This window comes from Solanum tuberosum, unplaced genomic scaffold, assembly GCF_000226075.1.
Source record: "Solanum tuberosum cultivar DM 1-3 516 R44 unplaced genomic scaffold, SolTub_3.0 scf00733, whole genome shotgun sequence".
NCBI classification, from domain to species: Eukaryota; Viridiplantae; Streptophyta; class Magnoliopsida; order Solanales; family Solanaceae; genus Solanum; species Solanum tuberosum.
The window spans coordinates 1-57,737 of record NW_006239664.1 but is presented as its reverse complement, the minus strand read 5'-3'; the positions used below and the strand labels follow the sequence as shown (position 1 = coordinate 57,737).

Genomic DNA, 57,737 nt, shown 5'->3' with positions numbered 1-57,737 from the left:
GTTTAAGAATGGGTTCGTTTGGAGTAGTAATTATTGAGTTCGGAAATTTCACCTCGGGGTTGATAGCGTCGAGTATTTTTGTTTTCTTCTACTTTATGTTCGAGGACGAACATGATTTTTAGTAGTGAATAATGTAATGATCCTAAAAGTCATTTTTGGAAATTTTCATAAAATGACCGTTTTACCCCTCCCGATAGTTGCCCCGAGTCCTAATTGTTGTATTTTCGAAGTTGGTTTGAAGGAAAATTGATGAAAAGTTGAGTTTTTGGAAAGTTGAGTTTTTAAGAGTTAAAGTTTGGTTAAAAGTGCTATTTCGAGTCATTTGGAGTTTCGAGACTCGAATCGGATTTCTGTCGATTCCAGCAGTTTTAGAATGTCGAAACGGGTCTATGAGAATTTACGGAGTCGAATTTGGAGTTAAAACGAAGATTTGAGGTCCTAAGTTGCAAAAATTGTGAAATTTTGATCAAGAGTTGACTTTGGTCAACAAACGAGGTTCCGGTGCTCGAAATGGAATTCCGAGGGCACCGTTGGATTCAGGGGGTGATTCTAAGTCTAGAATGAGTCTTGGTTGAATTTTTAGAGGCCCCGAGTGCGTTTCGAGTTTTTGAGCCCAAAGTTAGTTTCTTGACGCCCTATCGGATACTGGGTCAAGGAGACCTCGCATTCAAATTCCGACGATTTCATTGAGTCCGAAATGTCTTTTTCAAGCTAGTAGCATATTTGGTTTGTGTTCGGGAAGTGCCAAATGAGTTTTGGGTGAGCTTTTAAGCTTCTTGGATGCTTTGACACTATTTCAGCAAATTGTGGCAACTAAAGGGTTCATTATTAGTTTTAAAGGTCGAAATTTTTTCCGAAGGTTCTGAAATTTTGAGCATGAATTATAGGACTTATCTGCAAATTTTGGTGCATTTTCGCTAACCCGAGATTGGACTTTTATCGCAAATAGAAATAATTGTTTACCGAGTAGAAATGATATTTGACTGGGCAAACGAGCATGAAATTGAGCTCCGATTGAACGAGCAGGTCCGTATCATTATTTAAGACATTTACAAGAAAGAATCGGGTCATTTCACTACCATATGAGGAAATTACGGCCTTTTTAGTGAAATATTAACTGCTGTTTTTCTGGTGCATAACAACCATGTACTGTTATAAAAATCTCAGACTGTGTTCATTTGGTATTTTGAGCATATCGGGAGTTCTAGAAATCGGAATGGAGTGATTCTTACGGGTTTCTTCTTGAATTATTATTATTATTATTATTGAATTTATAATACACAATAAATCATGATCATATAACCAATACGGATGCATAAATAATACAAGAACATAAACGCCAAGAAGAAAGTAGAGTTATCAACATAAAAAAAAAAAATTAAAAAAATTCTTTTATCTAAATTAACATGTCGAAATTTTCATTTGTCTTCTTCTTTTTTATATTTGTCTAACAATACTTGATAATTCATTTGAATTTATTGAATCTTGTTAAAATAATGAATGACATGATTTTGCTTTTAGTCCCACCGATATAGGACTATATGTGTACTAAACCAAACTCTTCCATCACCTAACCATCCCAATTATTTTTTCTTCCATACTTCTTTTGCTATCACATTGTTACTTGTTACTGTTAATAGATGTAAGAAAAAATAATTTTTCAACATTAGAACTCATCAATGTATCAAGGAGCTCCTTGTCACTTATGTAATTTTTAAAAAATAATAGAACCTATCAAAATCAATTATCGTTTAAGACGTAATGGAGATGAAGCACTGAGAATGTCACTACCCTTACGCACAAAAACTACTTCTTTGGGACTTAATTTGCTAGACATGAGGAGATGTAACATGTTCATTTGTTTCTATCGTGCATGTCATCTAGATGTGATTAGTTAGGTTGAATTTGATGAGTCAATTTTATTGGACTGAAATTAATTGGATTGATTTAAGCTAAAAATACGACTCAAAACTCAATTTATCTAACTTGTGAAGTTTGGTTATAAATCTAAGTTATAAGTATATCCAAACAAACTGATCTTACCTTATTTGTTTTTTCTTTTCTTTATAATTTGATGTGTTTACATTTTCAAAAATAATTATTACTAATATAAATGAGAAAATAATTTATTTTATTTTAAAAATAATAAATTAATTTATAAAATTATGATAAATAATTTGAGATAAAATAAGTAAAGAACCTATAAAAGAAGAATTTCGTAGACAACGCATGTGATGATAAGGTACAAACTAGAAAATGACAAAAACAACGAAAGTCCTCGTAGGGCTCACATATTGAAAATGATTATATAGGATATGAGCGGAATAAAGCAAAAATTGAAGGGTTGTTTTGTCCAAAAACACGAAGTACAAACACTACACCGTCAAGTGCAATTACCATAAAGCACAAAGTCTATGAACTATCAAAATCACGATGTAAGCAGGCATGACAACGAAGAGGTGTTTTGTTACTTATGTTATAGACTAGTGGAATATTATTTGTGTTACGCACGGGCCCAACATCTTAGTCAATATGATATATTATGTTAAGGAGTTCATGTTTGTTACAGTACTATGATGGATTTTCTATTATTTTGTTCGCTCAATTATCAAGAAATGATAAGTGCTTTTATGAAAAATTATCATACAATTTTTTCTTAATTGGAACAGTTATTTTCAATTGTCAATTATAAAAAAAAATAATGGAGGCATCTGCATCACTAAAGGCATATGTATGTAAGTTGAAGTTGGTTTTAATTCAATACTAAGAATGACAATATTAATGTTAAATATTTATTTTATAGGAGTATTTAGGGGTGTGCATTATTTGGATTAAATCGAATAACCAAACCAAATCAAACCGGATTTTTATTTGGATTGGTTTTTTGGTTTTTCGAATTGATTTTGAATTAATAAATTACTTTGTTTGGTTTTTTGGGTTTGGTTTTGGATTTAAAAAAATAAAAACCGAAAAAATTGATATATATAATGTTTAAGTTTAAAATTAAGTTGGAGTTAACCACTTTTGTCCCTTTTTGGTTATTGCCTTTCATGATGATTACGTTTATATTTTATGTTTGAACATCTATAATAGGTATACTTATAAGTATTGTGTTTTAAGTTTTACTTATGATTTATATTAGAAAGTATATTTAAGAGATTCAATACTATTACTTTGGTTATGTTATTAATTATTGACATAACCGAATAATCAAACCAAAAAAAGCCGAACCGAATAGAGAAAAATCAAACCAAACCAAATTTAATTTGGATCGAATTGGGTTACACTTTTACAAAACCAAAAAACCGAAAAATCCAAATCGAATAGTGCAAAACCAAACTGAATAACCGAATGCACACCCTAGGTATTAGTTTAGATATTTAAAATATATAATTTAATTTTTTCTTAATATTTAATCATGTAATTACTGCTTATTAGATTTTATTTTAGCATGATTTAGTACTTTTAAATTATGATCATTTTCATTATATATGACTTATTAATTTGTAATATTTATTTTATACGAAGTCATTATTATTTTTTGTTGAATTTTTTAGTGTCATCACTCATCTCATATTTTGTGTTATTTTTTCTTAAGAAACACCTTAGATAGTTGTATTTTGGTTGGACTAAAGAAATATTCGGAGCACAAGTTAATTATATGTTCGTATGAATACTTTACCGGAAATTTATTAGTTTATTTTGATTTATAAATTTATAAATTCGATACAAATGATTTGGTTTGATATTTGAAAAACACGAACCGACGCGAGGTTAAAAAACTCAAAAATACTTGAGTTTTATTAGTTTAATTTGATTTATAAATTAAAAAATTTGGCACAAATAATTTGATTTGATATTTAAAAAATTTGAACTAATCCGGTCAAGTACACCCCTATATATATATATTAACTTCTTTTGAAAGTGTATATTTTTCCAAAGTTAACAAATACACTGACAATTCAAATATACTAATGTGAATCCGCTTCTATTTATAGTTATCTACACAAATTATTTTTGAATACTTTATTAAGTTGGACGATTATTTGAATTTTCTATCAAGCATTGCTACTATATATAGACTATATTATTAATGTGACATATAAAAATGGAGCTATACATGCCACATCATCTAGATAAGTTTTGCCACCCTCAATTTTTGTTCCTCACTTCTTGTAAATTGTATCAATAAAATAACTATGAAAAGAGTGAAATGGGAGAGGCAATTTTGAAACTTTAGCAATTGTCTAAGGAGAAATTATTAGAAATTAAAGGATATAATATATTTATATCTTATTAAGAAGTACGTATTAAACTAATTTAACAACCTTATAAGTTTAATCAAACACCCCACGAACTACATAAACAATTGTATCGTACAAACTTCCAATAAAATCAAATCGAAACAAAGAAAATCGACTATGTTATTATTCATATCCATTTTTCTCTTTTGCTCAGGTGATAAATATAAAATAAGTTTTCACATATTTTTGTAACTTATAATTATAATGGTTTAATTTAACTATCATGAGGCAACTAATTGGAATTTTAAATTGTGTAAAGATAAGGTTTTTTATACTTTCGGAAGATTACCGTGAATTTGTATCTTGAACCCTTTATAGCAGTGTATAATGGCAATAAGGCAAAAAAATATGGGAAATTACATGGTTATGCAAACATATATTGGTTAATTAGTCATCATAATTATAGTTTTAGTTAATTACCAATCACGATCAACATTCAGTGATAATTACGTGGGCTGGAGTTTCGAGTTTGTATAATTTGCACATTTGTATAATATAATTTGTATAACTTTTGTATAATGTAATTTTGTATAATATAATTTGTGTAACTGTTTAAAGTTCAGATGTTTGTGTTTGTATAAATTCGTTATTTCGAGTTTATACAAAAATAGCTCAATTATACATACGTACTCGCAAATTATACAAACTCACCTGCGAATTATACAAATGAGACAACTTAAACTGTAGCTACAACCAGTAAATATTTAAACTATAGCTATGAAGCATACTTAAGCTTATTATAGTGGCTATTTGCGAAAATATGCAAATAGAAAATTCCAAAATATATTGTACGTCTTAATGGGATGTTTGACCAATCTTGGGCTGGGCTGGGAAAGAGGAAGTTATGTTATTGGTTTATTTTGTCTTGGGCTGGGTTAACCAACTTTTGGTCTACAGAGATGTTATTGGGCTCAATTGTTGTAGGGCCCAATTTCTGTTGAGGCCCAGCCTCTGAAGGTGGACAGATGGATATGGGCCTTTTTTCTGGCCCAAAAAAATACTGCCGAGTCTGCGCCGTTGAAGGCCCAGATTTCTGTTTCAATTCAATGCTTTGAGCTTCATCTTGAGGTTGGACCACTATTTCCTCCCTACTAAAATGTAGAGTATAAAATATTTATATTTTTAAAAAAATAAAATACGTTACAGACACTATAAATTTGCATGAAAGTTGCTCGAATGATAAACATTCATATTAAGGTTGCGAGTTCAAGTTATCAAGAAGCAAAAAGGATGAAAGCTCTTATATGGAACGGTGAAGAAAAAAGGAAACAATCACAGCCAAAACACATTCGACATAAAGGTATATTATATTATATATTTAAATTTTTTTTTTTTTTATTTGTATATATAGTAGATGTTGAATTTTTTTTCTCACCCTTTGATATCTACCATTAATAGTGAATAATACTTCCTCCATTTACATTTACTTGTCACCTTTAAAATATAAAAATATTTTTTCTTTATTTTATTCTTAATATTAATTACTTAATTTGTAAATTATATTTTCAAATATAATATTAAACAGCAACTAATATAGATATTATAATAAAATAATCATATCAATCATTATTTTTATCGAGAGTATAAAGTTCAAAATAAATAAAGTAAAAAAAAGTAATATAACTATCAGAAATCAGAATGTAAAGATTCTGAAATGACTTGATATTCACTGTGTTAATCGTTCAAATAATAAGACTAAGGGACGGAGTTACAAGCTTGTTTACGTGTTCAACATAATTTAATTATCTTGACTTATATTAGTATAAAGTTTATATTCTCATTTAAAATTTATTTATTTAATATCTATAAAAAAATTTATTTAAAATCTGGTAAGTTTTTTTTAATTTTTTTTTTCTTTTTAAAACTCAAAATCTTAACTTCATCTCTACACTCTCTATATTCGTTTTTACTTGTTTAATTTGAACTTTGCATACTCTTTAGAAAATAATTGACAATAGTATTTTATTACAATGCTTATATTAAATATATATTAAAACCTTAGTTCTTGAAAATAATTTGAGGACTAAGTAATTAATGTATTCTTTATGAAAAAAATAATAGTATGTTTTTTCTATTTATATGTTAAAAGTGAACGGAAGGTGTACTTCCTCTTTACTATACGAAAAATAATTGTTCATTTTTACTTGTCAAACTTATAAAGAATCTAGAGATAATTTATCATTTAATTTCCTATTTACCTTTGTTATTAACTATGAAAATTTTCAACATATTTTTCAAAACATTAAGGAATACTTCAGGTCAATATGAGATAAGTAAAAATAGACGAAAATATTCATTGGAGGGAAAAAGTTTGAAGAATTTTACTGGCTCTTGGAGTATCTTGATTTCCAATATTTTTCAATCTCATCAGCATTTCTTCCTGGGATTCTTCCAGCAATTAATGACCACCTAATTAAAATTACACCATGACAATTTTATATTAACCTCAAATTAATGCATAAAATTCAAGATTTTTTTTAAAAAATTTAACGTACCTCTCTCTAACCAAGCTGAACATTTTTGCAATGAGCATTTCTTCATCTTCTGAAAATTCAAGTTTAGAGGTTTCTTCGTTGGTGGTCTCTAATGCAACCACTCGGGTCGAATCTACAGTGAATTCACGTGAACTCAATAGCTTTTATTTAGACATTATAAATATATTAAGAAAATCATTAAAAGAAATTGAATATTTGATTGTGAACTTAGTAGTGTAATATATTAACTTGATGTATAGGAACACATAAATTTTAATTCTGAATTCTCCACCGACTATCATATTATGAAAAAAAAAATGATTTCATAAAAAACATGTATTTTGGAAGTAGCCAAAAGGAAAAATATTTGTTTACTTGTGGCATTATTAGAGTATATGGTTTTAGATGCAGAGAATCATATCATAATGTTCTCCAAATTCCTCAAAGGAATATATTTACAAGCACATAGAAAATACTCCTCCTCCTGATCCATTTATTTTTACTTGTTACTTTTTAACATATAAAAAAAAGACAAATATTTTGTTCCATGTTTACCTTTAGCGCATTAGTTATTTATTTCTCAAATCTTCTTTCAAGACATAATATCAAACATCAGTTAATATATATGTACCGTAGGACCCTCATATCAAATATTTTTTTGGTAAAGAGCGTGCTATGTCCAAAATAAACTAGTAAAAGTGAACAAAAGAAATAATTAAAAGCTCTTGTTATAAAAATAAAATGAATAGTTAATTACCAGGTGAGACCACTGAGGCATTATCTGATGTGCTTGATCTATCCCAATCTGCCATCAAGATTGATATAACTTTAATTAAATGAATTGGAGGACTAATTAAGGAAGAGAATATATGGAGAACAAAGATTGAATGTGTGTGTATATATATATATAAATTGAAAATTTTATTATTACTATATGATAAAAAAGTATCTAAAAAGAAGGGGTGGCTCTGATTTGAGTGAATAAATAAAAAAAAAGACAAACATAAGAAGAATAGTAGATGACAGTGAAGTGTGTGGTGGTACAACAAATCGAGGTAGGTGGATACTCAAATATCGACTGGTTAGTTGGAAATTATTTGCCAACATTTTCACCAAACAACGAAGGGTTACTACTCCTCAATGTTAGAATTATTTTTATTTTAATCATGAATTGCGCTATACAAATACTTTTTTCATCTCAAATTAATATGTCATGTTTTATTTTTCGAGAGTGAAACTATGAAATTTTGATCAATATAATTTTAAAGTAGTTTTTCATCTCAGTTTCAAGTATCTTGGATTTATAATTGAGGAAAATGGAGATATTGGCGATGATATTACACATCGTATTGATGCATGTGAATAAAGTAGAAGGTTGCATCCGGAGTCTTGTGTGATAAAAATGTACCATTGAAATTTAGAGGTAAGTTTCTATAGGGTGGTAGATAGACAAATTTTGTTGTAAGAGGCGGAGTGTTGGCTAGCCATGTTCAGAAGATGCATGTCGAGTTAATGAGAATGTTGAGGTGATGAGAATATTCGGAATAAGATGGGAGTGATTCCGTGGTGGACAAGATGATAGAAACGAGATTAAAATGATTTGGACATGTGAAGAGGAGATGCGCAGACGCCTCAGTGAGGAGGTGCAAGAAGTTAGTTATGGTATGTACGAGGAGAGGTAGAAGTAGGACAAAGAAGTAGTGGGTGAGGTGATTAATTCGACAAGACATTGCATACTTCAGGTTACCGAGGACATGACCTTAGATAGGAGGGTGTAGAGGACGGCTATTAGGGTAGAAAGTTAGTAAACAGTGAAGTATTGTCTTACTTTCCGAGGGTGTAGGCTTATTGGTGTTTGTCATTGCAATGCTCTTGCTTTTGATCATATCTATTATCTTCAGTTGTTTATTATGTTTCAATTATCTCACTATTTTTGATGTTCTTGTTCCTTTCTTGTAGGATTTGCACTGCTTTCCTTGTTAGTTGCTATGTTTTCGTATTCTTTGTACTATGATTTGCTATACTTTAGCGGAGGATCTTTCGGAAACAACTTCTCTATCTCCACGAGTAGTGGATAAGGATTGTGTACACTATATCCTCTCTATATCCCAGTTATAAGATTTTACTGAATATATTGTTGTCTTTGTTGAGATGAGAAAAATTATACTATAATACTTTATATATATTTAAATTCTAAACTACAAAATTGATTCAATCTAATTTAAATTTAAAAATTAGTCAAATTATTTTTTGAAAAGTGAATATGACAACTGATATGAAACGGAGGGGTGGAATACTAGTTAATGGACGTACATATGCCCTTTGTTTAAGGGAATTCATCTTGGCTTTATTAGTGTTAAATCTCGTTTGTGAACCTTTAAAAATTTGTACTAGAGAAGCTCATTATTCTTGATTTGTTTTCCTCATTAAAATTGTCCATACACTTCAACATAATTGGACAGGATGGATTTTACAAAGGTATACATTTCGTCATGTTTTTTTACGATAAAAAAAGATAGATTGGTGTACTAAGTTTTTATTATATGTGATATTTAGGAAAAAGTCGTACACAGGAGATTATTGTAGATAATCTTACACTATATATATTTTTACGAGTTGTTATTTACAGTCAAATCTATAACCACCTAGTATTGATTTATGGTTGGTATTAAACTATTAATACGATCCTTGTGTGAACTATAGATATATTTATTTCACCGTGTAGACATTGAAATTTTGCGGATTGTACAAGACGTGTTCAATTCGAAATAGGACTTCCAGAAGGTGTGTTCAATTTCAATTAGAATTTTAGAGGCTACTCAACCCTAAATCCTAGTTTATGCCTATATAAAGGATACTTATAAATTCCCTTAAAAGACATCTCAAAATATCCCATAAACTCTTGGGTAATTTTAAAGATCAAGATCTCGAATATTCCGCAAATTGATGGAGTATTCATATAGAGGTCAAATCTAAATCATCCTAGTTCGAGAAATACACCACTAATGGCCCTCGAATCATGGATAAATCTTAGGAGAGTAGAATCAAGGGAGGAACAGAATTGTACCCGCATATTTATCAATAAAGTTATGTTTCTTCATATTTTATTTGTGTGGTTTATTATTTTCCATATGTTTAAAATTTGTTGCAAACAAATTATCACGCCTAGTGGGACCAAATCTGCCCTTCATCTCTTCTCTCTTAAATAAAAAATCTGAAAATCTGAAGCTGCAAAGGTGGGAGAATGAGTACTTCAAGCTCCGACAAGCCTTGAAGCAAGGGCATTTGTAGACATTGAAATTTTGCGGACTGTACAAGACGTGTTCAATTCGAATTGGGACTCTGGAAAGTGTGTTCAGTTTCAATTAGTATTCTTGGAGGCTACTCAACCCTAAACCCTAGTTTATGCCTATATAAAGGGTACTTATAATTTCCCTTAAAAGGCATCTCAAAATATCCCATAAACTCTTGGGTAATTTTAAAGATCAAGATCTCGAATATTCCACAAATTGATGGAGTATTCATATAAAGGTCAAATCTAAATCATCCTAGTTCGAGAAATACGCCACTAACGGCCCTCGAATCATGGATAAATCTTAGGAGAGTAGAATCAAGGGAGGAACAGAATTATACCCGCATATTTATCAATAAAGTTATGTTTCTTCAGATTTTATTTGTGTGGTTTATTTATTTTCCATATGTCTAAAATTTGTTGCAAACACACCGAAAGAAGATAAAAACAAAAATTCTTAACCTATGTAAAATTGAACTAAAATACACAAAATCAATAATTTGGTCCAAAAATATCTCTACAGCTAATAATTTGGTTCAAAACTACCTCTATGCTACTTAATACATCAAAATAACTTTCCTAATAAATATATTAGTATTTTTTTTTTCTTTTAAACCATATTCGATTCTTAATGATCAACATTAAAAAGATTGTACACGTCCTTAATTAATTAAACTGTGGCAACTTTCTGATCTTAAACGAACATATCAAAGAAAATATTATTGACTAATAAAGAAAACACCACTCTTAGAGATCTCTTGTAGCTATTGTGTATTACTATATACTAATTTATATTTATTTCTAGTTCGAGAGGTAACAGATTTCTTGAGAAACTAATTTTCTTCTATAATTTTTTCTTTAGTTTGTAATTAAAAAAATAAAAGTTTGTATTATAAAGCTACTTACACGAAGATCGTTCATCACTTTAGTAACCAAAAGAAGAAAACAAAAATAAAAAGGTAGAATAGATCAGGACCCCTCTAAATTTGTCGAGTTTTATTTGGTGCACATATAAACTTCACGATGGCCTAATAACCCCCCCCCCCCCACACACACACACCCAATTTGGTAATTTGACCACCACAACTTCTTGTAAGTTTAAAAGATGGTGGAAGGTTATTAGTTGTGTTCGGTCTAGTAATAGTAGTTTCTTTCTATTAAAGATGTAAACTTCTCTTAGGTAATAAAATGCTTACTTGGTGGAATAACGAACATACTAAATTTGAATGAAATTTCAACATCTTTAACAACTCCATAGCTAATTTACTACCATCTCGTTCAACCGCCGTGATTATTGTCCTAACAAAATCATCCCACTATGAGAAGAAACATTGTTAATGTTTAACGTTACAAGTTACAACTACGACAATCTAAAAACTCCTCAAGACCTTTCTTAGATTTGTTATCAACAATTATGTTAGTTAATAATAAAAAGCAAATCCTAAACCTAGTGAAATTAGTAAATTGAATTTGATAGGGAAATTAAAGGGTATCACGTTAAAAAAAAACGAAAAACGAAAGAGAGAGAAATAAAAAAAAAAATAGAGAGGATAAATTGGATTCCTTTTCCCATTGGGAGATGGCTTATCACTATTTGGATTAAAATTTGAGTTTAGTTTTTGTGCGGTGAAAATACATAATAAATTTATATACTATTAGGTTATGTTACACGTGTTAAAATAAATAAAAATTGGTAACTTGAAAAATATAGTAAATTTATTATAATTAGGACATATACTATTTTCCCAATTTAACCTTAAATATTTTAAGTTTCTTAAAACAGAATACCAAGTGACAAATCAACTAGGACTAGGAGTAGGCTACTAAACCAACTTGAAATAGACTTTAATTAGATTAAAACATTTAAATCCTTCTTAAACTAGGTTTAGGATCGGAATATCTATAAATTATCTCGATCCACCATTAAGTCTTTCATTCTTTTGTAAGATTAAATTTAATTGAGGTATTAGCACTATGGAGATTTTCGATTACAAAGAGTCAAAATTGCATTACTCCTTTGCGTATCCCAAAAGAAAATTTAGAATTTTCAATCGTCCTTCTACGTTTGAATTAGTCGAAATTCAATTAATTTGCAAAACCACACATCTTTGGCATGATGCTTCTGGTAAACAAATCAAACGTGAACGTCCACAAATCTCAACATGTTTCACTATGAAATTTGAAGATTTCAAGAATCCAGAAAAGACTCGTCAAGCCTTACACGATCAACTAAGAACTTGCAAATTTCCATCCTTCGAATGCAAAATGATCGTTGATGAGTTAATCGAACTGGCACATAAATATCGTAATCGTTCCGTGGTCGTTGGCGATCGTCGCGTGTTGGAAGTTGGTGTTAGGTTTGATATGTCTCATATTTACAAACAAATATATGAGAAATATGATAGTAATATCATGGCAAGAACTCTTTCAAGTATAAATTGTGAAATATGTGAAGAAGGTGTATATGGAGGATCAGCAATTATAAAGATGTGCAAACATATATTTCACTTCAACTGCATGAAAAGTTGGTTTGATAGGAATATTGGTTGCCCTACATGTAGTCATGAAACCCCATCCTATCTAGATTTAATTAGTTTCTAAGTTTTTTTCTGATGGTGTGTGTGAATATTTTTTATATTTATAGCAGCTTAGGTAGATTAATGTCATATTAATAATATTTTTCAAATTTTATTTTACTTTTTTGAAGTTACAACATGTGTTTAATTGGTTGTTTTCTATATCTCTCTCTCTTAATAATATGAGGAAAGTGTTTTCTACATTTAAATACTTGACTCCCCCCCCCCCCCTCCCCTTCCTCCACCGCTATTATTCTTAAGGCTCGAATTTAAAATTGTTGATTAACTGATACAAATTTAAATACTTGAAATCAATAAAATAGATTAAGGCAAAATGGTCTGATGGACCCTACTACTTATATGAGCTTGTATTCTGGACCCTTCTACTTTACTCATTGTCAACTGAACCCTTAAACTCAATGAAACTCTATGTTTTCAGCCCTTCTGGCCATTGACCAAGCTTATGTGACAACCTCATTGTTGAGTTGACACAAATACATAATGTCACGCGTAGAAAGAGCGTGAACATTAAAATTTAGACTAAAAATAATTATTTTAAAAAAAAAAAGAATAAAATGATCAAAAATAAGAAAATTATTTTTTTCACTTCTTTCTTCTTTTCCCACCCCACCCTTCCCCATTTCTTTTTTTTCTTTCTACTCAAACCTCCATTTCTCTTCTTTCTTCCCGTCCCAGCCCTCTCCAATTTCTTGTTTCTCTTTCTTTTTTCTTTCTCCCGGGATTAGAAACGAAATTGTATTGTTATTGTAGATCTGTAATTTCCTTTTATTTTTGGGGGTAATTTACAACCCATAAAGTGATAAAGATTCAATAGTCTTGAACGATGAAAAGTGATTGTTGAATGTCTTTGTGAATTTAGGTGAAATGTGTTATGTAAAATTGTGTACAAATATTAGAGTATATTGATGTATTTTAATGGCTATTCGTTAGCATCAATAGGGAATAGAGATTTTATGTTGGTTCAAGTGGTAGATGTAAATGTTGGTATAAAAAATACGATTGAAAGTTGTGAATAAAAGAAATTTTGAGAAAAAATCGAATGATGATTGTTAGTTATTTAGGAAAGTGATGACACTAGTGAGAATGGATGGTTGTCGTAGTATCTCTAATGTAAAAAAAATATGGAGAGAGGTGAAGGGATGAAGTGAAAAAGAAAGAAAAAAATATACTATATATTTTTTAAGATAATAATAATAATAATAAGTGATGTGTCATTTAAAATGTGATGTGGATGATGATATGTCATTTTTGTCAAGCGTTTGAAATTCACACACAACCAATGGGGTTTAAAATGCTTAGTTTCACTGAGTTTAAGGACTAAATTAACAAAGGATCAAGTAGAATGGTCCAGAATACAAACTAGCTCATACAAATACAAGCGTCCATCATGCTATTTCGCCATATATTAATAATAAAATGTAGAATAGATAGAGTAATATATAATAACATATAAAATTAGAGTAATTAATCTTAAGAGGGGAGAGATTAAACTCACACATGGGTTAATTAAAGAGATAAAATAAAAGGGATCTCTTCAAAGTATCATATTCACAAGTAAACCCTCAATAGTATCGTATCATATTTAAACCTTTTTGGATAGTTCAAAAGTAGTTTTGGCCCTTTTCCATTATTAGATTTGTTATCTAACAATTATGTTAGTTAAAAAGCAAATCCTAAACCTAGTGAAATTAGTAAATTAAATTTGATAGTTAAAAAAAAAAGTGAAAAAAAATAAAAAAATAGAGAGGATAAATTGAATTCCTTTTCCCATTGGGAAATGGCTTATCACTATTTGAATTAAAATTTGAGTTTAGTTTTTGTGCAGTGAAAATTAGAGCTGTCAATATGGGTTAGCCCACCCCATCCGGGCTAACCCATACAAGCTTTGTCATTTTACGGGCCAGGTCAGGCTATCCCATTTTTGGTGTGGGCCAGAAAACGGTCGGCCCAAACAACAAGTACGTGGGCTACAGGCTTGCCGGGTCAGCCCACTTTTGTAAAAGTTATATATTTTTTTATAATTATTAAATTAAATTATAAAGGGAAAAAGGTCAAATATACCCCGAACTATCATAAATGGTATGTAAATACCCTTCGTTATACTTTTGGGATGTTGATGCCCTTACCGTCCAATTTTTGGGGCGTATATACCCTTTCTACTAACGGCGGGACACGTGTCACAATCTAAAATATTTACCTAATTTTTATTAAACTTTTACCCATAATCAAAAGATCCACCCATATTAATTTAAAACCCACCCAAATAACATAATACCCATCCCAAATATAACCCAAAACCCTCAAATTCTTGTGTATCCTCGTTGTTAGTCTTGTCTCTTTAGATGCATCTCCTTGAGCTTTGACAGACCCATCTGCTGAATTTCCTTTAGGTAGATACCCTGTTGATTTGGCATCTGCCAATGGACACAAGGAAATATCTGGATTTCTTGCTGAATCTTCTTTGACTACTCACCTTTCTAATCTTACTGTGACTGATGCAAAGGAAGAACTTGCTTCAGAAGTTTGTGAAGCAAAAGTTGGAGAAACAGTTACAGAGCGTGTAAATTCCATGATAGGTCTAGTGATTTCGATCGAGTAGAAAGGGTAGTAGTTATTTGATTAGTGATTGTAAGAAGTACTATCATAAAATTCGTAAGCACAGCCTCTGAACAACTGTATTAGTGGTCGTCTTCATGGGGGAAACTAACTTTAGCTTTCTTTCTCCTGATTTTATATGAGCTTCCATGTCATAGAATCTCACATGTTCTTCAATAGTGTTGGAAGTACCTAATCAAATCCTAATTCCTTTTCTCAGATCACAAATTTTCGCTGCCCATTTACTCCATGGCCGGTGTCGAATTTCCCTAAAAGATTCTTCCTTTGCCTCTTCTTCGTCTTGTGGATCTGCTCACTACCTGTTTGTAGAAAAGCCTAGCTTAAAAGTAGCTCAAAGGAAATGCATCAGTGCAAATCTAATTAATTTATTACAACGTGGAGGGTTGAGCTCGTTTGGGATTTGGAGAAATATTTTCCGTGAACAACGGCTTGAAAAACGAAAAACTTGGCCAAAATTCGGAGGATGAGAAACAGAGAAGATGGAGAAGTGTTTTGAGGGTTTCGGGTTATATTTGGGATGGATATTATGTTATTTGGGTGGGTTTTAAATTAATATGGGTGGATCTTTTGATTATGGGTAAAAAAAATTTAAAAAATTGGGTAAATATTTTAGATTGTGACACGTGTCCCGCCGTTAGTAGAAAGGGTATATACGCCCCAAAATTTGGACGGTAAGGGCATCAACATCCTAAAAGTATAACGAAGGGCATTTATATACCATTTACGATAGTTCGGGGGTTTATTTGTCCTTTTTCCCAATTATAAATTATAATTTAAAAATATTATCATAAATATCGAACAAAACAATATTACATGGTGTTAATGTTACTACTTGTTAATCAAATCCACAATAAAATTATCTTTATAATATTTATTAAGTTTTTTTCAAGTAAAAAGTATAAAATATCTAAAATAGAAAATATTAACCTAAACTGTTTTGCAATGATCACAATAAAACACAAAAATATGACAATATTCCAACCATAAAAATGTAAAAAATAAACTCCTCAAAAAATCATGAGCCTTATGGCGTATCTAACACTTCATGAAACCTATGACGTATCTAACAACTTCATGATCATCTTCATCAAAAATATCTGAATCAACTTGTGGGAAGGTTGTCTTAACATCTTCATTTTCATATGCAATTTATATGCGGTTTCAATTAGTTAAATATTAAAAAATAACTAAATTGAGAATTATAATATTTAAATGTACACAAATATATATATTACCAGTTTGAGAAAAACCATGTAACCAGTTTCGAGTAGCAACAAGTGTTTGGACATTTTCATGGTGGATGCAACTTCTATACTTAGTGATTTCCTAAAAAACTTTTAAATAGATTTTTGAGTTTGGATCTCTTTAATTTTAAATTTTTAATATTATATTTATATTTTTTAATTAATTTGTATTAGCCCACGGGCCGGCCCTACCTATATTTCTCAAGCCCCATAAATCAGCAGGCTTATTCAGGCCGGGCTAAAAAACCCTTTTTTTAAATGGGGCTCCAAAAAATTTTAGCCCAGCCCTATTAAATCCCGGGTTAGGTCAGGCCGGCCCAACAGGCCTAGCCCATATTGACGACTCTAGTGAAAATACATAATATATACGTTTATAATATTAGGTTAAGTTACTCGTGTTATAATAAATAGAATTTGGTAACTTAAAAAATAAAGTAAATTTATTATAATTAGTATATATACTATATATGTACGTGGCTTAATTTTTTCTCCCAATTTAACCTTAAATATTTTAAGTTTCTTAAAATAGAATACCAAGTGACAAATCAACTAGGACTAGGAGTAGGATAAACCAACTTGAAATAGACTTTAATTAGATTAAAACATTTAAATCCTTCTTAAACTAGGTTTAAGATCGGAATATCTATAAATTATCTCGATCCACCATTAAGTCTTTCATTCTTTTGTAAGATTAAATTAAATTGAGCTATTAGCACTATGGAGATTTTCGATTACAAAGAGTCAAAATTGCATTACTCCTTTGCGTATCCCAAAAGAAAATTAAGAATTTTCAATCGTCCTTCTACGTTTGAATTAGTCGAAATTCAATTAATTTGTAAAACCGAACATCTTTGGCATGATGTTTCCGGCAAACAAATCAAACGTGAACGTCCACAAATCTCAACATGTTTCACTATGAAATTTGAAGATTTCAAGAATCCAGAAAAGACTCGTCAAGCCTTACACAACCAACTAAGAACTTGCAAATTTCCATCCTTCGAATGCAAAATGATCGTTGATGAGTTGATTGAATTGGCACATAAATATCGTAATCGTTCTGTGCTAGTTGGCGATCGTCGCGTGTTGGAAGTTGGTGTTAGGTTTGATATGTCTCATATGTACAAGCAAAGATATGAGAAATATGATAGTAATATCATGGCAAGAACTCTTTCAAGTATAAATTGTGAAATATGTGAAGAAGGTGTATATGGAGGATCAGCAATTATAAAGATGTGCAAACATATATTTCACTTCAACTGCATGAAAAGTTGGTTAGATAGGAATATTGGTTGCCCTACATGTAGTCATGAAACCCCATCCTATCTAGATTTTATTAGTTTCTAAGTTTTTTTTTTCCTGATGGTTTGTGTGAATATTTTTTATATTTATAGCAGCTTAGGTAGATTAATGTCATATTAATAATATTTTTCAAATTTTATTTTACTTTTTTGAAGTTACAACATGTGTTTAATTGGTTGTTTTCTATATCGATTTAATTTTTAATTCGATATATTAGCTTCTTTTTTTTTAGAGAGAAGTATTGAAAACACTAGTAAAGTTGGCGTCAATTATTAGTTTCATTCCCGAATTATTGACAATCTTAAAAACACCCCCGTTACCTGAGTAACTGAACTTAAATACACTCCCGATCTTGCAAAATGAGTGAAATACACCTAAATTCTTGCCAAGTTTAGGGTGTTTTCAACGCTTCTCTCACTTTTATATTAAGAGAATCATGTCCCTACAAGAGTTTGAGACCACTAGTTATGTCATGTGGCATATCATGGATGTATCTAAGTTTTGTTAGTCAAATAGAGGGTTGTTTTTAAGGTTGTCAATAGTTCGAAGACTAAACTAATAATTTGTGCCAAATATTTTAGTGGTGTTTTCAATATTTCTCTCTCTTAATAATATGAGGAAAGTGTTTTCTACATTTAAATACTTGAAATCAATAAAATAGATTAAGGCAAAATGGTTTGATAGACCCTACTACTTATATGAGCTTGTATTCTGGACCCTTCTACTTCACTCATTGTCAACTGAGCCCTTAAACTCAATGAAATTCTATGTTTTCAACCCTTTTGGCCATTGACCAAGCTTATGTGACAACCTCATTGTTGAGTTGACAAAAATACATGATGTCACGCATAGAAAGAGCGTGAACATTTAAAAGTAATTTTTTTTTTTAAAATAGAATAAAATGATCAAAAATAAGAAAATTATTTTTTTCACTTCTTTCTTCTTTTCCCACCCCACCCTTCCCCATTTCTTTTTGTTTTCTTTCTACTCAAACCCCCATTTCTCTTCTTTCTCCCCGTCCCAACCCTCTCCAGTTTCTTGTTTCTCTTTCTTTTTTCTTTCTCCCAGGATTAGAAACTAAATTGTATTGTTATTGTAGATCTGTAATTTCCTTTTATTTTTGGGGGTAATTTACAACCCATAAAGTGATAAAGATTCAATAGTCTTGAACGATGAAAAGTGATTGTTGAATGTCTTTGTGAAATTAGGTGAAATGTGTTATGTAAAATTGTGTACAAATATTAGAGTATATTGATGTATTTTAATGGCTATTCGTTAGCTTCAATGGGGAATAGAGAGTTTATGTTGGTTCAAGTGGTAGATGTAAATGTTGGTAAAAAAATACGATTGAAAGTTGTGAATAAAAGAAATTTTGAGAAAAAATCGAATGATTGTTAGTTATTTAGGAAAGTGATGACACTAGTGAGAATGGATGGTTGTGGTGGTATCTTTAATGTAAAAAAAATATGGAGAGAGGTGAAGGGATGAAGTGAAAAAGAAAGAAAAAATATACTATATAGTTTTTAAAATAATAATAATAATAAGTGATGTGTCATTTAAAATGTGATGTGGATGATGATATGTCATTTTTGTCAAGCGTTTGAAATTCACACACAACCAATGGAGTTTAAAATGCTTAGTTTCATTGAGTTTAAGGACTAAATTAACAAAGGATCAAGTAGAATTTGTCCAGAATACAAACTAACTCATACAAATACAGGCGTCTATCAAGCTATTTCGCCATAGATTAATAATAAAATGCAGAATAGCTAGAGTAACGTATAATAACATATAAAATTAAAGTAATTAATCTTAATAGGGGAGAGATTAAACTCACACATGGGTTAATTAAAGAGATAAAATAAAAGGGATCTCTTCAATTAAGTATCATATTCACAAGTAAACCCTCAATAGTATCGTATCATATTTAAATCTTTTTGGATAGTCCAAGAGTATTTTTGGCCCTTTTTTATTGTTAGATTTGTTATCTAACAATTAGGTTAGTTAAAAAGCAAATCCTAAACCTAGTGAAATTAGTAAATTAAATTTGATAGTTAAAAAAAAATATAAAAAAAAATAAATAAATAGAGAGGATAAATTGAATTTCTTTTCCCATTGGGAAATGGCTTATCACTATTTGAATTAAAATTTGAGTTTAGTTTTTGTGCGGTGAAAATACATAATAAGTTTATAAGATTAGGTTAAGTTACTCGTGTTATAATAAAGAAAATTAGGTAACTTAAAAAATAAAGTAAATTTATTATAATTAGTACATATACTATATCTGTACGTGGCTTAATTTTTTCTCCCAATTTAACCTTAAATATTTTAAGTTTCTTAAAATAGAATACCAAGTGACAAATCAACTAGGACTAGGAGTAGAATACTAAACCAACTTGAAATAGGCTTTAATTAGATTAAAACATTTAAATCCTTCTTAAGTTAGGTTTAGGATCTGAATATCTATAAATTATATCTTGATCCACCATTAAGTGTTTCATTCTTTTGTAAGATTAAATTTAATTGAGCTATTAGCACTATGGAGATTTTCGATTACAAAGAGTCAAAATTGCATTACTCCTTTGCGTATCCCAAAAGAAAATTTAGAATTTTCAATCGTCCTTCTACGTTTGAATTAGTCGAAATTCAATTAATTTGCAAAACCGAACATCTTTGGCATGATGTTTCCAGTAAGCAAATCAAACGTGAACGTCCACAAATCTCAACATATTTCACTATGAAATTTGAAGATTTCAAGAATCCAGAAAAGACTCGTCAAGCCTTACACAACCAACTAAGAACTTGCAAATTTCCATCCTTCGAATGCAAAATGATCGTTGATGAGTTGATTGAATTGGCACATAAATATCGTAATCGTTCTGTCCTCGTTGGCGATCGTCGCGTGTTGGAAGTTGGTGTTAGGTTTGATATGTCTCATATGTACAAGCAAATATTTGAGAAATGTGATAGTAATATCATGGCAAGAACTCTTTCAAGTATAAATTGTGAAATATGTGAAGAAGGTATATATGGAGGATCAGCAATTATAAAGATGTGCAAACATATATTTCACTTCAACTGCATGAAAAGTTGGTTAGACAGGAATATTGGTTGCCCTACATGTAGTCATAATAGGACGGAGTATCTAGATTTTATTAGTTTCTAAGTCTTTTTTTTTTTTTTTGTCTGAATTTTTTGATATTTATAGCAGCTTAGGTAGATTAATTTCATATTAATATTTTTCAATTTTTATTATATCTTTTTGAAGTTTCAATGTGTTTTTTGAAGTTTCAATATGTGTTTAATTGATTGTCTTCCGAGTGTTTTCTACGAAGATCCCTCCACTTTTATTCTTAAGGCTCGAACTCAAGACTGTTGATTAAGTGATAGTAATTCAAATACGTGATATCAATAAATTAGACCGATAATGAAGTGTAGAAGAGATAACGTAACGTACAATAACATATGAAATTGGAATAAGTAATCTAAGGGAGAAGAGATTGAACAAAGAGAGAAAATAAAAGGGATCTCACCAAAGAAGTATCATATTAATTTTAAAAAATAATCTAGGCTTCTTCAAGTAAACCCTCCATTTAGCTATTCATAGTATATAAGTGGACTGATGACAAATAGCAAATGATAGCACTTCAAGGCCTTGATATATAAGTATATTGATAGCATAATGGACCTTAATTGCAAATTGTAGCATTCAAGGCTTTTATATTTTCTTGGGTGGGTTCTATATATGTTGTAAGAGTTTGGCCGAATATCATTAAAGAGGAATAGTCGATCCTATTTATTCCATCACAATCTATGTAATGATTCCAATTTCATATTACTATCAATCATGCTATAGTTTGTTTAATTGATTTCAATTTCATATTGCATCACATAAACTAAATAGTTGCAACAACTAATATATGCTATGATACACTATTCCAAGAACAAAGCTTCTTATGGAGTATATGATTGCCAAAGGAAGAATTTAATTTTATTAGGAATCGATAGTTTCCGATATTTCTAGTTGAAATTTTAACGCAAGATTATTGTCATATAAATTGAAATAACAGGAGTATGTAACAACTCACAAATTAAATTACATATGAACGATATAAGATCATACTATAGAAGATAACATAATATAAGTTGTTGTGTCAATGTCCTTCCCTACTAACAGACCCTTTAAAAACATAAACAAAATCCCCATTTTCAACACCATGCCAACGAAGACTACAATTATCCCTCATAATCCTTTGTTTGTGAATAAAAATATATTCATCCATAGGAAGAATTTTTCGATCTAATAATAGTTGTCTCAAATTATTTACCGTGCCCAAATCACTCATTTCAATTGGAATTTTTGCTGAATTAAGCAAACTAGATGATGTTTGCACCACTAGACTAATTCCTCTCGAAGGTGTCTCAGTAACCATACGTGACATAGTCTTTAAAAACACAATAATTTCTGAAAATTCTTCAACCCCATATTCGATTAAACTTCGATATTCATCGTTTAATTCGTTGCCAGAAAAGAAAAGAGACATTCTTCTTATTGGGGTCCCATCGATTATGTGTATTTTTTCTTTTAGGCTTTGGACAGTTTCGGTACTGTCAATATCTATGTTTAGTTTTCTTGATGACATTTTGACTATAATTTGGAATTTTGAAGAAACAATAATATTATTTTGCTGTAAGGATGTTTCTCCAATAATATTTTCGATGATTAATTGGATTTTTGTACCTTGTGTTATTACTGGATAATCTTGAATGTTGAATCCATCCAATAATTCAAAACCCAAAAATGAAAGAGTTTGTGAAGCCATTGGTACTCCTAAGAAGTTTTGTATTTTTTGTTTTGTTTGGAGAATTGGTTCTTGAGGGTTTATTTCCATGGAAAATTCATAACCATCCATAACAATGGTGATATTCATATGATATGTTAAATGTGAAATGATATTGGGCAACAAAGAGATAAGTTAAGAAAATAGAGAAGGCAAACTATGAAATAATTGAAGAAATTGGATGGAATATAAAACAAAAGATCACATGGAAAGAACGATATTTCCTCCGTCTCAATTTATGTGATGTAATTTAACTTACAAAGTTTTAAAAATATGAAAAGACTGCAAGGTTCCAAAATTATTTAAATTAAATGAATTTTTAAATAGAATAGTACACATTTTGTGGACTTTTTGCCGAACAAGTGATACCCAAGGGTAAAATGTTGATATCGTTATTAAATATTTGTCAAATAAGAAAATGTATTATTCCTTTTAGGACTGACTAAAAACGAAAATATGCCATATAGATTGAGACGGAGGGAATACTAATCATCTTTTTGCAATTTGACATGCAAAATTTACCAAGACGGTAGGTGAGTGCATGTCCCATTAACATGAATGTTCCACAAACATTTCCTGACTTGTCAAACTGCAAGAAGTAATCATGTTATTAGAACGTGGTTTTGACCACTATTTAGACAAATTTTCAAAGGTAATTTAGATGAGACATCACCATATGTTGAGAGTAAATATGGAAGGAAATTTAGAAAGCTATATATGTCACAACCCCAGAAATTTTAACTAGTTATTTTTTTTCTTGAATATTTGTTTAGCAAATGAATCTTTTCTTATTTAATTTCTCTTACAATTTATCATCATTTCAGATCGGGCCCTAAATTGTGAGTTATTATCAATGTTATACCATAGTATAAATATTTTTGAAAAAATTGTATAAAATAGCAAACTATTAATTCATATTAAATGTTATAACCACAATTTCATTTAATTCTAATCCGTAGCAAACACTTGCAATTCACCTCTCTCCCAGAAATCTCGCTCGCCACTCTCTCTCACCTCTCTCACTTTATACAAACACAAATGTATAAATTGTGTTTGTGTTTGTATAAAGCGAGAGAAAACTATATATACAAATACAAATACATATATTTTCGTCCTAATACACTTATAATTATACAAATACAGATCTTTCTCTACTAGTTCTCTTTTGCCTTTCTCTCTTTCTCACTTTATACAACACAAATTATACAAATGTTTTATTTCAAATTATGTATAATTTGTGTTAGCGAGAGAAAGAGAGATTTGATATACAAATGTTTTATTTCGATTCATTTGTATACAAATTCAAATTTTATGCAGATATACAAACATAAAGAACATATACATATACAAACACAATTTTCATAGACACAGACGCCTGATTTATACAAATTGATGCGATTTATACAAATCAGATGCCTGCGATTTTATACAAATCAAAGTTGCCTGTGATTTTTATACATATCTGATGCTCTATAGCAAACATAAAATTTGATATGGAGCTCAACTATGCAAACTATAGCTATATCATACAAATATGATTTTTATGTTTGCTAAACCTTAAATTTACTCAATATTTTATCAGTAGAGTTGAGAAATATATGAACAAACGTTATAATCTAAAATATAAAAAGAGAAATTATCTAATTACACAAATATTCCTACCACATTTACTAAGTTTTCCTATAGTTTGAAATAATTACATTTTATATCATTAATTAATAATTTCATATCAGAAACACTTAGATACATGTTTGATGATGCCAGATACACTGAAATAAGAAGAGAGGCAAGTGAGAATAGGAGAGAGGTGAGCGAGATTTGTTTATGTATCTTAGATAAATGTGAATCACATCAGATACATACATATACATGTGTCCAGTGTGTATCTAGTGTGACTCACATGTAGTTGGAATATCAGATACATAGGAGAATGGCAAGCGAAATGGGAGGGAGGGGAGTGAGATATATCTATATATCTCAAGATACATGTGAATCCACTTGGATACAATGCATCTAGAATAAATTACACCTAATTTGATCTCATGCATCCCAAGATATATGTATCTTGACCTATCTTACCGCACCAAAATCTTATAAAATTCGTAATATTGCAAACTAACGTGTATCTAAGTAATTAAATGAAATCTTCAAAAGAGGGCATTTGTGTAAACGAGTCATCCATTTGTCGTCCAACTTGGGAGCAGGGCGGCTAGTAAGGGTTAGAAAAAAGTCATTGGCCTTAGGCCCCCAATTTTAGGGGGCCCTGTTGTGCCATAATTTTCTTATCTTTAGAAAAATCACTTTTTTGAAATGTTCTAAGTATAAAACAATTTGAGAAAAAATATTTAGAAAAGAGTCGCCACTTAATTTTTTAAAGAAATTAAGAAAAACTTAATTTAAAAAGGCTTTCACAGATAAACCTTTAAAAATTTAGATAAAATGGGTAAGAAGTTCTTATTTCTACTCTAAGAAGGTATTAGCACTTAAAGTAGCCGCTAACATGCGGCTATCCTATGACTTGACTAAAATAATTTTTTGACTAATTCTTTGGGAAAATGATTTAACATAAAAATAATAATTTATAATATTTGATTAACTTTAAGAAAATAATTAAATAAATGACACATTTTATATTATTTTATTTTATTTAGAGAAAGGGATCCAAAATGGAATATTTGACTCGAAATACAAGTGATTAGAATTTTAATAAAACTAGATTAATTAGAATTTATTTGACTTATTTTATTTATTTATTTTTATAATAATTTAAACCAAATTGGTTTGAACATTGAAACCATTTAAAATTAATTGAAGAATAAAAGTTTCGACTAACCTTTTTGAGAAAATGCCAAAGTATGTATTTTTTTTAAAAACAAAAATTGATTGAAAAAGTTGACTAACATTTTCCAAGTTTATTTGAGAAAAAAACACTTAAACATAAAAACATTTTTAAATGAGTAAAAACGTGATTTGAGTGAAAAGCATTAAATAACAAATCTTTTTAAGAACAACGATTCAACTTAATTAAAGATATAAAATTTGATCGATATTTGATTAATAAAATAAATGACCACAACACAAAAATAATATATAAAGCAAACCAATACTAAGAAAATAACTCATCTTTTGGGGAATCTAATTAAGTTAAAACCAAAACAAATAAAGCCAGAGTTAATAAAAACAAATAATAAATAATCACGATTAAATAATTTAGGAGAGTAAGGGAGAAATTGAATTTGGGCCTTTCTTGGGCCAAATTCGTTGCTACTTTTGGGGTTTAACCCAATTCCCATTTTTGTATACATCAGCTGTATATTCTTGTATACGGGTCGGATTTTGACCAATTTTCCTGTATATTGAACCGTATACCAAATGTATACAATCCATTTCTTCCCCTGCGACCTGTATTTCCGTTTTTAGTCACGTATTTGTTGCACTGATATGTATATCAGTGTATACATGATGTATTTCAGCCTGTTTTCAGCCTTTGGGACCTGTAATGCAACTCCTCTTTCAACTGTTTCAGCTTCCGAAATTCAAACAGGGATGAAGGCCGACTCAAAATGCAACACGGATGTGGACAATAGAGTCCAAGAGACTTGGTTGATAGATTTCCCAGGAGAAAAACAAAACAAAGCAAAAAATAAGGACTATTAGCAATTTTATTTTAAGAAAGTAACAGGCCTTATTGATAAGAAATCCATGGAACATATTTAAAAGAGGCAAGAAAATATTATCTTGTAATCAAACAAATGAGAGTAGTAATACATGCCATTTAAAAAAGTATATTTAATATTAGAGCACAACACAACTCTTGTGACCTATTTTAAATATTGAAATATTAGCAAAACTATATTCCAACATCTTCAAAACTTAACAAGAAAACAATCACATGATTGCCGACTTGAATGCAGTCCTGAAAAAATGCATTAAGAGATAGAGACTTAGCAAGTGCTTCCCTTAAACAGTGAAAAGCAACAAAGAGGGTTCATCTAAGTTTAAAACATGCAAGATTAGTATAGCTACACTAATTATAGAATTTAAAGACAATCAAATTCATATACTAAAAGAACTACAACTAAACTGATAATCATTCTTACCACAAGAGCTACTACCTCAACAAACCCAAATAGTCGAACATCACAATATAATCAACTATCACGTATTTAACCAAATCAAGATTAATTTCAAGACATAAGCAGATTAATACAACTTATAAGAAACTTGGACCATATGATGAACTAAAAAGAGGACAATCAAAAGAGAAAATAGGTAGTAAATCAAAGAGAAAACAATAGATTGAAGTAAGCCTAGAATCTGGAAAGCAACAGAACTTCACATCTTTTAAAAGCTCAACTACATATAACAAGAATTTTCAACTAAAATTTAGACCAAATGGAGACATGAACTTGATTTGAACATGACATGCTAATTAGTAGAACATTCATAGAGTTCGATCGTGGGGGCAAACAAGTTGTGACATATTAACATCAATAGGCTGCTTTATCATGAATCTTGAGGCTACAATTTCCAACATAATATCCAAATAGAAAGCTTTAGGAAATACACTTCATACACAAACAGACTAAACACACAAACTTGGACTAAAAACGCCTATTATCCAACATCAACGAGAAAAATAACATGTAAGACAAACAGAGGCATTTGGAAGGGATAAAATAGACAGAAAATTCATAAGGGGAGATTGAAAACCCCATCCTATTCCTAAACACAATGTTAACTAACAAATGAATTAAGATCAAAAGGAAATTTACCTTTTTCGGCGCAGCGACTGAAACCATGAGCTGAAACGAGCGATATCACCACCACAAGTGAGATTCCGACAAAGCTCCGATGAATTTCAGTAAGCGGCGAACGAAAATAAATAGAAACCTATTCCTCCATATTCAGTGAGTAATTATTGTCTTCCCTCCCCCTCCTTAACACTGAAAGAGCAGGGGTATTTTTAGGCTGAATTGAGAAGGAAACGGGCAGAAAATTCGGATGATTTTGAATTCAAAATTCGAATTCTCTTTGCTCTTTTCAAGGCAATAGTGGAAGAGATTCAGAAATCCCCGAAAAGAGGGAAAAAGGGGATGGCGACGTGATTGCTGCTGCAAGTGCCACTGTTTTTTCGGATTTGCTGGGATTTGGACGCTGCTTGCTGGAGAAATAGACGTTGGCGTACAGGGTGGGGTCGCTGGGTACTGTACTGCGATTTGAGTTTCTTCGCGTGAAGAAGAACGTGCAGGGGTCGGGTCGATTTGGTATGTGTATGTATTGTTATGTTGGGTTGGTGATATGAAAACAAACTGGGCCTGAGAATTGTTAATTTGGGTATTGCTGATATTGGGCTGGGAATTGGTTGCTGGAAATTTGAGGCCACTATGGGCTGCTGAAAAATGATGAAAAGGGCCCAATTTGTCTTGCAAAGACTTGAAGATAAGGTGAGAAGTGGCTACAATTGCAATCATAAAGGATTACAATTATAACTAATCGAAGCCTTGATCATAGTCTTTTTGAATTAATTTGTGAGTTCGACTAAAAATAAAAAAAGATGAATTAATGTAATTAAATTATGAGCTTCTCAATCTTAACTAAATGAAATAATTACTTACTAAACTAAATAATTTTTAAACTAAACTAATATATAACCAAACTAACTAATCAAAACAAAAAATCTTTTTTGAGACGATTTTTGAATATTCATAAAATATACTAATTATATAAATAATTATTTAAATCATATATATTACTTAAAAATTATACAAAGTGACAAAACTATTTAAAATAACTTGAAAAATATTTTGAATTTTATAAAGTCAATTATTTCAAATTGTTTGGAATTTAAGAAGCTCAATGATTAATATATATTGTGGAGGTCCAAAATTGGGTGTCAACAGGCCCCCATTTTTTTAGTTAATTAGGTAGGATTTAAACTAAAAAAATAAAATTAGAACTAAGACAACAAATGCAAACGGCATTAATGAAGTGATAGATATGATAATTACTTATTATCTTTCCAATAAAAAGTTGTGTACTTTTTTTTTTAATGTACAAGTTATATTTTCTTTTTTAACCTTATTCTTTTTCTAATTTTATTTTTAAATATTCTATCCTCCTCTCTTCTTCTGTTCTATTTCTTCTCTCTCTCTTTTCTAATCTTACATCTCTCTCTTATTCAAAGCTTAAGTTTACTTGTTCTATTGATAGTTTATATTTTAAATTTATAATTTTTTAATTTCTTTTAAAGTCAGGCCTCTAGTTTGATTTTGGCCTTAGGCGACCAACGGATTTGAGCCGCCCCTGCTTGGGAGTGAAGAAAAGGATTAGATGAAACTTTGGAGGGGTCAATTAACTAGGGAAAATAATATAGGAGAACAAGTACAAATAATAAAAGTTGATAAATATTTCTCTTATTATACGTCAAAATTGAAACAATAATTTAATTTATTAACCAAAGGCCCCGGAGTAACAGCCAAAAAGGGTTAACACATCAAGATTTTGATGGTGGAACGGTCATAATCGAAAAGATTTGTTCTTTAATTTTACCTAATTTCACTATAAAAATTAACCCAATTGCAATGACTAGTCCTTTAATTTAATATACTATATGTGAGTGTGTCACTTAAAAATTCTATTATATTTTTATATAAGCATGATAACTAAAATGGTTAATGGAGCACAAATGAGTTTAAAGAGTGCATGAATTGGGGGATCATATTGGTGGCATTGAATGTGAGAATTTAAGAAAAAAAAAATTAGGGATACATACTATTTTCTCGGTTTTATTTTATGTGATATTATTTGACTTGGGACGATTTTTGAAATTTATGCTTTAAAATAATTTTTAGATATTTGTGTGGTTGTAAATCATTTTAAGAAAATAAGGGAGAAATTTTAAAGTTAAATTATTTTTAATTATAATAAGATAATATTTTTTTTGAATAATTAAAAAAGAAAAGATGTCAAATAAAATGAAACGAATGAAGTAATGCTTGTGCATCACTTTTACTTTTTGCAATAATTCTATCCTTTATCCTGTTAATATATTGTCGTGACATAGAAGTCCAAATAGATATATAGGCCCCAGGTTATTTGAAGAAAAATATTTCTAAAAGCAAATAAATCAAGTACTCTTGACAATAATGTCAAATCAAAACGAATAAAAGTTAATTTGGGGTACTTTATTATAATAGAAAAAGGAAAATAAAATAAAAAATATAAAAAGTTTTCCTTACCTTTGAAGAGTAACATCTATATGTTGGTTTGCAATTATTGAGATGTAATGAATATGCATGATGTTGATAGCAAGATGATTTACTAAGTAATTAAATCAAAACATGTTTGATCAAGTATTGGATATCAAAAAGGGATAAGTCAAAAAAGTGTGAGGTCAATCTTTTAGGACTACGCCAAAAAAAATTGACAGCATAATTAAAGAAAATAGCTTGATTGTCATTAAATATATATTTTTAAAAGCGATTAATACTCTTTATAAATATCCCTAAAACCTATAGAGACATTGAATTCTAAAATCTATAGAGACATTGAATTTTGTGGCAGTTAACTACTCCCTCCATTCCATATTAAGTTAATTTTTGAGGTGTTTCACACCCTTTAAAAAAAGTAGATTAAGACATAAATTGAACTTAGTTTTCCATTTTTACCCTTATTAATTATTGTCAAATTTATGATTAAAATAACTAAACATTTATTAATCACTAATTCCAATACTAACTAATGAAGGGTAAAATTGGAAGAACACTCTAAAAGTAGTCTTGAAAACTGGCAATTAAGTTAATTTGAAAAATAGAAAATGCCTCAAAAATTAACTTAATATGGAATGGACGGAGTACTAAAATTTACTCCCTCCGTCTCATTTTATATGTCATCCATTTATATAAATAGTTGGACCACAATACTTGTAATTTTATAAAATTTATGCATAAATTATCATATTTTGTCTATTATACCCTTGATAGAATAGTTAATTAATCTTGTCATTTTATTAATAAAGTTGACTTAAGAACACATTAAATAAGGGTAGAAGGGTAAAGTTACATCATTTCTTAATGTAAGTGCAAAGTAAAAAGTTGACATATAAAATGAAACGGAGAGAGTAACATTCTTTATTAATGTGCATATTTAGTGTTGCTAAAAGCATTTTTTATTGTAGTGATGTGTATAATATATTTATGTAATGGTAACATAACTTATTATTTTAAAATTGAACAAGTAGGCCTTTTGCTAGGGTTGGACTGTCTATGTTAGCCTCCCCTTTCCTTTTTTGTGAAGGATAAGTTTTTATTCTTGTGTTGTATTAGGAGGTAAGGTCAAATCCCCTTTTTTGTATTTGCCTCATAATATATAACACCCCAAATAACCTTAACTAATATTATTATTTTTAAAAGGGAAACAAGTAGTTTCTTCTTATAATTATTAGAAGCAAAAATTGTTTTCCAAGAGTTGCAAATATAGCTTCTCCCTCTAGACAAATTTCTATCCTAATTAAAATAAGAAGATATATCAAAAGGATCTTTGAAGTATCCTTGGTAAAAAAAAAACGAGGTCCAAAATCAATAAACAAAGCCGGATTTTAAAGAAAAATTGGCTATATATCAATAGACTTATACATCATCGATCCATTCAATTTTTTGGATCAATCCTGTCCGTCGATTTCCTCATTATTTAGTAGTGACTTGATATAGTAACAACTAATTTAAAGGGTCATGACTAAAAAAGAATAAAATTAAAGATATTAGTGGTGTTTGTTCCCTAATAAAGAAGCTAATTAGACAGCCTGGAAATAAAACACCACAACAGTTGGCAAAAAGTTTGAGACAACATGGATAAAGAAAAAGTGAAATATATACTTGTAATTATGACTTTTTTAATTGTTATAATTAATCACAAAAAAATTAATTAAAGATCGCTGACGTACGTCTTTTAATATCCATGCACATTCTTATATTCTCCCCCCAATAAAGATAAAGCCAAATAGAGATTATTGATCTAATTAAGCTTTTATCAAAAGAATAATCCTAGTAGCTATTACTATTAATGAAAAATGAAAAAGAAATATACAACTTATCATTAAGTTATACCTCTTATTTCAAAAAGTATGTTCTTTTATAGTTGTCATTTCTGATATTCGAAGCAATTGAATTTTAAAGTTTTTTTTTCCAATTTTTCCCCACAAATGACAAGACGTTGATTGATTTTTTTTTCTTTTCAAATTAATGGAATAAAATTAAATTAAGAAAATACAAAGAAGGATATCGACAAGCTTGCAGACTTTATATGGAAGATTGAAGAAACTATATGGTAAATAGTTTGTTCGGCGACAACCCCCTATTTTGTGGAACTTTAAGACTTTGGGTATGTTCGATACGGAGAAAAATATTTTAATTTTTTTTTTGCTCTGTTGGATAAAGTTTTGAAGAAAAAATTATTGAGAAAAATGATTTTCATCATTAGAATATGAAAAATAACTAATTAAACAAATACCACGCTAATTGTGTCTTCCATAACCTTTTATATACTTCATCTTCACTCCATCTTGGTAGCCACCATCCTCACCACCCCTACATTCCCTATTCTCATCTTCCATAATATGCTATTCGTCTAGATATTTTTATATACACGGGTGACTCAAGTACATTAACAGCCTAAAGCCAAAATTATATTGAAGTGTTAAATTTTGATATGATATTTATAAAATTTATTATAATTATTCATTTAATCTTTTTGGAGATATAATATTCTAGATGTGTTAGATCGAACGATTCTTTCCTTGAAAATTTTACATTTTCTATACATAATATTCAAAAATATAATAATTTTAAAAAATACCTATTACCTATTATTACTAAAATAAAAAAATAAGACCCCAAGTTTGAAGGGCTAAGACACAGCCTTTTTATTTTTTTAAGCATGCAGAGCCAGCCTGATTTCAAATTTCAATTATCCTACCGACAAGCCATCACCACTAGCTCTTAGAATATGATTTTATGAAAGAAACAATTATTGTAACACAATGTAAATTATTAATTTCTCTCATATTTTGTGGATACAATATTATTATAATTTATTTGAATTCTATATTATTATTTTTATGTAGTATTAAGGATGAAGTGAAGATAATAAGTACTTTTTTTTATATATAAATAGAAGGTAATAAGTATTAGGGGTGTACATAGGTCGGTTTGGTTTGGTTTTTCATTAAAAAAAATAATCTAAATCAATTATGTCGGTTTATTAAATCTAAAAACCAAATCAAACCACCCAAAGTCGGTTTTTTAGATTTCGGTTTTAGTCGGTTCTTTCATTTTTTTGGTTTTTTACAACTATACGATATTTGAAAATGTGATCAAATATATTTTCACTTACCTGTGTGATAAGCTAAACTTAAGAAATGTTAAATGAATAGAAATTTTCGTAAAAACGGTAAAATTCACATGAGTACAATTATTTTTTTTGAAATATCAACGTTCATTATGTTAAATTAATAAGATTAAAGGGTACAGTCAAACTGAATACAAAACAAAATATTTACAAAGTAAATTGTTAACTTCGAATTTGAAAAACTATAACAATATACTTGTAACTTCGGATCTTAATACAAAATAAAATATTTACAAATTTTACAAGCCCAAATTTGAAATAAAATATATAAACATTGAAAACTATAAACTAACAAATAGATCTTGATGAAATCAAATGCTATAAATGTGGAAAATTTGGACATAAAAATATATTAACAAAGTAGATTATAAATAACATTTTTTTATCTATAAATAAAATAAAATTATATATATAATATTTACAAAATTTTACAAGCTCAAATTTGAAATAAAATATATAAACATTGAAACTATAAACTAACTAAAAATATATTAATAAAGTAGATTATAAATAATATTTTTTACCTATAAATAAAGTTAAAGTAGAGAAGTTTTAACCATTGACAGGCAGCTGTAAGTTATAAACTCATTCGAACAGACTCTTTGAATTGTGAACTACTGACAAAGTGTGTCCCTACATTACATTATAATGCAATTGTGAACTGACAAAGTGTGTCCCTACATTACATTATAATGCTTATGCAAAATCCACTATACAACACATTTGAAATAAAACAATAAGTAGCAAACCAGCTCCAACAGTTTCAATTTTGGATTAACAAAAGAATATGCCAAAAACAGGGGCAACTCAATATAATTTGTGGCCTAAAGTGAAATTTTTATTAGAGGCCTAAAATCTATATAAATTTTATCTATATCTATTTATTTTTCTAAATTTTTGGATGTAAATTACTACTTAATATCTTTTATATAGATGATTTTTCAAACACTTTTTTTTTAATTATTAGTTTTAAGTAAGATTTTATCAATTCAACATTGAAAAACATCCTTTTATTGAGACAATTATTATATGAACTATTAACACAATTTTATAAGTAATAAGTTGATAAACTTTAAAAATAAGAGTTAGAATTATAGAATCTGATTCAAAAAGTTGATAACTTGGTATACCTACTTTAATATGAAAATTAACAAATAAATTAAAAAAAGAATTTGTAATGCACTTTGTTCAACACTTTTCGACTATTGATTCATATTTTTGAGAGTGTATTACTCTAACTATCAAAGATTTGAAGAAATAGAGTGCAAAAAGAGTTACAAAGGATAAATAATGTGAGTGTTAACGAAAAAAATGTAAGAATACCAAAACAATATTTCCTTAATTTCTTCTATTTGAATGGGGTTAAGATACATAATTTTTTATTTATAAAAATTTGAGGCTCTAAAAATTGGAGGCCTAAGGCCAATGCCTAAAATTTTATTGGCAAGAGCCGGCCCTGGCCAAAAACCTAATACATGAGCTGTTAGAATTGTAATGGTAGCAGGTATTAAGATTTTTAATTATTGAAATAACTTGTTCCACTTTTTTTAAAAAAATATATATAAATAAAATAACTTGTACCTCTATATTTTTATATAAAAAAAACAATAACTTGTGTACCTCGCAGGCATACAGTCATAAACATCAATATCTATTACAGGAGCAGGTATACCAAATTGAATAAATTAAAAAGATTTTTAAAAAAGGAGCAAATAAGAATTTTTTGTATCAAAAAAAATTGAGTCAACATGAATAAGGAACATAAATCATCCAGAATGAGTCCAATTAGAAAGAGTCTAAAACAAAACCATTTTATATTGTTATAAAGAGTTCAAATTTAAGTAAAATAATGATATGGTTAGTTACTAGCTTGATTAGCAAGCCCACTAGGTCCCCTATAAATTCACTATTATGCTAATAGAGTTGATATGTGTGTAGTACAAAAACATATCAAAGAAAAACAAAAGTTTCTTTGAGACAAAGCAAATAACAAATGGCTTCATTTAGCTATTTGATGAGTGTTTTGGTATTATGTGTAATCATAGGTTATGCAAATGCTCAATTGGAGCTTAATTTCTATGCTAAAAGCTGTCCAAAAGCTGAGAAAATTATTAAAGATTTTGTTGAGCAACAAGTTCCTAAGGCTCCAAATACTGCAGCAGCCATACTCAGAATGCATTTCCATGATTGCTTTGTCAGGGTAATGTATTATTACTTTCTCGTTTCAGACTACAAAATTCAGAAATCATTTTTATTTTCTTGAATTTCTTGTCCAGTCAAACTAAAACAGGTAAAATGAGATCCGGGAGTGTGATTTTTGCATACAGAGTTTTTTTATGTTCTGATTCTTTGTATTTGATTTGATCTTTGCAGGGTTGTGATGGATCTGTACTTCTTAATTTCACTTCGACTAACGGAAATCAGACGGAAAAACTAGCTAATCCTAATCTGACAGTAAGAGGTTTCTCATTCATTGATGCTGTGAAGAGATTAGTTGAAGCTGAATGCCCCGAAGTTGTTTCTTGTGCTGATATTGTCGCGTTGGTTGCTAGAGACGCAGTTGTGGCTACAGTAAGTGAAAATTTCTGATAAAGCAAATTTACGAAGTTTTTGAATAACCATGTTTAAGGGTTTAGTAGATCTGAATAAAATACGTCAAGTTTAGAGGTGTTCTGCTTTTATGTATCTAATTATCTTCGTGTTTCGGGTGATAGGGAGGTCCTTTTTGGAATGTACCAACTGGTAGAAGAGATGGAACGATATCAAATGTCTCAGAAGCCAATGCTGATATCCCAGCTCCAACTAGTAACTTCACTAGACTACAACAATCTTTCGCGAAGAAAGGTCTTGATCTGAATGATCTGGTCCTTCTATCAGGTACGAGTTTAAGTTTAAGTTGTACGTACCGACAATTTATACTATGTTAAAGTTACTAAATATAATACTATTTTCTTATAGGTGCCCATACTATTGGAGTGTCTCGTTGCTCATCATTTACAGAGCGTCTATACAATTTCACCGGGGTTCTAGGTACACAAGATCCATCTCTAGACAGTGAATACGCGGATAATCTCAAGTCAAGAAAATGCAGATCAATCAACGATAATACTACTATAGTCGAGATGGATCCAGGTAGTTTCAAGACATTCGATCTTAGCTACTTCAAACTTTTGCTCAAAAGGAGAGGTCTATTCCAATCAGATGCAGCATTGACAACACGTACCTCAACGAAATCATTTATCGAGCAGCTTGTCGATGGACCACTCAAAGAATTTTTCGATGAATTTGGTAAATCGATGGAGAAAATGGGAAGAGTTGAAGTTAAGACAGGGAGTGCTGGTGAAATCAGGAAGCATTGTGCATTTGTGAATAATTGAAATTTAAGTTCTAATTAATGATTTTGTGTTTTGTATTTACTATAATTTATGTGTACTGTTGAGTGAATTGTTTGGTGTAATATGTATCATGTGCTTTTATATTTATTTCAATTGTAATTTTGCTGTTTGCTGGTGTTTTAGCAATAAAAGTAATGTGATCAAGAGCATTTCCATAAATTGAAAAAAAAAAGGAATCTTTTCCTAGCTGGGTATTGTCTTTATGTTATCTTCTTTATGCTTTAAATTGTTAATGTTAAACTAAAGCAAACAAAAGTTTAAAATTCCTGTGACATTAATAGTACTAATTTATTCTACTTTAAGATTCTGAAGTATATGGTACTGTTTTTTTCTCTTGCAAATTAACTAAGAAAAATGTATCAAAATAAGCAATGGAACGTGCTCTTTTTACTAGCTTAAAGTAGTCCTAGAAACACGGAAGACTTTGAAAATATTCTTCAATGTTTTAATTTAAAAAAATGGGTTTCTAACTTATTTCCTGGTTTCCAAAGTAAATAAAAAAATAGGCAGAAGTACTCATTACCCCTTGAACTTGAAACTTTTTATACAGTGTACATCTAAACTAAATTTTGTGTTAATTACCCCCCCGAACTTGTTTATTCCTCCGTCGCGTACACCTTTTTCGTCCACCTACTCCTATTGGGACTACACGCGTGCGACAGCTGTCTAAATTGGTGATGTGGATTTCCACCTGGATAAATAATAGCCACCTGGATAAATTAATATTGCAAAAAATAAATTTCTTAAATTTAAAATTCATTGTTTAAAAGTTATTTTTGAATAAGGGCTGATTTCGCGGAACTCCTTTTGGATTTGGGTTTTTCTAGACGTGAAGTTGGTCGATTAAATTTCAAGTTTGTCTGAAATTCTTACCAAGTAAGTGTTAATCTTTGTTTCCTTTACTTTTCATTTACATTTTACCCTATTTTTCGTTTAAAATATGCCAAATATTAAAGAAAAATGAAGATTTTACTTTTTTTTTATCGATGTAGCGTTATGATGTGGCAAAAAATCACTTCCTCACGCGCCTAGTAGAGATTGTTGTCAATTTCTACGCCAGGTGGACGAAAAAGGTGTACGCGACGGAGGAATAAACAAGTTCGGGGGGTAATTAAAACGGAATTTAGTTTAGGTGTACACCGTATAAAAAGCTTCAAGTTCAGGGGGGTAATGAGTACTTTTGCCAAAAAAATATTATTCTAAAACTATTTATATAGAGATAAGTGTCAAAAACACACCTAAACTATCTTTTTTTTTAGTTTCATACTAAACTATTGAGAGTGTGAGTTTCATACCTAAACTATCACTTTTTAGTTTGAGAAACACACCTCATTGGTGTGTGTAATGCACTCTTTCTTGTTTCATACAAAACCTTGACACATGACATTCCACATGGATAAAATATTCCACCTTGACAAAAGTTAAATAATAAACTATTAATATTAATTAAAAATTAAAGATTAAAGTATTACTATCCATAAAAAAAATCTTAAAAAAAATTTAACTTATTTTTCTTACCCCACTCCACCACCTCCTCCACGTACCCCCATCCCCCATCCTTTTTAAAAAAAATTATTTTATAAAATATTTTTAAAAAATCATTTTAAAAAAAATAAAAATTCTACCCCATTCTATTTAATCCTCCGCTCCTATTTTTTTTTTTCACATTTCTCTCATTTTGTGTTAGATATGTACGTACATATATTTTTAGAAAAAATGTTTCTACTAGTGTACCGAATCTAACATAAAAAATTAAAAAAAGTCTTGCGGCGTCAAGTAAAAAATATTTTCGATATGTATATATCAAACACAAAATGAGAAAAAAAATTGGAAGCAGAGGGTTAGGTGAGGCGGGTAGAATTATTTTTTAAAAAAAATAAAATAATATCTAAAATTAGTATTTGAAGGGGGAGGGGGGGGGGAGGAGATGAAGTAAAAAAAACTAAATACTTTTATAAAATAAATTTAATCAAAAAAAAAAATTAAAAAAAAGGTATAATTTAGGTGTATTTTTGACACTTATCTCATTTATATATAATCTAACAAAATATTACATGAGCCAAATGGAATGGAAAGTGAGGGTTTGGGTGTGGTGGGGTACTGGGGTTTGATGGTCAAAGGGTGGGTGGGTGAAGAGAAAACAATTAATTTGGAAGGTCAATTATTGAACTTGTTTCCTTTAGTTTTATTAGGAAAACTATTTGTTTTTCATTTTCAAAGAAATTGTGTTTGTAAGAAAAAAAATTCTAATAGATTTTTGACCATATGAGAAAATTCGAAAAAATGTTTTCTTCCCTACCAAACACACTAGCTAGCAAGGTGTCAAAATGGTAAGCAACACAAGCACATATATATCCGATTAGCCAACATATATATATATAATAGAGAAAATTTTACGTATAGCAAATTAAAAATTGATAATTGTATGCTATAGAAAACTTTATAAAATTGCAGTCCGTAGCAAAATTTTAGTTTGCTATGGATGTGTCTTTCTGTATATTCGCTAGTCAGTCTTTTTTTATTTATACATTTTGATTGTTTTAAAAAATAAATAAAAAGGCGCGTTAATTTAATTTGTTTATGTAATTGTTTATATATAAATGTATATGCAGAATGTGTATATAAACGTTTATATGAGTATATAATGGGAATATGTATATATGTGAATAACTGAAGTTGCTAGAATTTGTATAAAATATATGTTATGTTTGTTGTTGAAATTCTTAATCGTATAAAATGTATATGTATATATAACTTATTTTTAATTACAGAAATTTTGTAAAATAGGCTTCATTAGCTATTTTGGTTATGCATTTCAGTAGATGGGACAATGACAATTGTTACGTTGATTATACAATTGAGGGGGTGATTTTTAAAGAAAGTTCATCGTATAAGGAGTTGTATAATGTTATTGCAATGCAACTCGGTGTTGATACAAATGTGATTAAGCTGAAAATTGAGTATAAGGTTAAAGAAAGCAAAACGCCAATGTTGATTCACATATTAAAATATATTAAAATAGACACAAGTGAATAAGTGTGAGCAAATATGTATGTTTAAAAGAACGTTATACAATAACTACTAATATTATACATTTATACAACCACAATTGTATAAGCAAACAGTAGAAGACATGAATCAACACAAAAAATATAAAAATAATGATTATACAGTCCAATGACCCACATGATTATACAGTCCAATGACCCACATAATTATACAGTTCAATGACCCACAAACAACAACATCAGTTTTATCATTGTGATCAGTATAAACGTCAGTTTTATCTTTCCTTTTTTTACTTGACCAAGAAATAAGTGTATGAGTGTGAGCAAATGTGTATGTTTAAAGGAACATTATACAATAACTACTAATATTATACATTTATACAACCACAATTGTATAAGCAAACAGTATAAGACATGAATCAACACAAAAACTGTAAAAATAATGATTATACAATAAATGACTGAAAAAAATAAGTTATATATACATATACATTTAAATTGAAAAAATTGAAAAAAAATTAACAAAAATTAATAGAATGAGATAAGTTTTGGCGGTACCTGAAATTTTTGAAATAATGTTTCTCTTTTGAAAACGAGACGAGGACGTGCTGGAGAAATTTGTAATTTGAAATTGTATTTGGGGAGAAGATTTGGGAGAATTTGAAGGAAATAGGAGAAGAGATTGTATAAAAGAAAGGGAAAAGGAAAAACGTCTGTTTTATTTTTTTTAATAAATTATACAAATCGGTGGAGCCCTATAATAGCAAAGTGAACGAGATTTTGCTTATTAAAGAAAATAACTGAAACGGTAGTTAGTACATTTAATTAACATTATTAGTTTACCGTTATGTACAATTATCCCTATATAATATCTCCTCCTCCAATATGTTTAAATATAATGACTTGTATTTTTTTTTTAATTCTATGTAACATTAACATACTCTGCCTCACTGTCTGTTTTAATTAGTTTGTTCTAATTTTTTGTTATTTCGTTTAAAAAAGAATTTTTTTTTAAAACAAATTTTTAATTTCAATTTTTCAAATGTCACATTTAAGACTATAAAATTTAAAAGTCTTACTTATTTTCTAAAACTCTATATAAAATTAAAAGTAGACAAATAAATTAAAATACAAGAGTATTACTCTTTATTTTTTATAATATTATCACCAATTGATATGGAAGCTAAGTGGCATTATCGATGACAAATGGCAGATTTCAACTTTCTCCGTCTATTTTTACTTGTCCAATATTGCTTGACATATCGCTTAAGATGCGATAAATAAAATGACAATTTATTAATAATAAAGACTAATTGAAAATTAAATGATAAATTTTATCTTAATTTCACTGGACATCTATTTTAATATAAAACGGAAGGAGTATATATTGATTTTCTTTTAAAAGAAAGAATTGAATGATGAATTGAGTTGAGTAAAGCATTTGAATGACCTTCAAATGAAGGACTGGGCTTGGCTGGAAAGGAATACAGTGTTAAAATTCCAATGATGAATTCTAAAGCCCACAAGAACTTGCCTAGGATTTGCTGGTCTGGCTGGCCACAGTGTTACTAACATTTTGGATAATTGTTTAGAATATGTTCTCCTTGAAAATTTTTATGGTGGTAGAGGCACAAGTATGACATGGTGTGTGAGGGACTATTTTTTAATAAAAAAATGTGTAGATCCTACTTTTTTATTTATATTATTATTTCTCTCTCCTACCTTTACTTATTTTTTATGAATAAAAAGTTATGTGAGTCCTATTCTTCTTATTTTACATTGCTATTCTTTCTCTTACATTTTACACTACATACGTTCTATTCTTCATTTTTTTTTTAAATAATAATTCTTCTTTACTCTAAATGTTTAGATCAACTTTGACTAATGAATTTTATCTACTTATTCTTTTTATATCATTCATATATTTATCTTTTTCATTTGATAATTAGCAGGTATATTATTTTTTATTTTTAATTCTCTCTCTCTCTATATATATATATATTTGTTCCCACCCGGTATCTGATACCCACATTGAAGCCCGACTAAATTTGGATTCGCATCGAAAAGTCCCACATTGAGGATAAAGCTCTTCCGAACAAAGGTGATTCCGTACCCAAGGAGACTCAAACCTGAAACCTTTTGGTTAAGGATGAAGGAGTACTTACCACTCCACCAAAACCCTTGTTAGTAAACAATTATATATATACAAAAACATCAACTGTAATGCGCAAAAAAAGGAAAAATATATTATATGATAAATATTTGTATATACAAAATATTTTTTTTCCCTTTTAAGGAAATTGAATTAGATATAATGGTATGGAAGTGTGGCATTTACATCATTATTTGTAAAAAATAAATTAATTTTAGTGTAATACGCAATTAAACTTTTTTAAAAATTAAGAAAATAAAAAACTTAATTTTATTGATTCGGTTGGTTTGATAAATGAAAAAACTAATCAATTCAACGTATATATATGTACCAAATGAGGAATTTTCATAGCTTAGTTAATTGACTACCTAGGCGTTCATCTCGTAGGTTAAAATTTTAGTCTTCATTTTATAATTTTCTCCTAGATTTTTCCTTTCAATATTCTTGATTATTTTTTAAAAAAATAAAAATAAAATCTACAAGCCAATTATCAAATGGAGAAAGATATATAATATAAGAAGAATTGAGTAAATTAAATTTATGATTGGAAAACAGTGATTTGAAATCAACAAAGAATTTAGAAAGGAAAAAAAAAGGTTAAAGGGAAGAAATTGAGAAAAAGAAGTGTGAGAAGCAAAGTAGGAGAGAGAAAGGCCCCACTATCATTCAAACATGATAATTTTTTATTCATAAAAATTAAGTAAATGTAGGAGAGAGAAATAACAATGCAAATAAAAAAATAGGACCCATATATTTTTTATTAAAAAATAATCTCTCACACACCATGTCATACTTGTGCCTCTATCACCATAAAAATTTTCCTTCTCCTTTGGTATTGGGTACTGTAGACTAATTTTATTTTTTTAGTTTTCCACTCGGTATTCAATATCACATTGAAACCCGACTAAATTTGAATTCACGTCGAAAAGTCTCACATGTAATGTAAAATGCTTTCTAACAAAGGCAATTCTGTACACAAGGAGACTCAAACTCATGACCTCTTGATTAAGGAGGATGGAGTACTTGTTGGAATTAATGTATTCACACCTTGATGTTTAGTCTTCCAATATTGTCTCTTAGTTTTGGAAGAAGTCTTTTAGTCTTTTGTAATACATATATCTAGTAAATTATGATACATGTATATCTAGTCATTTATGCAAGACCTTTGATTTTACATTTTTAGTAGTATAAATAGAGATATAGTTGATGATTGTAATCATCTCAAGTGACCTTAAGTAGCCTATATAAAACTTGATCATTCTCTAAAGAGAGTATTCTCCTTCTATATTTCCTACAAATTGGTATAGATCAGAGCATGACCCATCTCACCCAATGTCCCCTCCCTCCCCGTCCCCAAAAAAATAAATTAAAATTGCTTACGCACCAGATGCTAAGCACTAGGCGTGAGGTGGAGTGTTAAAGAATGACAAAAGTCTCACATTGGTGGTTAATGAGATGCTCTTTATAGGCTTGAGAAATTCTCCTCCCTTTAAGCTAGCTTTTGGAGTGTGAGTTAGGCCTAAGACCTAATTTAACATTGTATCATAATTCATAGCAGTTTTTCGTTCTTAATCTGGGGTTAGGTGAAGAAAAAATTATGGCATCCAAAACAAATGAAGGTGTTGATTATCCAGCAGTTCTTACTCCATATTTTGATAGAACTGATTTTGAATACTGAAAGATAAGAATGAGAACACATCTGAAAGTTGAAGGTTTGTGGACAATTGTTGCAAATGTCATTGAAAAGCCAGAAAACGATGGTGATTTACAGCAACATAGATGAAAAATCTTGAGGCTAAGTATCGTCAAGATACAAAAGCCTTGAGCAAAATCTAAATGGGATTCTCAAGAGCATATTTTGCAAAAAAAAAATGCTACTTGTGAGACTGCAAAGCATGCTTGAGAGTCTTTGAAAACTGAGGTGTATGGTGACGAAAAGGTACGCACTATAAATCTTTAAACTCTTAGTAGAGTGTTTCAAAATTTTAGATGATAGAATCTGAAAAAATAGATAAATATTGCAGAGTCATGGATATTGTTAATAAAATGAAAAATCATGGTGATACAATTTCTGACCAACAAGTTGTGGAAAAGATTCTAATTAGTGTCACAGAGAAATATGAGTTATTATTGCTATCATTGAGGAGACAAAAGATCTTTCAAAGCTTTCCATCAAAGAGCAAGTTGGATCATTTCGTGCACATGAGAAGCGAAGATTTTTTCGTGAAGATCAACCCAAAGAGACGACTTTCTAGTCCAGAACCAATGAAATTTCTCAAAATTTCTCAAAAAATCAGCAAAAAAAGAATTACAATCCAAAAAAGAAGCAGGATCATGACGGTTCTTCTAAGAAGGTTGAAGAAAAAGGTGAGAAAAGTACTAGTATTTTTTGTAAAATTTGCAAAAAGACTAATCACAATGCAGAAAAATATTGGCACAAAGGCAAGCCCCAATGTAACTTTTGTAAAAAGTTTGGCCATATTGAGAAGGATTGTTGGCACAAGCAACAGGAGCAAACAAATTTCTGTGAAGAACGGGAGGAAGAAAATGAAGAAAATCTTTTCTTTGCTTCTCAATTTGATGCTTCAGCAAAAAGCAATGAATGGTATGTTGATAGCGGTTGTAGCAATCACATAACTGGAGATGAAAAGACTTTTCTCTCAATTAATAGTAGCATCACTACTAAAGTGAGAATGGGGAATGAAGTTGTAGTTATTGCAAAAGGTAAAGGTACCATTTCGATCAACATAAAAAGGGAGCGGTAAGCAAATTCATGATGTTCTTTATGTTTCTGACTTGGAAGAAAATTTGCTTAGTGTTGGTCAACTCCTGGAAAATGATTATTCTCTTGTGTTTAGAGATAATTATTGCAAGATTTATGATAAACTTGAGCCAAATCAAGTCATTGTTGAAGTAGAGATGATAAAAAGAAATATTCCTTTACAATTTCATTACAATGCATTCAAAAATGAAGTTGTAGATGATTCATGGCTTTGGCACAAAAAAAAATTGTCACTTGAATTTTCATGGCTTGAAGCTTCTGAAGCAAAAAAACATGGTGCAAGACCTTCCTGAGATACTGAGATTAAGGTAGAGAATACTTCTATCATATCTTTATATACATCAAATCAAGAAGAGGATGAGGAAAATGTCCCTCAAAGGGAAGAAATCTCAGATTCAGATGATGAAGAGCCGCCTCCAAGAGGAACACAAATGTTGAGTGACATTTATCAAAGATGCAACTTTACCGGTGTTGAGCCAGAAAATTATGAGGAGGCAATAAAGCTTGATGTTTGGAAGAAAGCCATGACAGAAGAAATTTGAATAATTGAGAAAAATAATACTTGGGAGCATGTAATTTTATCCAAAGAAAGAGAAGTTGTAAGTCTAAAATGGATTTACAAAACAAAATTCACTCAAGAGGAGATATTCAAAAGCACAAGAGAAATGTGAAATTCAGTTGCTTTATTGCCAGACAAGAGAACAACTCGCTGACATCTTCACCAAAGTACTTCCCAGAGAAAAGTTTTGATATCGTCGAGAACGCATTGGAGTTGTCAAGCAAATGCATTAAGGGGCCGGGAGTGTTGGAATTAATACATTCACACCTTGATGTTTATAAGTCTTCCAATATTGTCTCTTAATTTTTCAAGAAGTCTTTTAGTATTTTGTAACGTATCTAGTAAATTATGATACATGTAGATAGCCATTTATGCAAGACTTTTGATTTTACATTTTTAGTAGTATAAATAGAAATGTAGTTGATAATTATAATCATCTCAAGTAACCTTAAGTAGCCTATATAAAACTTGAGCATTCTCTAAAAAAAGTATTATCTATATTTCCTACAGTACTTACCACTCCACACAACCCTTATTGGTACTTTAGACCAACTTAATTAAGAGGGAGTTTGTTCCAATGTAAAAATCGAGCGAGGTTGAGCAATGTAACTAGAGGTTACAAAATTAGTTCATGACCTTCCCAACATGACCAACTCGTCCAAGCATAAGTAAGTTTATCGTTCATTGGTTTATTAACTCAACTCATTTTACACATCTAAATGTAATTATGACAATGAATTAATCAACTAATACGCACAAAGACTGACAGACTATAACTAAATATATCTACTTTTAATATCAGCACACCTTAATTAGATCGAGTAAGCAAAATCCATAATATAAAGTAAAAAATAAAAACTAGAAAATAAAGTGAAGGCCAAAATTCCTTCAATCTACATGTAAAGTTGTAACTGTCTTCACCCCCCTCATGGTTAAAGTTTAAGCTTTTGGGGAAATGGAGGAGAAGAAGAAAAAATAATTAAAATTGGCTAAATAAGCCTTTCACGCTCGATCAAGCGAGTATATCATACTTACTATGCCATGGAAGCAAAAATAAAAAAAGTGACAAAATGATACATTAATTAGGTTTGACATGAAGTGTTTAAAATGAATAAATTTTATTAGATGTGTCTAAGTAAAAGTTGGTGCCAATTTTAGGAGGCCACAAATAATTCAGCCAAATAAATAATAATTATATAGTCCAACCATTTCCTTAATTTCAAGGGTGAAATTTTTCTTTTTTGGAAGAAGTTATTTCATTGTCCTTTTTTTTTCCCGTGATGGATGAATATTTATTTTTCCATTAAATGCCTCCAAGATCTTGCTCTTTGCATGGAAATTAGTTGACTAAAAACTTAAATTAATTAAGACAAAAAGTACTATTGGCCTTATCTTCTCAACAAACGCAGAATCAATCAATCTTATCTAGGCAGGATTAGTTATATGTAGTTGTTTTTTGGTGAATTTTTTTTATTAAATAACACCATATTCCGACTTTCTAAAAACCTAATCTCCATTATTTATTTATGCAACTATGTTGAATAAGGCATTGGCCAACCCCAATTTCAGGGCTTCAATCTTTTACCAAGAATAAGTTATGTGTTAATCTTTTATAGAAAAAAATAACTATTTATAATAAAATTATATATTTTAAAAAAAATATTATTTTATTCTCTTTAATCTCATTTAAATAGATGAAATTAAGAAAAAATGTTTTATTTTCTTACACTCTCTACGTTAATATTCACATTATTTTATTCTTTTAACAGCTTTTACATTCTCTTCTTTAAATTTTTGATAAGTTAGAGTAGTACTCTGTCAAAAATATGAATCAATAGTCAAAAGTGTTGAACAAAGTGAATTGTAATTTTTTTTTCTATTTATTCTTAGATTTTCAATCATTACAACATACGTAGTAAAATGTGGGGTATACAAATTATCAACTTCTTGAATCAAATTCTATGGTTCTAACTCTTATCTTTATTTGAAATTTGTCAACTTATTACTTATAGAACTATGTTAACATTTCATATAATAATTGCCTGAGTAAAAAGATGTTTTTCAACGTTGAATTGATAAAATCTTATCTAAAGCTAATAATTGAAAAAGAAATTGAATAAATCATTTATAAAAAAATATTAAGTATACTTTGCATTTAAAAATGTAAGAACTTTTTTCTAAAAAAATTAATGCATATGAAGTTTATTTAGATTTTAGGCCTCTAATTAAAATTTTATTTTAGACCTCTGATTGCGTTGAGTTGCCCCGACTTACATTATGCCTTTCACATCAAAGATGAATAAATAGCAAAAACTCAGTTTGTCCAGTTCAGATATATGTATGTGCTAATTATTGAAAAATTGACTTCCACAAGCACAGTAAACTATATATGGCGGAATCCGAATTTTCACTACGTGAAGTCAAAGTATATAGAATCACATACAAAAAAAAGTCAAGTGAATTCAACATATAATAAATACATAAAAGTTTTGCCTATTAAATGGATGTCAACTGACACGGCTCCATCCAGTGGCGGAACTAAGTAGTGTCAAGAAAGTTATCCAACTCCCTTCGTCAAAAAATTACACTGTGCAAATAGAGTACAAATGAGTTTTACTCTATTTGGTGTTTGATCCTTTAAACAATCTTAATATAGGTGTTTGTTTAGGCATCAAAATGATTGAGGTTGGTCACAATAAAAGGAATCTCACTGAATTATAAGCCCTACTGAAAGAGACATACTATAACTAATCTAATTTCTAGTCCTATAAATTGGCTTTGATCCTCTCTAGTTGATGTGTGACAGAAAGGAAAAAAAATACCAAGTAAGGTCTCTTTCACTAGTAGTAACAAAATATGTCTACTTTTGGCTTGGGTTTCTTTGTTATTTGTATTGTAGGTATATTTTTCGATGCTAGTCATGCACAGTTACAACTCAATTTCTATGCCAAGAGTTGTCCAAAAGCAGAGAAAATTATTGAGGACTATGTCCACAAGCACATCCCAAAGGCACCATCTCTTGCAGCAGCCTTATTGCGACTTCATTTCCATGATTGCTTTGTCAGGGTACGTTAACATTTTATCATATGTTCATATGCTCAATTGAATAGACCATAAGCCGAGTGTCTAAATGAAATTTACTGATAAGTTTAAGGGGTTACGTTGTCGGTGTATTCTGCTTCTAATTAAGTGTTTTTTTTAAAAAAAAATGCAGGGTTGTGATGGTTCTGTACTTCTGAATTTCACTTCGAGCACGAAGAATCAGACAGAAAAAGTGGCAATTCCTAATCAAACATTGAGAGGTTTCTCATTCATAGATGGAGTGAAGAAAATAGTTGAAGCTGAATGCCCTGGAGTTGTTTCTTGTGCTGATATTGTTACCTTAGTTGCTAGAGACTCTGTTGTGGTCACCGTAAGTATAAAACTCGAGAAAATAACACACATACCTACCTAAATATTTGGCTATATAACTTAACATCGACTAATTAGTCAGTGAGTTCAGAATGAACGTTACATGTGTGTACATATAGATTGAACTCACAGAATCCGCCATTCTAATTTTCTTCCTGTTTGCATGATAGGGAGGACCTCACTGGAATGTACCAACTGGTAGAAGAGATGGAAAAATATCTAATGCTTCTGAAGCATTGGCAAATATTCCACCTCCAACTAGTAACTTGTCTAGTCTTCAGACTTCTTTTGCCAACAAGGGTCTTGATCTAAAAGACTTGGTCCTCTTATCAGGTAAACTCAATTGAAGTACATACACATTTATAGAGGCGCGAGTGCAGCCTATGCACTATTGGTTCGACTGAACTCATATTTTTAAAAGTACAATCAGTTCACATCTTGAATTTGCTTCTCGTAAGAAGCATAACTACACAAAGTTCAAATCCTGATAACAATTTTCATTTTTCAGTCATAACTATAACAGAGGTTCTTTTTAATTTTCAGGTGCTCACACCATTGGAGTCTCTCATTGTTCGTCATTTTCAACACGTTTGTACAATTTCACTGGTGTTTTGGGAACACAAGATCCATCTCTAGATAGTGAATACGCATCCAATCTTAAGGGGAAAAAATGCAAATCAATCAACGACAATACAACGATAGTTGAGATGGATCCTGGTAGTTTTAGGACGTTTGATCTTAGCTACTACAAACTTTTGCTCAAAAGGAGAGGCCTATTTCAATCTGATGCAGCCTTAACAACAAGTGCTACGACAAAATCGTTCATCAACCAGCTAGTTAAGGGTTCACTCGAAGAGTTCAACACCGAATTTGCTAAGGCGATGGAGAAAATGGGAAGGATAGGAGTTAAAACTGGCTCTGCTGGTGAAATTAGAAAGCAATGTGCATTTGTGAACAAGTAGAAAACCAATGTTTGTACTTAAAATTTCAAATTTTATTTGGCTTTATGTTTGTGTTTTTTTGTTGTTTTTCTGGGGATTATTTGTATTATTGTTCCTTTGTATAGTATGTTTGTTATTCTACTTTTGTACCTTGATTGGGAGTTTCAAAATAAAATTCCAATGACAATAGCCTTTTCTTCTCCATTTTTGTTGTACTAATTACTGCCTCTTATTATTAAGAGTATATAAGTAAGTATATGCAAGGGTCAATACTCTTAAGTTTGACTACGAATTTGATCTAGATTTTTCAGTTTCCTAAAAGTAAAATTTTACTAAAAGTGTTACAAGTCGACATAGCTAATGATTTATCTTTTTAAAAGTTAGAGAAAATTATAGTAAAGGAAAAGTCTATTTAACTTCCTAAATAGTAACACTTTCACATATAATGGTAAAAATTTACAAGATACTAGGAGCCGTTTGGCCATAGATTTCCTAAGTAATATAATATTTGGGGAGAAATTTAGCAAATAGTGTTTGTCCATACAATTTGTCATTATTTGGCAAATATTTTTGGCAAATATCCCAAATTCCCAAATACTAGGTTTTTCTAGTATTTAGGTCAAATCTCATTATTTGAGATCTTTTAAAAATTGAAATTTTATACCAAACTTTTATCTTTCACAAAAACACCCTCTATAGTAGTTGTTTTGCGTTTGTATTACATATTTTTTTACGTGAACATCAAAATAGTGATGAAATATTCGGTGAATATGAAAGTGATGATATGGCTGTTGATGAAAATGATGAACAATCGGCTCAGGGTAACAAAGTCATGTGCTTTGTCTACTTCACGATGTATGGAGTGATGCTTGTTGCACTCACTCTAAACTATCACATTGCTCCAGTGTCACAGACACTACTTGTTATTTGTTGCAACGAAGATCCAATTGACTTGTAATACAAACTTATGGTTAGTTTTGATAGTTTTTAAAACTTGTGGGTATAAATCATATTTTTCTAAAAAAGTGAAATATGTTTCCCAAATACTATGGTCAAACACATGGTGAAAGTTCACCCAAATTTTCACCCAAATAATATTTGCCAAGAATATTATGAAATCTATGGTCAAACGCTAGCTACATATGGGGGATTCTTCCTTACTATGATTTTTCATGTTTTCCTCTTCAAATTGGCTTCTTTTAATATATTTTGATCATATATTTTAAGCAAGAATAACATATTTTAAGCAAGAGGATGGAGCAGTTGATTTATATAACAAATCTAATAACTAGAACTTTTTTTAATTTTTATTTTGGTCAGAAACTATAAGTTGACTTTGAAGAATTTGGTGTAGATAAAGTTTTAAATAGAAGATTAAGTTGCTGGGAAATAATATGAACAAAATATACCTTTTTAAAAAAAAGTACTTCTCTTTTGTCCCCCCCCCCCTCCAAGATTGAAATCCATTCAACGATCTTTTTGATAATTATACTAGTTAATTAGCTAACATAACTATAGTTTGAATTAATTATGACTCAACTTAATTTTAGTTGTAATAATGTCATTTCTCTCCTCTCTCTCGACTTCCTCCTCTTTTATAGTATACAAATACAAATTATACATGTATATGTCACATATACAAATACAATTAGTCTCTCTCCACTCTCTGCCCTCTCTCGCTCGCCTCTCTCCTCCCTCTCCCAATCTCACTCGCCTCTCTCCTCCCTCTCTCAATATCGCTCGCCTCTCTCCTCTCTCTCCCAATCTCACTCGCCTCCCTCCTCCCTCTCATTATCTCACCCGTCTCTCTCCTCCCTCTCCCAATCTTGCTCGCAAGATATACAAATACATATGTATACCAGTTACATATATACAATTATCTGACACATATACATATACAGTTCGTCTCTCTTCACTCTCTGCCCTCTCTCCTCCCTCTCTCATTCTCGCTCGCCAGATATACAAATAAATTAAATATGTATATCAGTTATATATATATACAATTATTTGTCAGATATACATATACAATTTGACTCTCCCCACTCTATTTCCTCTCTCGCTCGCCTCTCTCCTCCCTCTAACATGTAGCTACGAATCGTAGTTAGCAAATTATAGCTACAAAGTATAATTAAGTTGTTTTTGAGTGACTATAAGCAAAAATCCCCCTATGTAAATAAATAATAGTTATAGTCCAATCATTTCCTTAATTTCAAGAGTGAAAAATTTCTTTTTTGGAATGAGTTATTTCATTGTCCCCTTTTTTATTTAGAAAATTTTAGAAATAGGCTTTATAGCTATAGTTTTGATAATTGCGCTCCATAATTATAGTTCTGTTTGCTATGGAGGTTGCCGTTTGTATATTTATGTCATTTTGTATATTTCGCTTACGAATATACAAATATGGTAAGTATATACAAATTTTGTATTTATATATTTAAGAATTTTTCAAAACTTCGTTTGTATATTTCGCTTGCCAATATACAAACCGTTGTTGTATATGCATTTTGTTATTAAAATAAAATATTAAGTGCATATGTTAGTGGGTATAAATTATGGTAGAATATGACTATTGGTTCTTGTAACTTATATGACCATTAGTTCTTGTAACTCTCATGGTCATTAGTTTCTTGTAATTCATATTACCGTTAGTTTCTTGTAACTTATGTAACATCTATCACATTCATCTACCCATATTCTACCCATTGATTATAGAAGACTTCTTCACCTATAAATAATGGTGTTTCTTCATTGTGAAGGAAAGCAAGAAAAATGTGAAGTGTGAAAAATATTGTAGTGGGTAGTAGTGAAAGAGAGAGTTAAGACAAAGAAAATATTTTAAGTCTTTAACTGTACTCACTATGAAAAAGAGAATATTTATCTGTTGAAGGAATGTGTTCTTATGTGGAGTTTTGGACTCTTCAACTAATCTGGAGTTGTTCAAAGTTGTTGGGTTGTTGTATCCTGGAGGGGACAAGTCAAGAGTGATACTACTGGATCGGTGTAGATTATGCCGCAGTGGGCTTGAATCTTCTTAAAGAGAGCGATCTATCCGCGTCTCGGCCTTATTAAAGATTTATTCATTCATTTTTTGTGATTTTCTTTTCAACTGTAATTTATTGTATTTGTGGTATATTACACCAACACAAACATGGTAATTTATTACTCCCTAGGTCCACTTTTAATTGTCATGTTGTGTTTTTCCAAAGTCAATTTGACTAATTTTCAAAGTTAAATTAGATTACATTAATTCGATATTTTAAACAAAAAAAATTAGAAATTTAAAAACTACACGAAAAGTATTGTAAATTGCAATATTTTGCATATCAATATGGTGAACAAACTACATCGTAAAATGTTAGTCAAAGTTCTTATCTTTGACTTTAAGAAAGGAAACCATGACAATTACAAGTGGATTGATGGAGTATGAATTTTTCATAAATAGTATACAAATAGTAAGGGTAAGCATAAACAAAAGTCTGGATTTATACAATCAGGAATCGAATTATACAAATTCCGGATCTATACAAATCAAGCGAATAGCAAGAATTGAAGAAATTGTAGCCCCAAATTACAATTTTCTTAAACTGTAGCTATAATATCTAATATTGGCTAAATAGTATTATTTTGTATAATTTCCCTGATGGATGAATATTTATTTTTCCATCGAATGCCTCCAAGACAAACGTGATCTTACTCTTTGCATGGGAGTTAGCTGACTAAAATCTTAAATTAATTAAGACAAAAACTACTATTGGCCTAATTATCTTCACAACAAATGCAGAATCAATCAATCAATCAATCTTATCAAGGCCTATTAGTTAAATGTAATTGGTTTTTGGTGAAGTTTTTTTTTTTAATTGAATACCACCATATTCCAACTTTTTAAAAACCTAATCTCAATTATTTTAATTATGCAATTATGTTGATCCTTACATTATGCCTTTCACATCAAAGATGAATAAATAGCGAAAAGTCAGTTTGTCCAGTTCATATATATGTATGTGCTAATTATACTACGTGCTAATTATTGAAAAATTGACTTCCACATGCACAATAAACTATGGCGGAATCAGAATTTTCACTACGTGATGTCAAAGTATAAAGAATCACGGATGAAAAAGTAAAGTGAACTCAACATATAATATATACATAAAAGTTTTGCCTATTATATATACAGTGTAATTTTGAGTAAATGGGTGTCAACAAACACCACTTGGACATAGGTGGCTCCATCCAGTGGCGGAACTAAGTAGTGTCGAGAATTAACCAACTCCTTCGTCAAAAAATTACACCGTGCAAATAGAGTAAAAATGAGTTTTTTTTTAAAAAAAAGATTATATGTGACTTGTTGAATCTTCTTAACCTTTAGAAATATTCAAGTATAGTGGTAAAGGAGGTTAAAAATTAATTTTGGTCATATGTTCAAATTATAATTGTGACATTTTAAAATCGTTTTGAATCCCCTTATATAAATTTTTGATTCCGTGGTCACTACACCATTGCGCGCACACACACATATGTATACATGTTTTTCTAAATAACTATCTATATTTTTCTTTCATTTGGTATTTGATCTTTTAAACAATCTTAATATAGGTGTTTGCTTAAGCATCAAAATGATTGAGGTTGGTCACAATAAAAGGAATCTCACTTAATTAGAAGCTCTATTGAAAGAGACATACTATAACTAATCTAATTTCTAGTCCTATAAATTGGCTTTGATCTTCTCTAGTTGATGTGTGACAGAAAGAAAAAAAAATACCAAGGTCTCTTTCAGTAGAAGTAAAAAATATGTCTACTTTTGGCTTGGCTCTCTTTGTTTTCTGTATTCTAGGTATATTTATAAATGCTAGTCATGCACAATTACAACACAATTTCTATGCCAAAAGCTGTCCAAAAGCAGAGAAAATTATTGAGGACTATGTCCACAAGCACATCCCAAAGGCTCCATCTCTTGCAGCAGCCTTATTGCGACTTCATTTCCATGATTGCTTTGTCAGGGTACGTCAACATTTTATCATATGTTCAATTGAATAGGTCATAAATCGAGTGTCTAAATGAAATTTAATGGGATAAGTTGTCGGTGTATTCTGCTCCAAATTAAGTGTTTCTTTGTTTGCTTTTTTAATTTTGCAGGGTTGTGATGGTTCTGTACTTCTGAATTTCACTTTGAGCACGAAGAATCAGACTGAAAAAGTGGCTATTCCTAATCAAACATTGAGAGGTTTTTCATTCATAGATGGAGTGAAGAAAATAGTTGAAGCTGAATGCCCTGGAGTTGTTTCTTGTGCTGATATTGTTACTTTGGTTGCTAGAGACTCTGTTGTGGTCACCGTAAGTATAATATTTGGTAATATAACTTAACATCGACTAATTAGTCAGTGAGTTCAGAATGAACGTTACATGTGTGTACATATAGATTGAACTCGCAGTCTAATTATCTTCTTCTTTGCATGATAGGGAGGACCTTTCTGGAATGTACCAACTGGTAGAAGAGATGGAAAAATATCTAATGCTTCTGAAGCATTGGCAAATATTCCACCTCCAACTAGTAACTTGTCTAGTCTCCAAACATCTTTTGCCAACAAGGGTCTTGATCTAAAAGACTTGGTCCTCTTATCAGGTAAACTCAATTGAAGTACATACACATTTATAGAGGCGCGACTGCAGCCTATGCACTATTGGTTCGACTGAACTCATATTTTTAAAAGTACAATCAGTTCAAATCTGGAATTTGCTTCTCGTAACAAGCATAACTACGCAAAGTTCAAATCCTGAATTTGTCTCTGGTAACAATTTTCATTTTTCGGGCATAACTATAACAGAGGTTTTTTTTTAATTCTCAGGTGCTCACACCATTGGAGTCTCTCATTGTTCGTCATTTTCAACACGTTTGTACAATTTCACTGGTGTTTTGGGCACACAAGATCCTTCTCTAGATAGCGAATATGCATCCAATCTTAAGGGGAAAAAATGCAAATCAATCAACGACAATACAACGATAGTTGAGATGGATCCTGGTAGTTTCAGGACATTTGATCTAAGCTACTACAAGCTTTTGCTCAAAAGGAGAGGCTTATTTCAATCTGATGCAGCCTTAACAACAAGTGCTACAACAAAATCATTCATCAACCAGCTAGTTAAGGGTTCACTCGAAGAGTTCAACACCGAATTTGCTAAGGCAATGGAGAAAATGGGAAAGATAGAAGTTAAGACTGGCTCTGCTGGTGAAATTAGAAAGCAATGTGCTTTTGTGAACAAATAGAGAACCAATGTTTGTACTTAAAATTTCAATTATTTGGCTTTATGTTTGTGTCTTCTTGTTGTTTTTCTGGGGATTATTTGTATTAATGTTCCTTTGTATAGTATGTTTGTTATTCTGCTTTTGCAACTTGATTGGGAGCTACAAAATAAAATTCTAATGACAAGAGTCTTTTCTTCTCCATTACTCTTAAATCTCTTCTATTTTCAGAAATTTTGTTGTACTAATTACTCCTTCCCAATTTATGTGAAGGAATTTCTAGTACAAGCAAAGGGTCAAGAATATATATCATTTTTTCAGAAATAAAAAATAAATTCGAGATGCTCTTCAGATCTGCACATTGCAGGGCCCATTTCTAGAAGCAGTGATCACAACAGGATTTTTTCCTATACTCGAGGGTCGAATCTGAAACCTCTAATTAAGAAAAAAAGAATCTCAATCATCCCACCACAACTCATAAAACAGACGAAATATATGAAGAAAGCATAATACTTGGAGAAGAAAACATGGAAGACTTCCTCTATATATGTGTGTACACAAATCACAATAATCTAATGATTCTGATCTGTTGGTACTTGGTAAGTTGGTGTGCCATTGACAGATTCACTTCACCAAATAAACAAGAACTATAGTTGAAAATGAAAGCAAATGCTAGAAAAAAACAATTTTATTATAATTTGATATAAACATTATTTTTCGTTAGTAATTTCATTGCTTTCTTGACCGGACAAACACCAAAACAAGAAGCAAGTTAAACTCAACTTGACAAGTAATGCAACTCGCATAATCAGAGTTGAGATTATAGTACCATATAGTCAGGGGGGCGGATCTAAGGGTTTATTTTCAAATCCTATCGTACGCACTATATTTTTATTTTTCAAACCCCTTAAAATAAAAAATTTAAATTCGCCACTACATATAGTATAATATATAGATCATTATATCCGTACTAAACGCTTACAAGGAGAAAAAAGAAAAAATTACCTAAGCACACAACTTATTTTACCATATTTTCTAAAATTTCCTACCATTTGAAAAAATTATAAAAATCTCTACTCTCTCCTATTCTCAGATACATTACTTTAGGAGATGTATCGAGACGTACGTGATGTATTGAGATGTTGAGTGATGTATCCGAAATCGAGACGCGATGTATCGGGACATTTTGGGATGTATCTAGATTCCACCAAATTTAAGGAATTTTTGTAATTGAAAAAGAGTAGAGATAAGATGTAATTCACTCTTAATACTATGTGATTTGTGTAAAATACCGAAAACGAAAAGAAGTAGAAGGAAAATAGGAGTGTAAACAAATAAATTTGTCATATTATGGACGGGCCTAAAATACCCTTCAAGTATAGGGAATGGAACAAAAATACCGTCCTTCCACCTTTGGGCTCAAAAATACCCTTCCATCCACCTATATGGACCTATATTACCCTTTCACTTAACATATTTTTTAAAAGTAACAATTAATAATTTCATTATTGATGTGGCGGCCTTTAATTGGCTAAAATTTTAATTAGCCAAAAATACTCTCCACCATTAAAGCTTCTTCCTCAACTTCACTCTCCAAGCCCAGCTTCTTCTCAATGGAGAAAAGCTCAAAAGATTACCTTTCCATCAAATTTCAAATCTAATTAAATAAAATAGGAAAATAGTCTACTAATTCAAGATTCAACTAAAATGAAAATGTCTAAGAGTGCTTCAGTAAAGTTACATTCAACGGAAAAACATGTAGCACTGGGACAAACCTCACTGCTGTCCTTCTTAGCTTGCAAAGTAGCAACTATATCCAATCATTTCTCTATGTCAGGATCTTTGCCTGCGTAGAGTGAAAGAGTAGTAGTCAACTGTCCACTTGTTAGCAAAGATAACAATATAAAAACATCAAGCAGTTAAAAGAGAAACTCTCAAAATGACTTAAATTGAACACTTGATCGGTGCGATTTGTTGTCTTCTGTTTTCTACCCAATTTCTGGAATTTACAAATGGAGTTTCGCTAATTTGTTTATGTGTCATGGGCTGAAGAGCTGATTTGAATTCCTAAAGATGGTATTTTTGTTAATATTTTCACACAGTGAACTGCATTGCTCTTCTTTATAATAAAGTATAGTGTTTTTTTTTACTACTTGAATTTAGGGATTAATGTT

At 30.2% G+C, this 57,737-nt stretch overlaps 5 protein-coding genes and 1 long non-coding RNA gene across 6 annotated transcripts; 3 read left to right on the top strand and 3 right to left on the bottom strand.

Moving 5' to 3' along the window:
- Positions 1-4,952: 4,952 nt before the first annotated feature.
- Positions 4,953-7,622, bottom strand: LOC107059000 (transcription factor MYB90-like). The gene is made up of 4 exons (XM_015305342.1): positions 7,536-7,622; positions 6,800-6,911; positions 6,630-6,713; positions 4,953-5,392 (listed from the first exon to the last, which is right to left on the bottom strand). Exons 1-4 carry the CDS (start codon positions 7,588-7,590, stop codon positions 5,152-5,154), a joined length of 492 nt encoding a protein of 163 aa, XP_015160828.1. The 5' UTR covers positions 7,591-7,622; the 3' UTR covers positions 4,953-5,151.
- Positions 7,623-21,980: 14,358 nt separating this feature from the next.
- On the bottom strand, positions 21,981-22,768 carry LOC102585936 (uncharacterized). The gene has a single exon (XM_006367228.2). It carries the CDS (start codon positions 22,755-22,757, stop codon positions 21,981-21,983), a length of 777 nt encoding a protein of 258 aa, XP_006367290.2. The 5' UTR covers positions 22,758-22,768.
- Positions 22,769-26,066: 3,298 nt separating this feature from the next.
- LOC107059001 (uncharacterized) lies at positions 26,067-27,949 on the bottom strand. Its single transcript, XR_001472470.1, has 2 exons — positions 27,443-27,949; positions 26,067-26,583 (listed from the first exon to the last, which is right to left on the bottom strand). It is a non-coding gene; the product is annotated as an uncharacterized lncRNA (long non-coding RNA).
- Positions 27,950-34,994: 7,045 nt separating this feature from the next.
- On the top strand, positions 34,995-36,655 carry LOC102581076 (peroxidase 3-like). The gene is made up of 4 exons (XM_006367212.2): positions 34,995-35,274; positions 35,448-35,645; positions 35,789-35,951; positions 36,033-36,655. Exons 1-4 carry the CDS (start codon positions 35,068-35,070, stop codon positions 36,449-36,451), a joined length of 987 nt encoding a protein of 328 aa, XP_006367274.1. The 5' UTR covers positions 34,995-35,067; the 3' UTR covers positions 36,452-36,655.
- Positions 36,656-47,781: 11,126 nt separating this feature from the next.
- On the top strand, positions 47,782-49,524 carry LOC102585597 (peroxidase 3-like). Its single transcript, XM_015305341.1, has 4 exons — positions 47,782-48,036; positions 48,185-48,382; positions 48,552-48,714; positions 48,925-49,524. The coding sequence occupies exons 1-4, from the start codon at positions 47,827-47,829 to the stop codon at positions 49,341-49,343; spliced, it is 990 nt and encodes a 329-aa protein (XP_015160827.1). The 5' UTR covers positions 47,782-47,826; the 3' UTR covers positions 49,344-49,524.
- A 4,464-nt stretch (positions 49,525-53,988) lies between these two features.
- LOC102585258 (peroxidase 3-like) lies at positions 53,989-55,764 on the top strand. The gene is made up of 4 exons (XM_006367226.2): positions 53,989-54,323; positions 54,459-54,656; positions 54,783-54,945; positions 55,169-55,764. The coding sequence occupies exons 1-4, from the start codon at positions 54,114-54,116 to the stop codon at positions 55,585-55,587; spliced, it is 990 nt and encodes a 329-aa protein (XP_006367288.1). The 5' UTR covers positions 53,989-54,113; the 3' UTR covers positions 55,588-55,764.
- The last annotated feature ends 1,973 nt before the right edge of the window (positions 55,765-57,737 follow it).

Excerpts from the sequence above, each read along its gene's own strand:
- LOC107059000 (XM_015305342.1), bottom strand. The coding sequence starts at position 7,590 with ATGGCAGATTGGGATAGATCAAGCACATCAGATAATGCCTCAGTGGTC. Across the intron at positions 6,912-7,535 it reads TGCCTCAGTGGTCTCACCTG|ATTCGACCCGAGTGGTTGCA; the intron begins GTAATTAACTAT and ends AATTCACTGTAG. Across the intron at positions 6,714-6,799 it reads TTCAGCTTGGTTAGAGAGAG|GTGGTCATTAATTGCTGGAA; the intron begins GTACGTTAAATT and ends AATTTTAATTAG.
- LOC102585936 (XM_006367228.2), bottom strand. The coding sequence starts at position 22,757 with ATGAATATCACCATTGTTATGGATGGTTATGAATTTTCCATGGAAATA.
- LOC102581076 (XM_006367212.2), top strand. The coding sequence starts at position 35,068 with ATGGCTTCATTTAGCTATTTGATGAGTGTTTTGGTATTATGTGTAATC. Across the intron at positions 35,275-35,447 it reads TCCATGATTGCTTTGTCAGG|GGTTGTGATGGATCTGTACT; the intron begins GTAATGTATTAT and ends TGATCTTTGCAG. Across the intron at positions 35,646-35,788 it reads GAGACGCAGTTGTGGCTACA|GGAGGTCCTTTTTGGAATGT; the intron begins GTAAGTGAAAAT and ends TTCGGGTGATAG.
- LOC102585597 (XM_015305341.1), top strand. The coding sequence starts at position 47,827 with ATGTCTACTTTTGGCTTGGGTTTCTTTGTTATTTGTATTGTAGGTATA. Across the intron at positions 48,037-48,184 it reads TCCATGATTGCTTTGTCAGG|GGTTGTGATGGTTCTGTACT; the intron begins GTACGTTAACAT and ends AAAAAAATGCAG. Across the intron at positions 48,715-48,924 it reads AGACTTGGTCCTCTTATCAG|GTGCTCACACCATTGGAGTC; the intron begins GTAAACTCAATT and ends TTTAATTTTCAG.
- LOC102585258 (XM_006367226.2), top strand. The coding sequence starts at position 54,114 with ATGTCTACTTTTGGCTTGGCTCTCTTTGTTTTCTGTATTCTAGGTATA. Across the intron at positions 54,324-54,458 it reads TCCATGATTGCTTTGTCAGG|GGTTGTGATGGTTCTGTACT; the intron begins GTACGTCAACAT and ends TTAATTTTGCAG. Across the intron at positions 54,946-55,168 it reads AGACTTGGTCCTCTTATCAG|GTGCTCACACCATTGGAGTC; the intron begins GTAAACTCAATT and ends TTTAATTCTCAG.